This window comes from Oncorhynchus mykiss, chromosome 10, assembly GCF_013265735.2.
Source record: "Oncorhynchus mykiss isolate Arlee chromosome 10, USDA_OmykA_1.1, whole genome shotgun sequence".
Classification (NCBI taxonomy): Eukaryota; Metazoa; Chordata; class Actinopteri; order Salmoniformes; family Salmonidae; genus Oncorhynchus; species Oncorhynchus mykiss.
In genome coordinates, this window is record NC_048574.1 from 14957396 (window position 1) to 15029484 (window position 72089).

The following is a 72089-nucleotide window of genomic DNA, read 5'->3' on the forward strand; positions in this document are numbered from 1 at the left end:
GGCTTCACCATGTTTCATTGAAAATTTATAGCTGTGTTCCATCCGCATAGAAGTAAAAGTTAACATTATGTTTTCGATTGACATCCCCAAAAGGAAAAATATTTAGTGAAAACAATAGTGGTCCTAAAACGGAACCTTGAGGAACACCTACATTTACAGTTGATTTGTCAGAGGACAAACCATTCACAGAGACAAACTGATATCTTTCCAACAGATAAGATCTAAACCAGGCCAGAACTTGTCCGTGTAGACCAATTTGGGTTTCCAATCTCTCCAAAAGAATGTGGTGATCGATGAAATCAAAAGCAGCACTAAGGTCTAGGAGCACGAGGACAGATGCAGAGCCTCGGTCTGATGCCATTAAAAGGTCATTTGCCACCTTCACAAGTGGAGTCTCAGTGCTATGATGTGGTCTAAAACCAGATTGATGCATTTTGTATACATTGTTTGTCTTCAGGAAGGCAGAGTGTTGCTGCGCAACAGCCTTTTCTAAACATTTTGAGAGGAATGGAAGATTCAATATAGGCCGATAGTTTTTTATATTTTCTGGGTCAAGGTTTGCCTTTTTCAAGAGAGGCTTTATTACTGCCACTTTTAGTGAGTTTGGTACACATCCGGTGGATAGAGAGCCGTTTATAATGTTCATCATAGGAGGGCCAAGCACAGGAAGCAGCTCTTTCAGTAGTTTAGTTGGAATAGGGTCCAGTATGCAGCTTGAAGGTTTAGAGGCCATGATTATTTTCATCATTGTGTCAAGGGATATAGTACTAAAACACCTGAGTGTCTCTCTTGATCCTAGGTCCTGGCAGAGTTGTGCAGACTCAGGACAACTGAGCTTTGAAGGAATACGCAGATTTAAAGAGGAGTCCGTAATTTGCTTTCTAATTATCATTATCTTTTCCTCAAAGAAGTTCATGAATGTATTACTGCTGAAGTGAAAGCCATCCTCACTTGGGGAATGCTGCTTTTTAGTTAGCTTTGCGCAGTATCAAAAATAAATCTGGAGGAAACCTGGTACCATCCCTACTGTGAAGCATGGTGGTGGCAGCATCATGCTGTGGGGATGTTTTTCAGCGGCAGGGACTGGGAGACTATTCAGAATCAAGGGAAAGATGAACGGAGTAAAGTACAGAGAGATTCTTGATGAAAACCTGCTCCAGAGAGCTCAGGACCTCAGACATGTGGCGAAGGTTCACCTTCCAACAGGACAACGACCCTAAGTACACAGCCAAGACAACGCAGGGGTGGCTTCAGGACAAGACTCTGAATGTCCTTGACTGGCCCAGCCAGAGCCCCGACTTGAACCCGATCAAACATCTCTGGAGAGACCTGAAAATAGCTGTGCAGCAACACTCCCCATCCAACCTGGGTGGAGTTATGATGTTTCTTACACTAATTTAAGTAAAAAAATTACACATAGCATTTAACTACAGTTATCAACGCTGACACAAGGGATCTTTTGACACTGCATGTTGTTCAATCACTTTTGACACTGCAAATTTAACACTGGTGATTTTACTGTGTATGTGGTCTAACTATATCGCTTTTGTTCAGTGGCGAAATCGACCCCCATTTTCTCAAAATTAGCATTTAGATTCATACATGCCACTGGCCCCAAACTCAGACAATTGGCACTGCTGCTGTCACGTACCGCAGCCCGTCCATTAATATAATTACCACAGAGTTGGATAATGAGGCATCAGAGCCTTCACTCAGATTAATGGATAAAGACAACTCTGCAGAAAATTAAAATCATTCCTTCTCTTCACTTTCTTTCCTTTAGTCCTCTCCTCCTCGCTCTCGCCCCTGATAAGTGAACGATCCCGGGATGTGGGTGGGGGGAAAAAACTCCCTCCTGCTTGCTGTCTTCCATTCCGGCTCCATGACATCACAAGGCAACGATACATCTCAGGGTTCAGGAGCCAACCAGATGAGGCGACCACCGAGGTTGTCATTAATCCATAGAGGGATTTTCCCTCTGTTTAAAAAGGCTCCTCTACAGCCTCATTTAGGCATCAATTATACACATCTCCATCTTCACTTGCTAACTGACACACATGTTGAACACAGGCGTGCTTCAGCAGGCATGTCCACCTGTATCACTTCGCTCCATGACTTCTCGTAACTAGGATCTCTGTTAGCATGACGAGAATGGACATTAGAGCCACCTCTAGAATGATAATGACGAGATTGAACTGATAATCACGTTACAACACGTCGCTAAATTGTGAGGTACAGTATATTCGGTGACAAGACACTGGTTAGAGCTAACACCAAACCACTCTCCCCTTCCATTGGCTCTTCACAACTACCCATTGTAGCTGTACGCCACAACATTGAAAATAATGGTTACCTCCCAAATGGCACCCTATTCCCTATATATAGTCAAAAGTAGTGCACTATTAAGAGAATAGGGTGCCATTTGGAATGCACACAATGAATAATGGATGATGAACAGTCGAAGACAACAACCCGTCATTTCAATTAATGTTGATGGTTTAATCACTGCAATCTCATCCCACTCTGTCTACGGGAAAAGAAGATGACAGGGATAGGGGAGGGAAGGGAGGAGAGGAGGAGGCAGTGCCTCATAGAAGGGCTGAATGAAAGGCGGGAAGGAGGCGGCGGCGTAGGGCTCTTATCTCTGCATCAGGCTGTGACATGTTGCAGCTGTTTCTGAGTGCAAGACTTCCCTCCACCGTCTCATTAGAACAGCACCTGACAGAGAAAGAGAGACGCTAGAGAAGGACTGACTGACTGACTGGCACGCACACACACAGAGATGTGACGATTAAGATGAGGGAGGACGATGATTTTTTTTATGAGCGTAGCCTTATTTCTATTACAGCATGTTGGATGATTGTCATTCATATTCCTTCACCCAGTTTAATGTAACATCGATAGGTTTAGGCTACTACATGATACTCACATTTTTCCTATACCCATCATGACTTAGCCCATGAATTAAAGTTTACAATGTAGGTGCACAGGTTGAGACAAAAATTTGAGCAATCAAGGTGACAGACAGTGACCTTCAATACCGCCTTGCACACACTAGCCTGCATCAAGTTGACTTAGGGTGTAATCAATGAACTAATCACGGATCATAATCTTGATGTGATTGGCCTGACTGAAACATGGCTTAAGCCTGATGAATTTACTGTGTTAAATGAGGCCTCACCTCCTGGTTACACTAGTGACCATATCCCAAGTGCATCCCGCAAAAACGGAGGTGTTGCAATTTTCAATAAAAAAATAAATAAATGACGTTTTCATCTTTTGAGCTTCTAGTCATGAAATCTATGCAGCCTACTCAATCACTTTTTATAGCTACGGCCTCCTGGGCCATATACCGCATTCCTCATTGAGTTCCCTGAATTCCTATCGGACCTTGTAGTCATAGCAGATAATATTCACATTTTTGGTGACTTTAATATTCACATGTAAAAGTCCACAGACCCACTCCAAGAGCCATCATCGACTCAGTGGGTTTTGTCCAACATGTCTCTGGACCTACTCACTGTCACAGCCATACTCTGGACCTAGTTTTGTCTCATGGAATAAATGTTGTGGATCTTAATGTTTTTCCTCATAATTCTGGACTATCGGACCACCATTTTCTTACGTTTGCAATTGCAACAAGTAATCTGCTCAGACCCCAACCAAGGAGCATCAAAAGTCGTGCTTTAAATTCTCATACAACACAAAGATTACTTGATGCCCTTCTAGACTCCCTCTGCCTACCCAAGGATGTCAGAGGACAAAAAGCAGTTAACCACCTAACTGAGGAACTCAATTTAACCTTGCGCAATACCCTAGATGCAGTTGCACCCCTAAAAACTAAAAACATTTGTCATAAAAAACTAGCTCCCTGGTATACAGAAAATACCCGAGCTCTGAAGCAAGCTTCCAGAAAATTGGAACGGAAATGGCGCCACACCAAATTGGAAGTCTTCCAACTAGCTTGGAAAGACAGTACCGTGCAGTATCGAAGAGCCCTCACTGCTGCTCGATCATTCTATTTTTCCAACTTAATTGAGGAAAATAAGAACAGTCCGAAATGTCTTTTTGATACTGTCGCAAAGCTAACTAAAAAGCAGCATTCCCCAAGTGAGGATGGCTTTCACTTCAGCAGTAATAAATTAATGAACTTCTTTGAGGAAAAGATCATGATCATTAGAAAGCAAATTACGGACTCCTCTTTAAATCTGAGTATTCCTCCAAAGCTCAGTTGTCCTGAGACTGTACAACTCAACTAGGACCTAGGATCGAGACACTCAAGTGTTTTAGTACTATATCCCTTGACACAATGATGAAAATAATCATGGCCTCTAAACCTTCAAGCTGCCTACTGGACCCTATTCCAACTAAACTACTGAAAGAGCTGCTTCCTGTGCTTGGCCCTCCTATGTTGAACATAATAAACAACTCTCTATCCACCGGATGTGTACCAAACTCACTAAAAGTGGCAGTAATAAAGCCTCTCTTGAAAAAGCCAAACCTTGACACAGAAACTATTTTTAAAAACTATCTTCCATTCCTCTCAAACATTTTAGAAAAAGCTGTTGAGCAGCAACTCACTGCCTTCCTGAAGACAAACAATGTATACGAAATGCTTCAGTCTGGTTTTAGACCCCATCATAGCACTGAGATTGCACTTGTGAAGGTGGTAAATGACCTTTTAATGGCATTAGACCGAGGCTCTGCATCTGTCCTCGTGCTCCTAGACCTTAGTGCTGCTTTTGATACCATTGATCACCACATTCTTTTGGAGAGATTGGAAACCCAAATTGGTCTACACGGACAAGTTCTGGCCTGGTTTAGATCTTATCTGTCGGAAAGATATCATGGAATGGTGAATGGTTTGTCCTCTGACAAATCAACTGTAAATGTAGGTGTTCCTCAAGGTTCCGTTTTAGGACCACTGTTGTTTTCACTATATATTTTACCTCTTGGAGATGTCATTCAAAAACATAATGTTAACTTTCACTGCTATGCGGATGACACACACCTGTACATTTCAATGAAACATGGTGAATTCCCAAAATTGCCCTTGCTAGAAGCCTGTGTTTCAGACATAAGGAAGTGGATGGCTGCAAACTTTTTACTTTTAAACTCGGACAAAACAGAGATGCTTGTTCTAGGTCCCAAGAAACAAAGATATTCTGTTGAATCTGACAATTAATCTTGATGGTTGTACAGTCCTCTGAAATAAAATTGTGAAGGACCTCTGCGTTACTCTGGACCCTGATCTCTCCTTTGATGAACATATCAAGACTGTTTCAAGGATAGCTTTTTTCCATCTACGTAACATTGCAAAAATCAGAAACTTTCAGTCCAAAAATGATGCAGAAAAATGTATCCATGCTTTTGTTACTTCTAGGTTAGACTACTGCAATGCTCTACTTTCCGGCTACACAGATAAAGCACTAAATAAACTTGTTGGTGCTAAATACGGCTGCTAGAATCCTGACTAGAACCCCCAAAAAATATAATTTTACTCCAGTGCTAGCCTCCCTACACTGGCTTCCTGTTAAGGCAAGGGCTGATTGCAAGGTTTTACTGCAAACCTACAAAGCATTACATGGGCTTGCTCCTACCTATCTATCTGATTCTGCCGTACATACCTACACGTACACTACACGGTCACAAGACGCAGGCCTCCTAATTGTCCCTAGAATTTCGAAGCAAATTTAGCAGACTCGGTCTCAACCTTTAAGTCTTTACTGAAGACTCATCTCTTCAGTGGGTCATATGATTGAGTGTAGTCCGACCCAGGAGTGTGAAGGTGAGCGGAAAGGCTCTGGAGCAACGAACCGTCCTTGCTGTCTCTGCCTGGCCGGTTCTCCTCTCTCCAATGGGATTCTCTGCCTCTAACCCTATTACAGGGGCTGAGTCACTGGCTTGCTGGTGCTCTTTCATGCCGTCCCTAGGAGGGGTGCGTCACTTGAGTGGGTTGAGTCACTGACGGGATCTTCCTGTCTGGGTTGGCACCCCCCCTTTGGTTGTGCCGTGGCGGAGATCTTTGTGGGCTATACTCAGCCTTGTCTCAGGATGGTAAGTTGGTGGTTGAAGATATCCCTCTAGTGGTGTGGGGGATGTGCTTTGGCAAAGTGGGTGGGGTTATATCCTTCCTGTTAGGCCCTGTCCGGGGGTACCATCGGATGGGGCCACAGTGTCTCCTGACCCCTCCTGTCTCAGCCTCCAGGATTTATGCTGCAGTAGTTTGTGTCGGGGGGCTAGGGTCAGTTTGTTATTTCTGGAGTACTTTTCCTGTCTTATCCGGTGTCCTGTGTGAATTTAAGTATGCTCTCTCTAATTCTCTCTTTCTTTCTCTCTCTCGGAGGACCTGAGCCCTAAGACCATGCCTCAGGACTACCTGGCATGATGACTCCTTGCTGTCCCCAGTCCACCTGGCCGTGCTGCTGCTCCAGTTTCAACTGTTTTGCCTGCGGCTATGGAATCCTGACCTGTTCACTTGACGTGCTACCTGTCCCAGACTTGCTCTTTTCAACTCTCTAGAGACAGCAGGAGTGGTAGAGATACTCTCAATGATCGGCTATGAAAAGCCAACTGACATTTACTCCTGAGGTGCTGACTTGCTGCACCCTCGAAAACTTCTGGGATTATTATTATTTGACCATGCTGGTAATTTATGAACTTTTGAACATCTTGGCCATGTTCTGTTATTAACACCAACTGGCACAGCCAGAAGAGGACTGGCCACACCTCATAGCCTGGTTCCTCTCTAGGTTTCTTCCTAAGTTTTGGCCTTTCTAGGCAGTTTTTCCTAGCCACCGTGCTTCTACACCTGCATTGCTTGCTGTTTGGGGTTTTAGACTGGGTTTCTGTACAGCACTTTGAAATATCAGCTGATGTACGAAGGGCTATATAAATACATTTGATTTGATTTGAATCATTAGTCCAATAGTTGTAAATGAGTTTCAATTGGACAAATTCAGGTATGTTTATCCCCATTTTGATCCATTTAAGAAACGTTTAAGAAACAGAATCAGTGGAATGAATACACCCCTTATCACACACAAACACAGTTCAATTTCATAGCAGCCACATACAAACAGCATGAACATTTTCCTCGTTGTATAATTCCTTCTCGCATCTACGTGCTCTCCTCCTCTCACCTTTTCCCTTTGCTTTTGGAATTCAGGGCACAACACATCAGCTGTCTGTGACCAGGCAAAAAAAACTTCAGAGCCAAACCTTCATATCATAACCGCTAACTGCTACGCACAGCCTACATCGTTGTCGCCATATTAGCTAACGTCAACATAGTTATTTGAACTAACGCATTAGTAAAATTTCTACAATAATGCAGTACAGTTTACAGTCAGCAAGCAGTTTAGCAGCTACCCCGGTGGCAAAAATTAATACAATCAAAAACTTACCTTGACTTGGAAGAGCTCCAGTGTTGGATAGCCATAGCCAACTAGCTAACATAGCATCCCTCTCTGTTTGAGCCGGGTGTTTGAGTAGGCTAAAGTAGCTAGCTGCATTTGCTGGCTATGTGAAAAAAATACAACTAAATATAGCTCTCTCTCTCTCTCTCTCTCTCTCTTGCTTCTCCTTCATTTTTAAATAAATGTATTTGTTCAACAATTTTCTTTATCTTTCTTTGAGTCAACTACTCACATTTTATGCACTGCAGTGCTAGCTAGTTGTAGCGTATGCTTTCAGTACTAGACTCATTCTCTGATCCTTTGATTGGGTGGACAACATGTCAGTTCATGCTGCAAGAGCTCTGTCAGGAAAGAGGACTTACTCCGGAAGTTGTCATAGTTACTGTGTATGTCTATGGAAGGGAGAGAGAACCATGAGCCTCCTAGGTTTTGTATTGAAGTCAATGTACCCAGATGAGGATGGAAACTAACTATTCTCCAGCTACACCATTGTGCTACCCTACAGAGTGCTGTTGAGGCTACTGTAGACCTTTCTTGTGTTTTAACTAATTATTTTGTGACGTGATGTTTTAAATTAAATTCACTGAGGACGATCATTCTCCCCTTACTCCTCTGAGGAGCCTCCACTGCTCCAAAGGTGTTCTACAGGTCTGGAGTCACTGTCATTGAATAGGCCTCTCACTCACAGACATTATGCAGTGTACAGTACAGTACACACTCCTACTGGCTTGCTCACAGACACAGAGACACAGTGACACAGTAGCCTATACAGAGCCACAGTAGCCTCTCTCTCTGAAGTCCCAGCAGGGTTTGGCAGTAGCTAAGCCTGGTGTCTGTACCACAGTGCAGTCACTCTTTGCCTCTTGTCCTCTCCTCTGTCTCCACACAGTATTGTGGACCAGGCTGACTAACAGGCTCCACAGGGCTGTGTAGCGCTGTGCTGTCAGGGTCCCCTGAACAGATGGAGGGCCACCTCTATGACAACACCTGGCAGAACAGAGCACGTTGTCATGCCTGAGCTGTGTCAGACAGCAGCAGCTTCACATGCTCCACACCATAATTAAGTCTGAGGGATGGACAGAGCCGAGGAGTGGGTGGTGAGGAGAGTTAGTGGTAGATAGTGAGAGCTGTTGTTTTTTCAAAGAAGGTGTTCAAAAAGAAGCTACTTGGTGATACATAACTTACTGTGTTTTAGGGTAGTTTTGAGGATGGTTTGAAAGTGATCTGGAAGCCGAAGGGACTGGGTGAATGCTGGAGGTGTCTGGATATTGGATAACATTGATAGTTAATGCAGTTAGTATCGGAGTTAATATTCATTGTGTTTTGGTCACCTTTTATAGCGTCTTGACCATCTGATTCTTAGTTATTCATGTTGTGGTCATTTAGATTTAAAGCTAAACCTCTGCTTGTGTTAATTTGTGAAATGTACATATTCCTACTCAAGGTATAACAGAGTCAATTAGCTAGGAACTGTACTGCTTCAGTACACTGTATAGAGAATAGGATGCCATTTGGGAGGCAGCCCATAACATCATAGAGCTGTGCCTTACCAGCCCAGTGCAATACATGGAGGCTCTACAGTAATGAGAAATAATGCCCTAACACCTTGATTAATCCTCTGTCTTAAACCATTAACAGAATGCCATTTAAGTGGCTTTAATTTACCTTTCCTGACGAACCTAATGTCTCACTTCATCCCCTATCCCCCCTGGTTACCTCCTCTTCACAGAGCTCTGGCTGCATCCTGTCCTCCACTGTGTTATGTATTTTCTCGTTAGCATCTGTTGGGCACCTGTCTAACGTAATGCCTGTCCCAACACACCACAAGAGCGGCCGATGTACAGTCACTGAAGAAGGGAAAAGTAAAGCACTCTGAAAACAGGGAAGAGAATCCAATCCACCCTCCTCCACCCCTATCGATTCCATCAGCACTTACTTAATAACATATTTTATTGGCAACTTTGGCGGACAATAGTGCTATTGAGGACAACCACAAAGGTGCTTTGCGAGGCGAGCGTTTATCGTTTGATGGAATGTGGACTGGACACGGCGGCTGTGTGAGTGGATTAATGGAAGCCATGACAACGTGTCACCTTTCAACAAACGGCCAGTAACAACAGACCAATCAGGTGGAATCTGTGAGAAGTGGGTGTCCATTGTCTGGCGTTTAATTTCTACAGTCAGGGGCTTCGTCCTATTCATGTTGCCCTATGGGCCCTGGCCAAAAGTCATGCACTACATAAGGAATAGGCTGCAATTGGATCACTCCATAAGTGATGAAACCCATCGGGGACTCGTAATGGCCTTTTAGGAGCTGAGCTGCATGTGAAGAGACAAGGGAGGGGAGGGTTTTTCATACATAAATCATTACACAGTTCTGCCTTAGCAACAACAGGTAGATGCAGGAGATACAGGAGAAGAGACTCCTGTATCAAAGCCTTCTTCACCATAATAAAAGCAGCATCTGTATCAATATGTATAGATCAACCATCTACATATAAAACAGCTTTTCAATTAAAAACATTGTAAACAATTAAAAACCTTAAGGCTAGATGAATGTCTTTGGATTACCTTTGGTGTAATCACTGCAGCTAGAGGAAAGGAATCAGAAAACCAATATCAGAAATTGGATGGTGGGATGGAGGGGGGGGGGGGGGGGTCGCTTTTAACACAGCAGTGGTTCTTATTGAAGAAAAAAATAAAAGTTACACTGAAATCAAAATTGTGTTCAGAAACTATTTGTCCTGTAAAGTTCAGTTCACAATCTTCTGTTGTTCGTTCTCTCTCTCTCAACATGAATCTCTCAACATGAATGAACTCATTATTTAAAGCAATGCAAAAGGCCTGTGGAGGGTTCCATGCAGCATGCTCAGAGCAAACGCTGCCCCCTGGTGCTCTCTCCACCTACCACTGACAGCACCGCCACCGCTACATAATCATATCAATGGGCCCCACTGTTCCAGGGCTGTCTAGACTGACCCGGGCATCCCCCCTGACTGCATCTGCTCTCACTCTACAATTCAGAGTGGAGTCCTCCTCTCAGGCATACAGTACACTCCTGCAACTGTCCTCCAAACAGTCGCTGCTTGTAGTCGCTAATTTTATTTGTCACATGCGCCGAATACAACAGGTGTAGACCGTACCGTGAAATGCTTACTTACCAACCCTTAACCAACAATGCAGCTTTATGAAAAAGAAGAGTTAAGAAAAATATTTACTAAATAAACTAAAGTAAAAAATAAAAGAGCAACAATAAAATAACAATAATGTACAGGTACCATATCAATGTGCGGGGGTACAGGTTAGTGGAGGTAATTGAGGTAATATATAAATGTAGGTAGGGGTAAAGTGGCTATGCATAGATAATCAACAGTGAGTAGCAGCAGCATAGAAAAAAAGAGGGGGGGTCAATGTAAATAGTCTGGTGGCCATTTGATTAGCTGTTCAGCAGTCTTATGGCTTGGGGGTAGAAGCTGTTAAGGAGCCTTTTGGACCTAGACTTGGTGCTCCGGTATCGCTTGCCGTGCGACAGCAGAGAGAACAGTCCATGACTTGGGTGACTGGAGTTTTTTGCAATTTTTAGGGCTTTGCTCTAACACAGCCTGGTATATTCACAAGCTGTAGAACTTTTTGAGGATCTACCTCTGTCCAACTACAATACACACATGGTTCAAAAGATGTTAACAAGAGCTGAATCTTAGCTTTTCTAACCAGCTGGGTGTCACATTTAATAACTTTTATCTCTTCTAGCGAGAAGTAATGTCAGCAAGCCACTAGAGTTCACTTAACACATGACAAACAAGTCGATTCACTTTTTAAAAAGCTCCCAAAATGCAATTCAATCCGAAACATTGAGGACAAAAAAAATCCCCTGCCCATCAGTCTGCATATATATATATACAGTGGGGAGAACAAGTATTTGATACACTGCCGATTTTGCAGGTTTTCCTACTTACAAAGCATGTAGAGGTCTGTAATTTTTATCATAGGTTCACTTCAAATGTGAGAGACGGAATCTAAAACAAAAATCCAGAAAATCACATTGTATGATTTTTAAGTAATGAATTTGCATTTTATTGCATGACATAAGTATTTGATCACCTACCAACCAGTAAGAATTCCAGCTCTCACACACCTGTTAGTTTTTCTTTAAGAAGCCCTCCTGTTCTCTACTCATTACCTGTATTAACTGCACCTGTTTGAACTTGTTACCTGTATAAAAGACACCTGTCCACACACTCAATCAAACAGACTCCAACCTCAACACAATGGCCAAGACCAGAAAGCTGTAAGGACATCAGGGATAAAATTGTAGACCTGCACAAGGCTGGGATGGGCTACAGGACAATAGGCAAACAGCTTGGTGAGAAGGCAACAACATTTGGAGCAATTATTTGAAAATGGAAGAAGTTCAAGATGATGGTCAATCACCCTTGGTCTGGGGCTCCATGCAAGATCTCACCTCGTGGGGCATCAATGACGGCAGGGTAGCCTAGTGGTTAGAGCGTTGGACTAGTAACCGGAAGGTTTCAAGTTCAATCCCCCGAGCTGACAAGGTACAAATCTGTCGTTTTGCCCCTGAACAGGCAGTTAACCCACTGTTCCTAGGCCGTCATTGAAAATAAGAATTTGTTCTTAACTGACTTGCCTAGTAAAATACAAATTAAAAAATCATGAGGAAGGTGAGGGATCAGCCCAGAACTACACGGCAGGACCTGGTCAATGACCTGAAGAGAGCTGGGACCACAGTCTCAAAGAAATTAGTAACACACTACGCCGTCATGGATTAAAATCCTGCAGCGCACGCAAGGTCCCCCTGCTCAAGCCAGCGCATGTCCAGGCCCATCTGAAGTTTGCCAATGACCATCTGGATGATCCAGAGGAGGATTTTTTATTTTACCTTTATTTAACTAGGCAAGTCAATTAAGAACAAATTCTTTTTTTCAATGGCGGCCTAGGAACAGTGGGTTAACTGCCTGTTCAGGGGCAGAGCGACAGATTTGTTTGTACCTTGTACCACTAGGCTACACTGCCGCCCATGGGAGAAGGTCATGTGGTCTGTGGTCTGGTGAGACAAAGGGGACAGGACGACTGCACCGTATTGAGGGGAGGATGGATGGTGCCATGTATCGCGATATCTTGACCAACAACCTCCTTCCCTCAGTAAGAGTTTTGAAGATGGGTCGTGGCTGGGTCTTCCAGCATGACAACGACCCGAAACACACAGCCAGGGCAACTAAGGAGTGACTCCATAAGAAGCATCTCAAGGTCCTGGAGTGGCCTAGCCAGTCTCCAGACCTGAACCCAATAGAAAATCTTTGGAGGGAGCTGAAAGTCCGTATTGCCCCGCGACAGCCCCGAAACCTGAAGGATCTGGAGAAGGTCTGTATGGAGGAGTGGGCCAAAATCCCTGCTGCAGTGTGTTCAAACCTGGTCAAGAACTACAGGAAACGTATGATCTCTGTAATTGCAAACAAAGGTTTCTGTACCAAATATTAAGTTCAGCTTTTCTGATGTATCAAATACTTATGTCATGCAATAAAATGCTAATTAAGTCATACAATGTGATTTTCTGGATTTTAGATTCCGTCTCTCACAGTTGAAGTGTACCTATGATAAAAATTACAGACCTCTACATGCTTTGTAAGTAGGAAAACCTGCAAAATCGGCAGTGTATCAAATACTTGTTCTCCCCACTGTATATAATGATTTCATAACTGTCAGTGGCCATAAACTGAAAATGAATATGTTAAGTAATAATTTGGGAGCATTGCGTTTGACCCCGTTTGACCCGTTACATGAGAGAATGCCCGGCGGTTAGTGAGGAGGAAGGTGTGGAGGAAAGGAAGGTATGGGTGTGGAGTGTGTGGATGTGGAGGAGAGGAGGGTGTGGTGGGTGTGGAGGAGAGAAGGGTGTGGAGGAGAGGAGGGTGTGGGTTTGGAGGAGAGGAGGGTGTGGGTGGGGAGGAGAGGAGGGTGTGGTGGGAGAGGAGGGTGTGGGAGAGGAAGGTGTGGGTGTGGATGAGAGGTGGGTGTGGAGGAGAGGAAGGTGTGGGTTTGGAGGAGAGGAGGGTGTGGAGGAGAGGAGGGTGTGTATGGGGCCTCCTTTGCTGAATATGCACCAGCTCAATGGAGGGAACATTACAGTCTGACATTTAAATTTACTTCATTCTTATGTCGGCTGCAGCGTGTGACCTTTGCACACCTCCATCCATATATCGTTCCTAGGCAACGTCGACATGACGACGGTCCTCCATCCCACATGCTCAGATGGATTCCCTCTTTTTTTTTATAGGAGCTGTATCAACCAGAAGGAAGTCCTTAGAGGGAATGACTGGAATCCTAATGATGTTCCTTCAGAATGCTGAGATTTCCCAGTATTCTAGTCAGTAGTCATGCCTGAGACTGTTCAGGTGTTTTATTACCTGGGGGACAGATGGTGACGCATGTCTATGTTGTTGTGACCATAGAAATAATATTAAATTACTAATTTGTTTTCTAATTCCTAATGTTTGTGACTGACAAGGGAAAATCAGTGTGTTTGGAAAAAAGTCATAGGCCATGGCTCCCCAATAAATTCAATAAATAAATTCACATTTAAAATGGAGGGTCAAGATGTTGAGCAACAACTGTAGAGGGTGTCAGGGAACCGTTTTTTTACAAGAGCACAATGGGAGAAAAAATTAATCCATTATGAGAAATCTCACTCCAAAGCTTAACTCAAATTCATATTCACAAGGTCCAATTAATAGACATAGACATAGACATACCTAGAAAAAAGAAGAAGTTAGTCAGAGATTGGGACGGAGCTAGGAAGACAGATCCAAAGTGAAAGACAGAGATATATGGATCCTGCAGGACTCTCTGAAGACAGACACTGGTAGAAAGATTAGCAAGGATTTTGTATAGCCCGAGTCGACAGACAGCATAGACTGATGGATTCCTAGGAGAGAGAAAGGAGCTAATACACTGTCCTGAAAGGACTGAAGGAGAGAAGTAAATCAGGGAGTTAAGGCAGCTAACATAGTAGGTCTGACAGAACCAAGCGGACAGACGTTGTATGGCTTAGCATGGTACAGTAGCTGGAGGTGGGCAGAAACACACACGCAATTAATGTTTAAGCAATCCGCTAAGAACAGAACCGGAGGCAACCGGACCAACGCGCTTATTAACAGTATGGAGAGGAGATGCTCATGTGTAAGAGCTTCTGAAGAAGACAGGACATGCGACAGGTTTTCAACACATGATGGGTTATAATCTAACCGTTTGAGCAACATAAATTTAACTAACGACACAGCCTCTGAGCTAACAGTTTGTTAAAGGAGGAGGAGGGTTTTAGAGGAAGGGAGGTGCTTTGATGGTGAGTGAGTAATGAAGGGGAGGATGACAACAGAATGAGAGAAGTGAGGGAGGCCCCAGGGAAACGGGCCCCTCAGAGAAGAAGGCAGGCAGTCTTCAAGGGGAGGATGACAGCAGAATGAGAGAAGTGAGGGAGGCCCCAGGGGAACGGGCCCCTCAGAGAAGAAGACAGGCAGTCTTCAAGGGGAGGATGACAGCAGAATGAGAGAAGTGGGGGAGGCCCCAGGGGAACGGGCCCCTCAGAGAAGAAGACAGGCAGTCTTCAAGGGGCGGATGACAACAGAATGAGAGAAGTGAGGGAGGCCCCAGGGGAACGGGCCCCTCAGAGAAGAAGACAGGCAGTCTTCAAGGGGAGGATGACAACAGAATGAGAGAAGTGAGGGAGGCCACAGGGCTCCTCAGAGAAGAAGACAGGCAGTCTTCATAACAGCAAAGAAGACGTGTTGCCTTAATCAACAAGAGGAAATGCATGAGTCAACACTGTACACGATAGGCTTCCCCATTCCCAGACAAAAACTCAGGACAGTAAAGCTATAGTTTATATTAAAATAACACACTCAAATCAAACGAGGCAAATAGGACCAGACATTCTAGACAGAGTGGATTATACCGCCCGGGTGACGTTTAGTTTAGGACAGGGACAGGAAATTAAACGTCTAAGTGAAGTAATTAGAGAACATAGAGGAGGTCAGAGATATTCATCTTACTGCATACCCTTGACCAACAAAAAGGTAATTGTCACATTTTGTGGTAGGAATACTTGCTAAGTTCGTTTTCCATAAATTAAGGTAAATACCACTTCCTGAAGAACATCAACCAATGGTAGGTCTTAAAAAGTCTCACACAATATGAAAATCCGATACGGGCTCCCAAGTGGCGCAGCGGTCTAAGGCACTGCTGCGACCCTGGTTTGATTCCAGGCTGTATCACAATCGGCCGTGATTGGGAGTCCCATCGGGCAATTGGCCCAGCGTTGTCTGGGTTAGGGTTTGGCCGGGGTAGGCCGTCATTATAAATAAGAATTTGTTCTTAACTAACTTGCCTCGTTAAATAAAAATGATTTTAATCAAAAATAAGAATCCATTACATGGCTCTGTGAATTGAAACAACATTTTGACAAAATGAAGAAAATATGCCGGAAATATACTGGTAAAGGAGACAGAAATGAAGTACGACACCTCAAATCAAATCAAATTTTATTTGTCACATACACATGGTTAGCAGATGTTAATGCGAGTGTAGCGAAATGCTTGTGCTTCTAGTTCCGACAATGCAGTAATAACCAACAAGTAATCTAGCTAACAATTCCAAAACTACTACCTTATAGACAAGTGTAAGGGGATAAAAAATATGTACATAAAGATATATGAATGAGTGATGGTACAGAGCGGCATAGGCAAGATACAGTAGATGGTATTGAGTACAGTATATACATATGAGATGAGTATGTAAACAAAGTGGCATAGTTAAAGTGGCTAGTGATACATGTATTACATAAAGATGCAGTAGATTATATAGAGTACAGTATATACGTATACATATGGGATGAATAATGTAGGGTTCGCACGTTGGTCCACAAATATCCTTGTAAACTCTAGGGGCAGTATTTCATTTTTGGATGAAAAACGTTCCCGTTTTAAACAAGATATTTTGTCACGAAAAGATGCTTGACTATGCATATAATTGACAGCTTTGGAAAGAAAACACTCTGACGTTTCCAAATCTGCAAAGATATTATCTGTGAGTGCCACAGAACTGATGCTATAGGCGAAACCAAGATGAAATTTCAAACAGGAAATGCCCCAGATTTTGGAGGCACTGTGTTCCAATGTCTCCTTATATGACTGTGAATGCGCAAGGAATGAGCCTACACTTTCTGTCGTTTCCCCAAGGTGTTTGCAGCATTGTGACGTATTTGTAGGCATATCATTGGAAAATTGACCATAAGAGTCTACATTTACCAAGTGTCCGCCTGGTGTCCTCCGTCGAAATTGGTGCTCAATCTCCAGCTGCATGCATTTATCCACGTCTTTCAGAGGAGAAACCAAACTTCCACGAATGATATATCATCGAATAGATATGTGAAAAACACCTTGAGGATTGATTCTAAACAACGTTTGCCATGTTTCTGTCGATATTATGGAGTTAATTTGGAAAAAAGTTTGGCGTTATAATGACAGAATTTTCTGGTTTTTTTCTTAGCCAAACGTGATGAACAAAACGGAGCGATTTCTCCTACACAAATAATATTTTTGGAAAAACTGAACATTTGCTATCTAACTGAGAGTCTCCTCATTGAAAACATCCGAAATTCTTCAAAGGTAAATTATTTTATTTGAATGCTTTTCTTGTTTTTGTGAAAATGTTGCGTGCTGAATGCTAGGCTTAATGCTATGCTAGCTATCAATACTCTTACACAAATGCTTGTTTTGCTATGGTTGAAAAGCATATTTTGAAAATCTGAGATGACAGTGTTGTTAACAAAAGGCTAAGCTTGAGAGCCAAATTTATTTAATTTCATTTGCGATTTTCATGAATAGTTAACGTTGCGTTATGGTAATGAGCTTGAGGCTATAATTACGCTCCCGGATACGGGATTGCTCGTCGCAACAGGTTCCATCTACATTTGATAAACCTGACTATCTGATTTCATTTGATACCATGTGCAATCAAGTATTATGCGTTTAGCTGACTAAGATCAAGAAATGGTCATGAGAAGTGATTGCAAAATGGAAGTGTATTTAATGACTTTGTAAAATTTATTATAACATTATACAAGGCATAAAGTTTAAGTTGCATATCATTCACATACAAATCTTACAGTTACAAATCTTACAGTTACAAGCCAAAGCATGAAACAAGAGATGCCTAATATGAAATGAGAATTGATCATACAACCGTTCTCCGTGGTGATCATACAACCGTTCTCTGTGGTGATCATACAACCGCTCTCCGTGGTGATCATACAACCGCTCTCCGTGGTGATCATACAACCGCTCTCCGTGGTGATCATACAACCGCTCTCCGTGGTGATCATACAACCGCTCTCCGTGGTGATCATACAACCGCTCTCTGTGGTGATCATACAACCGTTCTCCGTGGTGATCATACAACCGTTCTCCGTGGTGATCATACAACCGTTCTCCGTGGTGATCATACAACCGTTCTCCATGGACAGGATAAGAGACTGAACAAAGGCACTTCATTCCATTCATAACACAAGGTGACACTTTCAAACCTAAACCTACCACCATTGACCCATCAAACGATACCAAGTTACTGATCAGCCAGGCCCAATCTCCACAGGATGTCACAGCAACTAAAGGTCTAAAGGAGACCTAATGCAAATAAGGCAGAGTTCCTAAAGACAATAAAGCCCCTTTTAATAGAGTAGTTTAAGAGTTCACCCTGTACTGACAAGTTACCACAGAGACCATACACCCATATAAATAGCATTAGAGTTCTCCTCAGGGGACAAGTTTTTGATAGATACCAAACATTGCTGCAATAGCGTTATTCTAACACACATTTCTGTAGTCAATTAACTGGTTACTGTTGGAGAGAGATCCATATACAGTGGGGCAAAAAAGTATTTAGTCAGCCACCAATTGTGCAAGTTCTCCCACTTAAAAAGATGAGAGGCCTGTAATTTTCATCATAGGTACACTTCAACTATGACAGACAAAATTAGAAAAAAAATCCAGATAAACATTTGGCTCTCACAGACCTGTAACTTCTTCTTTAAGAGGCTCCTCTGTCCTCCACTCGTTACCTGTATTAATGGCACCTGTTTGAACTTGTTATCAGTATAAAAGACACCTGTCCACAAAATTGTAGACCTGCACCAGTCTGGGAAGACTGACTGAATCTGCAATAGGTAAGCAGCTTGGTTTGAAGAAATCAACTGTGTGAGCAATTATTAGGAAATGGAAGACATACAAGACCACTGATAATCTCCCTCGATCTAGGGCTCCACGCAAGATCTCACCCCGTGGGGTCAAAATTAGCACAAGAACGGTGAGCAAAAATCCCAGAACCACACGCGGGGACCTAGTGAATGACCTGCAGAGAGCTAGGACCAAAGTAACAAAGCCTACCATCAGTAACACACTACGCCGCCAGGGACTCAAATCCTGCAGTGCCAGACGTGTCCCCCTGCTTAAGCCAGTACATGTCCAGGCCCGTCTGAAGTTTTCTAGAGAGCATTTGGATGATCCAGAAGAAGATTGGGAGAATGTCATATGGTCAGAAGAAACCAAAATATAACTTTTTGGTAAAAACTCAACTTGTCGTGTTTGGAGGACAAAGAATGCTGAGTTGCATCCAAAGAACACCATACCTACTGTGAAGCATGGGGGTGGAAACATCATGCTTTGGGGCTGTTTTTCTGCAAAGGGACCAGGACGACTGGCCCGTGTAAAGGAAAGAATGAATGGGGCCATGTATCGTGAGATTTTGAGTGAAAGCCTCCTTCCATCAGCAAGGGCATTGAAGATGAAACGTGGCTGGGTCTTTCAGCATGACAATGATCCCAAACACACTGCCCGGGCAACGAAGGAGTGGCTTCGTAAGAAGCATTTCAAGGTCCTGGAGTGGCCTAGCCAGTATCCAGATCTCAACCCCATAGAAAATCTTTGGAGGGAGTTGAAAGTCCATGTTGCCCAGCAACAGCCCCAAAACATCACTGCTCTAGAGGAGATCTGCATGGAGGAATGGGCCAAAATACCAGCAACAGTGTGTGAAAACCTTGTGAAGACTTACAGAAAACGTTTGACCTCTGTCATTGCCAACAAAGGGTATATAACAAAGTATTGAGATAAACTTTTGTTATTGACCAAATACTTATTTTCCACCATAATTTGCAAATCAATTCATTAAACATCCTACAATGTGATTTTCTGGAAAAAAAATCTAATTTTGTCTGTCATAGTTGAAGTGTACCTATGATGAAAATTACAGGCCTCTCTTGTCTTTTTAAGTGGGAGAACTTGCACAAATGGGGGCTGACTAAATACTTTTTTGCCCCACTGTATATATATTTGGCACCTTGGGGGGAGGGGTTGCGGACTGGCCCTCAAATCATTGTTCTTTGTGTTTTCCTCATGTTCCTGGACAGGGCCTGCATCCAGAAACACAGCACCTATGAAAATATAATATATCCTAACTATTGCCTACAACAGCAACCTTCCTCCAGCAGGCCCTGACACCTAGCTAGCTTGTCAATGAGGCACACCTTGACCTCCCTGTGAAGATAAAGCAACAGCCAAAACATATACATCTGATATGTGTGCTTTGATAAGCATTGGCTGTATTCCAGTTGTTTTATCTATCTGCGGAGGGAGGCTTGCCCCCCGGTTTCCAGTCCATATATTGACCTATCAGCATGGGGAGCCCCCCCCCGTAGGTGAAACACCCACCTACCGACTGCAGACCAAAATAACAAAAAAAAAAAGCCCAATATCAGCCTTAATCAACCATCCTGCATGACCTTGGCATCCCATGTTATCAATATCACTGCAGATTTGGGTTTACATACTGTCAACGCTTTGCCAATTTGTTTTTTTATTTACCCACTATCATGTGCTTTTGTGAAGCAATGGAATCTTTGGTTTCACTTCAATTGACAGCACTGGGGGTTCATGAAATCAACCATGTAAGTAAGTAGAACGTACTTAATTATTTACATGGTTATTAATTAGCCTACTCTGTGCTTGCCAGGTTTTAGGATGATAGGCATATCCATTCAAGCTAAAACAGTTACCAAGTTATTTTCTTTTACTTAAGTTGGAAGCTTCCCAGAAGTGCCCTTCTGAATGTTCTCAAGCGTAGTTGCTGTTTACAGTCTGCTCATCACTGAGTTGTGCCTCTACTGCCATCCAGTGGTGATGTGACCAACTGCAGCCTTATGTCTATCTATAGAACAGGCCCTTTACCTCCCTCAAGACCTACCCACAGGACCCAACTCATATCAAGCTCTCTCAGTAATGTCATCATTCAGTTAATAAAAAAATGTTTGAGTATGTTTTATCATCACATACATTTCACTGCACACATCCAGTGTGTTGTTTTACAGGATCAGCCATAGTAGTAAGGGACCCCTGGAGCAAATTAGGGTTACTGTAGGTGCCTTGCTCATGGGCACATACAGTTTTCACCTTGTCGGCTCAGGTACTCATCCAGCAACCTTTCGGTTACTAACCCACCACTCTAACACAGGGGTGTCAAACTCATTCCATGCAGGGCCATGGCTGCAGGTTTGAGTTTTTTCCTTTCATTTAAAACATAGACAACCAGGTGAGGGGAGTTCCTTACTAATCAGTGACCTTAATTCATCAATCAAGCACAAGGGAGAAGCAAAAACCTGCAAACAGTAGGCCCTCCATGGAATGAGTTTGACATGCTCTAACCAATAGGCTAACTGCAGCCCCATGCAGAACCATGAAAGGTCACAATGCCATTGACCAGGGGTGGGCAACTCCAGTCCTGGAGGGCCCGGTTGGTGTCACACATGCCTACCAAACACAGCTGCTTAATCAAATTGCATTCTAAACTGAAGATCATGATTAGGTGATTATTGGAGTCAGGTGTGACACCAATCTCGCCCCGAGGACTGGAATTTCCCACCCCTGCCATTGACACCGCTTAGGATTCAGGATTACTCACTAGGGAGCTGGCATAAATCAACGAACAAAGATACGACTCGTATAACTCAGAGCAAAGTATATTTCTGTCATCATGCAAGACAACCTTAGCAATGGAATGATTCAGCAGTTACTGTAAAGTAATGTGGTCATGACAGGCTCATTTCCACATACATGAATTCCCGTGTGGCTCAGTTAGTAGAGCATGGAGCTTTCAATGTGGGTGAGATCGTCTGCTAAATGACTCAAATGTAAAAATAAAAAGCATTCATTTCTCTTCACGATGAATACAACTAACTTTTTGATGACTCTTACAACCTGCTGTGGAGAAATTCAATTAGAAACAGATTAACATTTATTTAGTAGCAAATGAAGCATTACCAAGAGACAAAAAGGGACCCATATACAATTGTGCTTTATAGAATCTCTACAGTTGATTGCAAAAGCAGTGTTCGTACACCACATGCTATATGAAAGCTACACAACACCGTATCTGTTCCATCTATGACATCTCCATCTCAAATTGGCCTTTTGACAAATCAGATCAGCTCTGAAAAAGATCTGATGTAATTGGTGTAAAGACCAATTAGTGGAAAAAATATCCAAATTGGGCTGCTTGTGTAGACGCAGTCTTTGTGCCCTTTCCAATAGCATCGCTCATTGTCAAGGCAAACATGCTCCTCATGACAATGAGTGACAAGTTGGCACGTTAGCATAAACAGACTGGCACTCAGGCTAATGCTTCTTCTCTGTACTGAAAAGACAGTGGAAATTTAACAGCGATTGACAAGTGCATGAGAATTGATAATTCTGGATTCATGTCACAGGATAATGGCATTACAACTGAAGGCTCGTTAAGGTAATGACGAGTGAGCAACGGTGGTTATCGTTTCCTCCAGACTGAGTCTACGTCCCAAATGGTAACCCATTCCCTACACAGTGCACTACTTTTGACCAAAGCCATAGGGCCCTGGTCAAAAGTAGTGCACTACATAAGGAATAGGGTGCCATTTGGGATGCACATGCCCCCAGAGCAGGGACAGAGAGCTGATTGATCTAAGGTAATCGGTGTCCAAGTGGTGCTTTACATGCACATTAGGCCACATGAAGAGTGTAGATTTCTGATAAAGAGAAGAATGAACGACCGAACAAATAGGAGGACCAGTCCTGGGATAAGTGTATAGCAATCTGGGCAAGGAATAACTGCCACCATATCAACAACTGCCACCACATCAATGTGGTGGTGTGTTCACGCATGTCTACAAAAGTCAAGTGAGGATGGATTTAGCGTAAGAAAGAACCACAACATAAATAATTGTCAGTATTGCTTTAAAAAAAAATTTTTTTTTAAATCAGCATTTCTTTTTATTAAGGTCTATAATTGAAGTATAGTTTTCCAACTCCAGTCCTCCAGTACCCCCCCCCCCCCCCCCCCCCCCCCCCGATTCATCTTGTCAATGGCTTGATTAGTTGACAAGTAGAAACCAGGAGTGCTTGTCCGGAGCCACAACAAAAATATGTTTTTTGGGGGGGGGGGGGGGGGGTTACTGAAGGACAGGATTTGGTAAACACTGGTGTAGTATACTTCCTTCATTGCTAGGCAAACTAGTTACTAACAAGAAAAGTATCACAACATATTTATCTTGATATTGATTCTGACAATCTATACATCCAAATTTTCTGTGTGTGTAATCTGCAAAAAAAAGGAGAGCAAAACTATATTAAGGACAGTAAGGCTTAAACATGGTGGAATGTTTTTCATATAGACCAGTGTAATTGTCACCCAAATAAATCATTTCAAAACTCAAGAGTATGGTTAACAAAACAAAGTAATATTTCCAATGTACGCGGATGAACATTGAAAACGTGTAGGTTATCGATTACAGAGATGAAGTACCATCAAACTCCCTCCTGTCCAGGATTGTCCTGAAACAAGAGGAAGTGGGGCAAGCTTGTGGGCAAGCAAGCATTTCAACAATGCAGCCGGAAACAGGTTTGTTCAATTCAGGTCAGTCTTTTCACCTTCCTTCTCTGCTCAGAAAATGTAATCTTGAGTCATCTTGAGGGAAGGCATGGCGTCGTTGACATTCTGGTCCAGCCGATGGTACTCCACATTGTTGCGAGAGCACAGGCCGTCCCTCCAGCGCCGACTCTGGGCCAGGAGGAAGATCTAGAGAGAGGGGGATATTCAAATGGACCTTTAACCTTTTTAAAATGGTAACCTGAAGCAGTATTCATAAAGCGTCTGAGTTGCAGAGCTGATCTAGGCTCAGGCCCTCTCTATCCATGTAATCATACTCTGAAAAGGGAAAAATGATCCTAAATTAGAACTACTCTAGAATGCTTCATACATACAGACCAAAAAATAACTGCACTAAGCGCCATCAGGATGATGTTCAAAGAAACACAAAAAGAGGTGTGAATGGGGATTCCAGACACTAAAAATGTAGCTTGGATACCCATTAGGTTAATGAAGTCTCTCAAAAAGCCTAAGTGCAAAAGGAGGCTACATAAATCATCATACGTGTGGGAATGTGTGTGTAGTGACCATTTCAAGACAAAGCCTAACTGAAGAAAACCAACCCAAATATGTTTTAGAATAGTCATGCTTGGTCCTTCCTACTACAGATAAGAGTGCTTCTCCTTACATCTCTGCCGTTTTGCAGGTTAAGCAAAGTGGCTACCCACTGCTTTAGCCTCTCCAACCTAATGTGCATTTTCTACAGTGCATTCAGAAAGTATTCAGACCCCTTGACTTTTTCCACATTGTTACGTTACAGCCTTATTCTAAAATGTATTAAATACAATTTCGTCCTCAATCTACACACAATACCCCATAATGAGAAAGTGAAAAGAGGTTTTTAGAAATGGTTTGTTAAATATAAAATAATAATACAGAAATATTAAATATAAATATAAATATAATACAGACTCTTTGCTATGAGACTCAAATCTGAGCTCAGGTGCATCCTGTTTCCATTGATCATCCTTGAGATGTTTCTACAACTTGATTGGAGTCCACCTGGGATCAATTCAAATGATTGGACATGATTTGGAAAGGCACATACACCGTCTATATAAGGTCCCACAGTTGACAGTGCATGTCAGAGCAAAAACCAAGCCGTGAGGTCAAAGGAAGTGTCCGTAGAGCTGGGGAAGGGTACCAAAACATTACTGCAGCATTGAAGGTTCCCAAGTTCAGTGGCCTCCAAGATGAACAGAGCAAAGTACAGAGAGGTCCTTGATGAAAACCTGCTCTAGAGCACTCAGGACCTCAGACTGGGGTGTTCACCTTCCAACAGGAAAACTACCCTACTACTTCAGGAAAAGTCTCCGAATGTCCTTGAGTGGCCCAGCCAGAGCCCAGACTTAAACCGGATCAAACATTTCTGGAGAGACATGAAAATAGCTGTGCAGCGACGCTCCCCATCCAACCTGAGAGCTTGAGAGGATCTGCAGAAACTCCCCAAATACAGGTGAGCCAAGCTTGTGGTGTCATACCCAAGAAGAATTGAGGCTGCAATCGCTGCCAAAGGTGCTTCAACAAAGTACTGAGTAAAGGGTCTGAGTATGTATGTAAATGTGATATTTCAGTAAAAAAATATAAATTTGCAAAATGTCTAAATCTGGTTTTGATTTGTCATTATGGGGTATTGTGTGTAGATTGATGAGGACAAAACTCAGTACATGTTGCACGGTATGTACAATAGCCCTGGCAACTGAAAATGTCCCAGATCTTCCATGGCCCACATACTCAGACATGTCACCCATTGAGCATGTTTGAGATGCTCTGGATTGACGTGTACAACAGCGTGTACCAGTTCACACTAATATCCAGCAACTTGGCACAGCCATTGAAGAGGAGTGGGCCAACATTCCATAGGCCACAATCAACAGCCTGATCAACTCTGTGTGAAGGAGATGTTGCGCTGCATGAGGCAAATGGTGGTCACACCAAATACTGACTGGTTTTCTGATCCACACCCCTACCCTTTTTATTTAAGGTATCTGTGACCAACAGATAAATGTGTATTCCCAGTCATGTGAAATCCATAGTTCAGGGTCTAATGAATTCCTTACGAACTGTAACACTGTAAAATCTTAAATTGTTGCATGTTGCATTTATATTTTTGTTGAAGATGAGGTTCAGTACAGCAGAATACAACTGTCTTGAATGGACTTATACAGTATTCTTCCTCTGCTTACCTTCCTCTTGTTGTGGTAGGTGATGTATACGATGGCCACCAGGAAGGCCAGGATGACCAAGTGGAAGAAGAAGTGCGAGTCCTCATCCTGGATGGTGTAGATGTTGGTGTCCTTCATACGCACGTCTATCTTCCCAGCATTCTCTGCTGGTCTGAGCACCACCGGTTCATTGTCTGCGTCCACCATGATGTCGTCCTCCTCGTCGTTGAAGTTCAGAGGACCCTTAACTGCTGGCCCCAGGTCATAGTCGCCGTCATCGACGTCGTCGTCATTTTCTCTGTCGTACACGTCAGTCTCTGCCTGGGACTCTAGATTGTCCTCTTGATCATCCTCTGTAGGGTTCATGTGACTGACAAGCTTGGTGTTGGAGGCAGAGCTTGGTTTCTCCAGGGTGGGCTTGAATGTGATGGTGCTGATGGCTGGATCTGCAGCCATGGTAAAGGTGGCAGCAGCATCTGCATCAGTGGGATTGGGAAGTAGTTCTTGAGTATTCTGTCCTGCTTCCTTGCCAACAGTTGTTTTATTAATAATGGCAGGGGATTCAGCTATAACCTCCCCTTTGGTGGCCAGTGCGACATATGTTGTAACGCCATCAATGGGTGCATCATTAATGAGTGTGGTAGCATCCTTGATGTGTGTGGTAGCATCCTTGATGTGTGTGGTAGCGTCTTCTAAAGGTGCGGTAGCATCCTTGATGGGTGTGGTAGCGTCTTTGATAGGTATAGCACTCTCATTGGGTGTAGCAGCAGCATCCTTTAGGTCTGATGTTACAACCTTAATGACTGCTGTTTTATCAACATTGATAGATGTTCTAGCTTTGTCATTGGTTACGGTGTCTGCCTTGCTGTCTGTTGTACCAGTGCTGTCGGCTGTTGCTGCACCCTTGCTGGCGGTTGCCAAAGGCAAGGAGTGATCCAAACCAACAACTCCTGGATTCAGAGGTGGTTGAACCTCAACTGAATCTGGAAATGAGAGAAATGGGAATTGAAAACAATCACCGCATTCAATTGAACATTTGGAACAATGTAGCCAGGTGAAATAGGCCTAATCACATTTTACACGACACACATCTTATCATTCTGTGTCTGACCTGCAATGGTTGTCATTGCGCCATCACTTTGCATGAGATAACCTACCGTTAGTTTCTTTGCCCTCCAAGTTTCAGTATACATTTCTCACTGTATAAATGTGCAGTGTACAGCAAGTACAGTAAATACCAGCTTAATTTATATGCAGGTCAAGTGTACAAGATGTTCAGTTGGGCTTCTAATGAGGGGGATGTTTGTTCTAGCACCTTCCATCTCAATCAATGACACGATTCAACTAGAGTCAACATGTTTTTTTTTTACTCCTGGGACTTTTCTAGGCGTTGTCCAAGCTGAGGGTTAAGCTGGCTGGGTATGGAAAGTCGAAGCAATTGAGCCCCTAAGTTAGCGGTCCCCATGAAGGGAGTATTCATTCCTGAGGCTACTGCCAGCATAAATATTTAATAAAAAGGGAGACCTTTGTCGCAACGATCGCCTTAGACATTCATTTGCGACTAAACACACCCTCTAAATAGTAAATGACTGGAAAGTATCCTCCATCAGGCTTTGTAAAGGGAGGGACATCCCAATAATACGCAACATGTTGTCTACTGAAATGTTCCCAAGTCTAACGATTTCTTCCCTCTTGCAATGTCTCATCAATCTCTCCTACGTCTACATCAGAAATACTGTTCTCCTCACACGTTAAACACCGGTCGGCGTAGGACGTTATTGTAAATAAGCATTTGTTCTTAACTGATTTGCCTAGTTATATATATATATATATTTAAGTATTCCCATGAAGACAAGCTTTATAACAATCTCTAATACGGCGTAGGACGTTAAACACCGGTGTAGGACGACACCTCAGATGGCACCTTTCTTTCTGTAACTCAAGAAACTCTGGGGAAATCTCAGCATCTCCACACACAGTGTATGGGCTACTGTTGGGAATGGTTAGATTTCTCACAGAGAAGAACACTTATGGATAGCATGCGATGTCAATTTGGATGCCTGTAAAAACAGGCCACATGGGTTCGCTTTCCCTGAATGAGGCATCGAGCGATGCTCCTAAGAGGAACTCTGAACAGTTCGGCTACAGCACACAAAGGGAACATAGACTGGCTATATGAGACGATAAGGCCAGAGATGTTAGCAAAATGTGATCTCTCCTCAAAATATGATTTTTGTAAGGCAATAAGGAAGCTATTGGGAAAGTATTCCTGGCCTCCTGAGTGGCGCAACGGTCTAAGGCACTGCATTGCAGCGCTAGAGGCATCACTACATACCCTGGTTCGTTCCCAGGTTACGTCACAACTGGCCGTGATTGGGAGTTCTATAGTGCGGCGTGTCGTTTGGGGGAGTTGGCTGTCATTGTAAATAAGCATTTGTTCTTAACTGATTTGCCTAGTTATATATATATATATATAAGTATTCCCATGAAGACACGCTTTATAACAATCTCTAATACAGCATTGTCAGGTCAGACATTAAAATCATGTGCAGACAGAACCCCCCCCCCAACAAATTTTTTTTAAGAAACTTAACTATAGGCCTTAGGTCTTAGATAAGATACCCTTGTTGAAATTTCCGTGTTGGAAATGTCTAGCCTTGTGTAGTGGCACTATTTCACTGACACGGATGCTTATTATTATTTCAGATATATGGTGAGGGACACCTGGTCAGACAGTCCCTCTTTTTCTCACACCTGAAATTAGTCCAGGACCCTCAAGGCGCACACAGGCTAGCTCGCCAACACCGAAGAGAGTAATCTATAGTGACTATTCTAAACACTAATCCATTGTGCTACTAGCTAGCCAACTACCTCTCTGTAGCTGGGATTCAAGTTAATGGCACGTGCACAAGTACAGTGAAATCCCTTTCTTGCTAGTTCGAAACCCAACAATGCAGTAATCAATATCAATGTAGCACTAAAAATAAAAAAGGTAGAACAAAAACACATGAGAAAAAGGAAATAAGAACACGAGAAGTAAGCTAGCCTATATACAGGGTCAGTGCCAATACCATATTTACAAATCTAACAATTTTTTCAGAATGGCACAACTTCCCCAATATCAGGGTACTCATGTCAACATGTTTGCTTTCAGAGCATATTTGATCTATTTGATACTGGAGTGATAAAGGTAGATATGTATAGGGGTAAGGTGACTAGGCATCAGGATATGATAAACAGTATCAGCAACATATGTTGATTGTACGGGAGTGTGTGCAGTCAGTATAAATGTGTGCATGTTGTGTGTGGTGTCAGTGTAGAGTCCGGTGAGTGTGCATAGAGACGGTGCAAAAATAAATGGTCAACTCAGTCCATGTAGACATTTTGTTAGCTTTTTAGCAGTCTAATGACTTTGGGATAGAAGCTGCTCAGGAACAGGTTGGTCCCAGACTTGATCCACCGGTACCACTTGCTGTGCGGAAGCAAAGAGAACAGTCTGTGGCTGGAGTATAACATTTTTCCGGGACTTGCTTTCACTCCACCTGATTTAGAGGTCCTGGATGGGAGGGAATTCGGCCCCAATAATGTACTGGGCTGTCCGCACCACGCAATCGAGGGCGGTGCTTTTGCCATAATAAGCAGTGATGAAGCAAGTCAAGATGCTCTCAAATGGTGCAGCTGTAGAACATCAGTGATTGAGGACCCACACCAAACCTTTTCCACCTTCACAACTGTGCGCATTAGTGATTTGACACCGAGGAACTTGAAGCTCTTGACACACTCCACCGCAGCCCCTTCGGTGTGGATGGGGGCATGCTCAATTTTATTCCATTCCAGCCATTATTCGGAGCCTGTCCTCCTCAATTAAGGTGCTATCGGCTACCTGGGATTGTCACATAGGTATTCCTCTTATCTAGGTGGATGAGGGCAGTGTGGAGTGCAATTGAGATTGCATTGTCGATGGATCGGGATGCAAATTGGAGGGGTTCTAGGATGTCTGGGATGATGGAGTTGATGTGTGCCATAACCAACCTTTCAAAAATCACTTAATGATTATAGATGTGAGTGATAAAGGCCGGTAGTCAGTGTGGCATGAAGCATTAGAGTTCTTGGGAACAGGAATGAAGACATGTGGAGATTAAAGACTGGGACAAGGAGAGGTTGAAAATAACCATGAACTAGGCTTGGGCGATACCCCGTTATACGGTATAAAGGATCTATTTCGAAATACCGACAGTATGATTTTTAATTCTGTTTTTTGGGTGCGGTTGGGGGCACCCCCGCCTCGCAGGAGCTGCATGATACGGCACTGCTTATTAGCTAGACGTTAAATATAACAAATCTAAGATGTCAAATAAATTATATCCAGCTCAGGGCTCCAGCTATGCATTTGGTTTGCTAACTTTCTAGATGAATGGCTAGACGTCAAGATCAAACTTCTTTGTTACAGCAGAGACATTGTTTGTGTGCACATTCAGCAATCTGCCGAGTCTTGCATCTCGCTTATCGCATATCGCAATATCTGCAGTGCTGCTCATGGCAACGTCATTTCTCTGAGTCTACCTTTAAATTACACTTTCAATATGCCATAAGAAATCGATTCAAATAATAGCAATAAAGAAACGTTCATTTAACGGTCATCCTTGTGGTAGTAATTTAAAATGTTCCATTTAACGTGTACCAACTAAATTGCAGTGGTCTGAAGGAATAGTCTCTGCATTATATTTCTATTTTTGAAATGACACCCACCCTGTATTCAAGAGTATGCTGTGTTAACCAATGGTGGGCACAACTCATATAAACCTCAGATTATGTAAATTAGGGTCCAAGCTACAACATATGTAAAAACGTTGTGTTTAGATAATTGATGTTAAAGGGGGGAGACGAGCACAGACTAGGAAAAATAATTTAACAGTTATCCAAATCAGAACTCCAAATTGGAAACTGGCATCTTTCTACAGCTGATTTCTAACCTGAAGATAACTAAAGTCCAGTGTTGTGTATTCATGGATGCCAAGGGGAAGTCAGGCTTCCCCAAATATGTGTTTCCTAAATTTTCTGTCAATTCGGAAGTGGCTGACTATAACCAGAGAAATCATGCGAGCGAGGGAAACAGCACCCCTCTGTCTCAGTATGTGTAGTCTTTGTATCCGATGCTGTCTGGAACAAGAGTATGACATGTTGATGCAGTAGCATTTGATTGATTGATGCAAGCTTAGTGCAACTGTGGGTTGTCCTAGCACAGTACCTTGGACAGCCACATGATATTTAGCAATATTGGACTAAATTGTTTATATCTTTACATTTTTTCAGTGTATTAAAGTAAGCATTTATAGCATTGTTGATCTGATCATGTTTAAGTTGAAATGGTGCTGGAATAGCAGACGCATTGCTCCTGTTGTCTTTGTGCTGACTTGACATAACGCCATGATTCTAAATCAGTAGTTGTTTAGTAAATTGTTGAAAATAACTTGCTTGACCATGCTGCAGGCCAAATAACTGTTTGTTACATGCAATACTTACTTTGTGGACGTCACCTGTCAGATGTTGCTCTCGGGTTTTGTGATAAAACAAAAAACTTTAATTTATTCCACCACTGTGTGACTTGTCTTTGTTGTCACATCCTTTTTGTGTATCACGGTGGCGTATGAACTAAGTTATTTAGCAAACATGGAAATATCACAACATAGGTTGTACTATGGCTTTTTTACTGCCTTGGCTTCCCAGTGATTTTACCCATGCACCTCTAATACTGATGTAATGATTTGACCTTGTTTTTTATCACGAGTTCTCTGGAAAATAAGAGGTCAAATCATGACGTCAGTGATGTTCAGAGCTCTTGAAAGAGGCCCGAGTGGAGATGGCCCAAGATAGCATCACTTTGATCGGGTGTATTTGAACGTATGTCCCAATAAACTAGGAAGATTATGATCAATAATCAATGATTACTTATATGAAGTAACAGAAGGTGATTGGAAAACACAGAGATCACACTACTACATGGGCAGAAGAAACTGAAAAAGGCAAGGCATAGCTGAACAGATGCTTATCACCTCAAATCAAATTTTATTGGTCACATACAGATGTTAATGCGAGTGGAGCGAAATGCTTGTGCTTCTAGGTCTGACAGTGCAGTAATATCTAACAAGTAATCTAACAATTCCCCAACAACTACCTTATACACACACACAAGACTCAAGGGATGGAATAAGAATATGTAACTATATGGATGGCCAAGCAGCATAGGCAAGGTGCAATAAATGGTATAGGGTACAGTATATACATATGAGATGAGTCATGTAAGATATGTTATTATTAAAGTGACTAGTGGTCCATTTATTAAAGTGGACAGTGATATGAGTCTATGTAGGCAGCAGCCTCTCTGAGTTAGTGATGGCTGTTTAGCAGTCTGATGGCCTTGAGATCGAAGCTGTTATTGAGTCTCTCTTTCCTAGCTTTGATGCACCTGTACTGACCTTACCTTCTGGATGGTAGCGGGGTGAATAAGCAGTGGCTCGGGTGGTTGTTGTCCTTGATCATCTTTTTGGCCTTTGTGACATCGGGTGCTGTAGCTGTCTTGGAGGTTAGGTAGTTTGCCCCCTCAGATGCTAGCAGTGAAACAAAAGCATGCAGCCCACATGAAGACCTTCCAGAACTCATGGCAAAAGAATCCTTATTTTCACCACTGCCACCGACGCAGAGTAAGAGCCCTCCTACCAAATACAGGGCAGTCAAATTGTTCTGCCAACCCTGACATTCTTAAGGCCATCTTTGAGAAACTGGCCATCTTTGAGAAACTGGCCATCTTTGAGAAACTGGCCATCATTGAGAAACTGGCCATCATTGAGAAACTGGCCATCATTGAAAAGACAGACTATTTTCAAATCAATGGAGTCGCTCTCAGCCACTGTGCAGCAGCTCCTCAAATCAGGTGTCAACCCACAGCAAAAAAAATACTGACAATGGAAGCTGAAATACAGAAACTGCAATAGGTGAAATCTCCAGCTGCGACAGAATGTCATGGAAGTCAAGCGTCACAGCCGGCGATGGAACCTTAAACTGCATGGGGTGTGAGAAGAAGACGGGAAGAACATACAGAGCGTTTTAATCGACATCCTCAGCAAAGTAGCACCCAGGATTCCAGACAAGCTCCCGGACATCATCAACGTGGTGCACTGCCTGGGAAAGTGAAGGGATGACGGATCTCCGCAGACAACCATCATGCGGTTCACAACAAGAATCTACAATGTTGTCAGAAAGAAGCCAAGGAGTCCAGGCTTCTCATGGAGAACAAACTACGCATCAGAGGCTCTCACTCCAGAAGATGCTGCTGCAAGGGGAAAACGTTGCCCAGTGGTAAAAAATGCAAGAGAAGAAGGGAAGAGAGCATCTTTCAGCAGCCCTTCTGCATTTATTGATGGAAAGAAGATCGATTGCCAGGACGTCAAGTGAATGTCATGTGTACTGAATGTTTTGAAAACACTGTGCTCAGGTATATAGCTACATTGAAAGAATAGGACGACATAGATTAAGTCAAAGTCAACTGAAAACGTTGAATTAGCTAAACTATTCATAATAAGTTGATTGTTATTTTTATATTCACCCTGTTTTATCTCACAAGTTTGGCAAATGTTAATACGGGTTCATCGGATTGATCACAACTACCTCGGTTTAGGGTAGTCCAGTTCTCTATAAACGCAGGTTTCCTTACTAGCTACCCAGCTTAGTAGTTCAACTAGTTATTCATATCACTACACTGTAATTGTTTTCCTATTTTTGTCAGGTTAGGCAACGTTTTGAATTCAATGCACTAAATATTGTATCTCCAAACGCCAGGGGTTTACAAAACACTAAATGTAGATTCCATTCTACTCCAGGAGACTCACTCCTGCGATTCAGATTCTAGTTTTTGGAAATGACAATGGGGAAATACTGCTTATTAGTCAGGGGTCTAACCACTCAGCTGGCACTGATATTGTTTCATAAGTTTAGAGGTGATATTTCAAAGTCGTGTCCAAATATGGAAGATATTCATCTCCAATCTAAATAATGTGCGTTTTTATTGTGTACAATTGTTAGATATTACTGCACTGTTGGAGCTAGGAACAAGCATTTTGCGACACCCACAATAACATCTGCTAAATGTGTGTATGTGACCAATAAAATGTTATTTGATTCTCACACCTCAAATAAGACTTTATTTTTGGATCTTGCTGATAAGCTTACTGAGCTGCAAAACAAGTATACAAATACATGGCTTATAATAGCTGGAGACTTAATGAAACACCTCATTACTCTTTAGATAGATTTCCACCTAGACTAGCTCAAAGATCTCAGAATAGTAACACCACCTCATTTTGCAGTAAACTGACAGTGGTTGAACCATGGCGCTTCTTTAACACAAACTTAAATGAATACACCTGGAGTAATAGGTCAATGATGGTCAGATCCAGAAAGTATCCATTACATTGGGCGGCAGGGTAGCCTAGTGGTTAGAGCGTTGCAAGTTCAAACCCCCGAGCTGTCGTTCTGCCCCTGAATAATTTGTTCTTAACTGACTTGCCTAGTTAAATAAAGATTAAAAAAATAAATACAAATAAAAATGTCTCCCCCACTTTTACAGTATGTACAATAAGTGAAACATGCTCCTTTGACTGATCATAAAATGATATTATTGAAGTTAGAATATTCTGAAAAATCCAATGGCATTCGAGGATTCCGGAAACATAATTCACTCCTAAATTATCCAGTTTTTAACACAGCATAAAGAACTTGACCATAGACCTGTTCAATTCAAATGATTTAGAACCAAAGCCTGAAAGTAATTGAGAAATATTTCAATTCAAAAGTAAGACATCACCATTACAGTTAATAAATGACATGTTCTTTTAGAAAGGGATACCCTTACAGCAGAGGAAGAAACACATCAAATGTACATGGAGTTATAGCTAAAGAGCTAAAAATGGGTTGAGGGTTAGAAAAAAAAGCTATTTTTTTGCTCTTGAAAAAAGGAACTAGGAGTGAATCTCTTTCTACATTAAATATACCTTGTGTAAAGACCCCCAAGATCATCTCTAGCTTTGTGTATTCTTTCTATGAAAATCTGTATACATCTCATTTTAATAGAATGTGAAAATTTTATGGAACATGTCCATGATCATCTTCCAATTATTTCTGATGAGTTCAGGTCCATATGTGAAGATTAGTTTTCCATAGTAGATATTAGAGATGCTCTTAAATCTATGAAGAAGGGCAAAGCACCTGGAACAGATGATATTTCTGTGGAATATTATTTACACTGTTGGGGATATTTAGAGGAACCAGTATTCAACATGTTCCTAGAATGTCTAGCGGCGATGATTACTACCATGAAACAAGGGGTTATTTCCTTAATACCAAAACCTGATAAAGATCCCCTTTTCCATAGATCATTTGAGACCTATTAAATTATTAAATACATATTATAAACATTTGCATATGCTAATAGACTTAAATGGGCCAAAACCACCTCATTAATGAAACCCAAACAGGTTTCATGAAAGGTCGCCAGATCAGCTGTAACATTAGGTTAGCTTTAGACTTGATTACGCTGATTCAATTGACTCAAAGGCTATTATTTTATTCCTCAAATTTTGTAAACATTTGATACAATTGAACACAAATTCCTAAAACATACGTTGTACACTTCTGGTTTCGGGACTGTAAAACATCTATGATATTTCATATTCAACATAGCTGAAATAGGGCAACCCTGGCATACACTTTCTTATTCCTTTTAGTTGTAGAATTACTATCTACTAGCATTTTAAACAACCCTGAATTAAAAGGGTATTTCAATATTTGGAAAATAAATACAAAACTAAATTAGCAGACAATACAGCTCTGTTTCTAAAAGACAAGGATCAAGTTGCTATTGCACTTAAAAATCATTCTAAAATCATTCTCTTCTGCTCTGGATCTTAACTTCAATAAATGCGAAATATTATCCATACATACCTCAAATTACCATTCTGTTGTATATTCCAGTGAAAGAATGTGAAATATTTAGGGGTGCACATGGCGAAAAACCATATTTTCCATCAACATCTCAAATTCTCTCAGAGAATAAAGAAAACGAACTCCCTCTTTAATAACTGGTTCCTGCGTGACCTCTATTATTGGAAGGGTTTTATTGCCCAAAGCAGAGGGTCTGACGTTGTCTACCCTGCTCTATCGCTATTTGGAGCTGATCAAACCAGCAAGGATATCAATGAAACTTCCCTAGACTTTTTAGATTTTTTTTTTTAGACAAAAAAAACTTAAGTCTAATATCCAACTAAAGAGCTGATGGTGGGCTTGAAGTGCTAGATTTAATTGATAACAATACCTTTCAAGTAAACTGGATAAAAAGGATGTATACTTAGCTCTGAATGTATATGGTACTTCATTCCCTGTCATATTTTTATGAAATTGGGTGATCTTCAATTTGTGGAAATGCAACTATTCTCCAGCAAAATGACCCATCAAACTGTCCAAATTTCATGAACAAGCCCTTTTAGCCTGGGAAATATATTATGTTCACAACTTCTCCCCACACAAGGCACTTCTGTGGAACAACAAATATATTGTTGTTAAAAACAAGTCCATGTTCTTACCTAAGTGGTTTGAAAGAAATGTTATATTTGTCCTTGATTTAATTGATAAAGGATGAAATATAATCTTATAGAAAGTTAGAAACATAACTACCAGTACATAATAAAGAATTTAATTCTACATGCAAAGCAATACCTTGAGGACGTACTCAATGAAATCTCATCTGTGTTTCAGAGAATATGAAAAGATAGATGCACAATTTGTTAGGTTGCCCCCTGCTGGATAATAAATGTAATAACACATTCTTAAGATTACTTTTAACTCCAAAAACAATATCTCTCCTAGAGTGAAATTCTTCTAGAATGCATATACTGAAATTGAATGGAAGAAAGCTTGGTTGCTGCCTCAAATGTTCTATATCAAATCAAGTAAAATAAATTAACTTTAAATCTTGCACAAAATATACCCTTGCAATAACTTAACTTGTCTAAATTCATGGACTTAAGAGGACATGCCTTTTATGTGATAAAGGGGAAACTATTATACACATTTATGAGTGTGACTCCAGTTAATTTGGAGCGAGTTAAGTATTTACAGTTTTAATTTCATTAATAAGACCCATGTATTTACAATGAAAGATGTAATATGTTATTATTCAAATGAAACGACTGAATTCGTCCTTAATTTCTTAATTCTCTCGTAAATTGTATATGAAATTTGTCCCCAAATGCAACATAGTTTTACTTGAAATCCAATATTTAATCATCTCTGGAATTAGTCAACCAAAAAACACTATTCTTACAATGCTTTCATAGGTTTGTACAATTGTAACCCCTGACCTTATATTTATTTTAAGTATTTTAACTTTGAAACTAAATTCATGTGGTGATTTTTTTTATTTTTATGTTATTTTATGTTTCTTCAGAGAAAATATAGAAGTAGTTCGAGTTGGAATACTCCCAACATAAAACTAAACATAAATATTCCATGGCAACTTCATGGTGAATATTAAACATACCGTTTTCGGGTTCCAGCGGTGCCGAAATACAGTTGAGAGGAAATAGTTCTAACAAGATAAACACAGCAAATGCACAGTGAATTGTCCAGTTACGTCTCGTCTCCCTGCAAGCCGCCATCTTCGTTGTGGGTGATTGTTGACGGACGTGGTTAAGAAGTGAAAAACTGACCGAGAACAACAGAAACGAGAAACAATGGCAGTATTCCAAACACTTAAAAGACACACCCAATCCCCTCAACCCTCAAATTAAGTGGACACTTCTAGTTCCATAACATCATAACATCTAACATCATAACATAACGTTCCATAACATCTGACGAGTATACACTTGCAGGGTAAGGGGCGATGGAGGAAGGAATGATTTTTAAATGGACCGCCCTTGCCAGGAAATGTGTCACTCGTTCATCCCGCGATTATTGTTTTTTCAGCCATCGGAAGCTTGTGGGTGCTTTATATACGCTACAGTCAATTATGATTGCATGTCTACCTATATTAACTAAATAATTATTAATATGCGTATAATGTATGATAGCTAGCAAATTAATGAGCTAAATAAAGTTAGCCTGCCAAGCTACTTCTGAAGAAGGACAATGTTTTATTTCTACAATTTCCAAAAGCTGACCAAACAAAAACATAATTACTTTTATGAGACGTGTTTGTACATTAATAGCACAATTTCTAACTTATTTACATTCGTTTTTACTTACACTTGTATGTTGACTCCATATTGACATTGAGGTTTTACGTTTTGGCAGATTTTTTTTAGGGGATGTACAATCATCGCAAATTTAATTATGGCGCGTTTCAGGCCCCGAAGTGAACATAATTGTACACTCGCAAACTCTATTAAAAATTAGGGCTGAGGGGCTTACGTTGCAAACTTCCCTTGCTTGGCTAATCATGGTCACATAATCATCCCCAGTTTACAATTGGGTCATTCATTCCCCATCCTCTCCCCTGTAACTATTCCCCAGGTCGTTACTGTAAATGAGAATGTGTTCTCAGTCAACTCTCCATGGTAAAATAAGAGTTCAATCAAATAAAAATACATTTTGCACTGATGACAAATATGTCCGCGGGGATTCCCCCAAGGGCTGAGGGTTTAAGGGCTGTCTACTTTGAGTTTGAAACGCAGGCATTGGCCCTAAACCCTCAAATTACATTTTACATTGTCACATCCGAGTGTACCTTAAATGTCCCTTGCCTAAGCGAGAGAGAGTGATGATCGGAGAAGCAACGTCCTTGGTGGAAATCTTGAAGTTGAGTTTAAAAACAACCGACCTAAAGCTATTAATGTACCTAGTAAGCTAACGTATCTAACTAGTACTCCTGTCAGGTAGCTAGCTACAGTTACCCATAGCTGGCTTGCTAATTTTATAGTTTGGTCATTTATTCTAATACATGGCAGGGTCTACAGGAAATCACAGACTACAAAAAGAAAACCAGCCACGTTACGGACACCGACGTCTCGCTTCCAGACAAACAAAACACCTTTGCCCGCTTTGAGGATAATGCAGTGCCACCGTCGCAGCCCGCTAACAAGGACTGCGCCGCCACCCTCTCAGTGGCCAACGTGAGTGAGACATTTAAACGTGTTAACCCTCGCAAGGCTGCTGGCCCAGACGGCATCCCTAGCGTCCTCAGGGCATGTGCAGACCAGCTGGCTGGAGTGTTTACGGACATATTCAATCGCTCCCTATCCCAGTCTGCTGTCCCCACATGCTTCAAGATGGCCACCATTGTTCTTGTACCCAAGAAGGCAAAGATAACTGAACTAGATGACTACCGCCCTGTAGCACTCACTTCTGTCATCATGGAGTGTTTTGAGAGACTAGTCAAGAATCATATCACCTCCACCTTACCTGCCACACTAGACCCACTTCAGTTTGTATACTGCTCCAACAGGTCCACAGATGATGCAATCGCCATCACACTGCCCTATCCCATCTGGACAAGAGGAATACCTATGTAAGAATGCTGTTAATTGACAACAGCTCAGCATTCAACACCATAGTACCCTCCAAGCTTATCATTAAGCTGGAGGCCCTGGGTCTCAACCCAGCCCTGTGCAATAGGGTCCTGGACTTTGACTGGACGCCCCCAGGTGGTGAAGGTAGGAAACAACATCTCCACTTCGCTGACCTTCAACACTGGGGCCCCACAAGGGTGCGTGCTCAGCAGAGGGAGCACCCCCCTCTGTCCCAGAGGGGGTGCTCCCTCTGCTGTTTCCTTTAGTCCACGTTCATCTCCTGTTTTGTTGATATTGAGTGAGAGGTGGTTTTCCTGATACCACACTCCGAATGCCTTCACCTCCTCCCTGTAGGCTGTGGAGTGTGGTGTGTGGTGAAGAAGGCGCAACAGCGCCTCATCAACCTCAGGAGGCGGAAGAAATTTGGCTTGTCACCTAAAACCCTGACAAACTTTTACAGATGCACAATCGAGAGCATCCTGATGGGTTGTATCAATGCCTGGTATGGCAACTGCAAGGCTGTCCAGAGAGTGGTGTGGTCTGCACAACGCATCACCGGGGGCAAACTACCTGCCCTCCAAGACACCTACAGTACCCGATGTCACGAAGGCCAAAAAGATCAAGGACAACAACCACCCGAGCCACTGCATGTGTAACAGTATAACTTTAGACCGTCCCCTTGCCCATACCCGTGCGCGAACCAGGGACCCTCTGCACACATCAACAACAGTCACCCACGAAGCATCGTTACCCAATGCTCCACAAAAGCCACGGCCCTTGCAGAGCAGGGGGAACCACTACTTCAAGGTCTCAGAGCAAGTGACGTCACCGATTGAAACGCTATTTAGCGCGCACCACCGCTAACTAGCTAGCCGTTTCACATCTGTTACACTCACCCCCCTATTGACCTCCTCCTTTTCCGCAGCAACCAGTGATCCGGGTCAACAGCATCAATGTAACAGTATAACTTTAGACCGTCCCCTCACCCATACCCGGGCGCGAACCAGGGACCCTCTGCACACATCAACAACAGTCACCCTCGAAGCATCGTTACCCATCGCTCCACAAAAGCCGCGGCCCTTGCAGAGCAACTACTACTTCAAGGTCTCAGAGCAAGTGACGTCACCGATTGAAACGCCACTAGTGCGCACCGCTACCTAGCTAGCCATTTCACATCCATTACACCTGTTCACCCCACTACCATCCAGAAGGCGAAGTCAGTACAGGTGCTTCAAAGCTAGGACCGAGAGACTCAAAAGCAGCTTCGATCTCAAGGCCATCAGACTGCTAAACAGCAATCACTAACTCAGATAGGCTGCTGCACTTTAATAAATGGATCACTAGTCACTTTAAATAATGCCACTTTAATAATGTTAACATATCTTACATTACTCATCTCATATGTATATACTGTACCTTATACCATCTATTGCACCATGCCTATGCCGCTCGGCCATCGCTCATCCATTTATTTATATGTACATATTCTTATTCCATCCCTTTAGATATGCGTGTATTAGGTAGTTGTTGGGGAATTGTTAGATTACTTGTTAGATATTACTGCACTGTCAGAACTAGAAGCACAAGCATTTTGCTACATTAACATCTGCTAACCATGTGCATTTGACCAATAACATTTTATTTGAATTTGATTTTAAGTGTATACTCATCAGACGTCATGATATGTCATCAGAGGTGTCCACCTAATTTGTGGGTTGAGGGTGTGTCTGTTAAGTGTTTGGAATGCAGCCAATGTATATACAGTTGAAGTCGGAAGTTTACATACACTTAGGTTGGAGTCATTAAAACTCGTTTTTCAACCACTCCACAAATGTCTTGTTAACAAACTATAGTTTTGGCAAGTCGGTTAGGACATCTAGTTCGTGCATGACACAAGTGTTTTTTTCAACAATTGTTTACAGACAGATTTTTTCACTTATAATTCACTGTATCACAATTCCAGTGGGTCAGAAGTTTACATACACTAAGTTGACTGTGCCTTTAAACAGCTTGGAAAATTCCAGAAAATGTCATGGCTCTAGAAGCTTCTGATAGACTAATTGACATAATTTGAGTCAATTGTAGGTGTACCTGTGGATGTATTTCAAGGCCTACCTTCAAACTCAGTGCCTCTTTGCTTGACTTCACGGGAAAATCGCAAGAAATCAGCCAAGACCTCAGGAAAAAAATTGTAGACCACAAGTCTGGTTCATCCTTGGGAGCAATTTCTAAATGCCTGAAGGTACCACGTTCATCTGTACAAACAATAGTACGCAAGTATAAACACCATGGGACCGTGCAGCAATGATACCGCTCAGGAAGGAAATGGTTCTGTCTCCTAGAGATGAACATACTTTGGTGAGAAAAGTGCAAATCAATCCCAGAACAACAGCAAAGAACCTCATGAAGATGTTGAAGGAAACAGGTACAAAAGTATCTATATCCACAGCAAAACGAGTCCAATATCGACATAACCTGAAAGGCCGCTCCGCAAGGAAGAATACACTGCTCCAAAACCACCATAAAAATGCCAGACTACGGTTTGCAACTGCACATGGGGACAAAGATCGTACTTTTCGGAGAAATGTCCTCTGGTCTGAGGAAACAAAAACATAACTATCTGGCCATAATGACCATCATTATGTTTGGAGGAAAAAGGGGCATGCTTTTAAGACGAAGAACACCATCCCAACCGTGAAGCACGGGGTGGCAGTATCATGTTGTGGGTGTGCTTTTCTGCAGGAGAGACTGGTGCACTCCACAAAATAGATGGCATCATGAGGTAGGAAAATTACGTGGATATATTGAAGCAACATCTCAAGACATCAGCCAGGAAGTTAAAACTTGGTCACAAATGGACAATGCCCCAAGCATACTTCCAAAGTTGTGGCAAAATGGCTTAAGGACAACAAAGTCAAGGTATTGGAGTGGCCATCCCAAAGCCCTGACCTCAGTCCTATAGAAAATGTGTGGGCAGAACTGAAAAAGCGTGTGTGAGCAAAGAGGCCTACAAACCTGACTCAGTTACACCAGCTCTGTCAATGTTTAGACGGTACAAGGATTATCTACATTGCTTGTTTTGTCACAAACAGAAATTAGGTAAATTATTAGAATTTTCACAGCCAGGAAATGGTGGTGCGATTTCTGCATATTGCACCTTTAAGATAGAGATATCTTGTTGCAGAAATATGTATATGATAAACAATGTAACATTTTTACTACATAGGCATTTGGTATGTTATGGATTTCAAGACATGAATTCTGCAAGTAAAAAAGTGTGTGTGGGGGGGGGGGGGGGGGTTCCCTTTCCCCATTTTGAGCACCTGCCCCCTGAAAGGTATATGCACGGCCCTAACTGTGATGCTATCATAGCCTGGTGCCAAATTTGTGTCTGTCAAGTCCCATGGTTGTCACGTTTGGCAATGGTAGCCAGCTAATGCCATGGATGATGAAAATGACACTGATCATGTTTTGGGGGACAAATTTCAGTACGACTTAGCAATCTGTGGTAGATATGAGAATATAGCACTAAAGCAAATCCAAGGCATTTATTTCCATAATCATTATGGGTGAAAAAAAGCACAAAGGCATACTCAAGAGGTTGTTGGTATTTATTTAACACTGTCAGGTGCAGTTGGTCTGTTCCAACACAATCATCGGAAGACTACCATTCATCTCTTTTCACCAAAGCATTTGTATTAAGAGGGATGTTGAAGTGTGCAGGACATGTTACCTTCCCTGTTCTTTTTAGGAACAATTGACAGAGGTTTGTCTTAAACATCACAGGTGGGTTAAGTATTGAATTATAGTATTTTTGCTCTATTTGACCAATGTAACAAAAGACAATTCACACCAACTGCACAGAAAGACAAGTGAGACAAAAAAAAAAAAACTGAATCTGTCCCAAATAGCATCCGATTCCCTAAAATGTAGTTCCCTATATAGGGAACAGTGCCATTTGGAATGAATCCTGGATGTACACAACAGGGTTTTAGTGCCTCAGAGCTACTACTGCTTAAGTGAAAAACCACGAACCCATAATAATATATCTTAGACACTTCCCTTCTTTGTCAGTTTACAATGAGAGAACTCCAGTACAGAGGAATAGATCACCTTCGCCAAGGAATGTCATGCAACAGCACCACCTTGTGGACAGAAAGTAAACTGTTTACTAACTCCTGCAAAGCCCTTTTTTGACCAACAGTATCTTATTTTCTCTTATCCTTATTGAAACAAAGATAATAAAAGTGTTTACATGATTGTAGTGAAATACAAATGCACAACAGAGCTTTCCCATTTTAACATTTTGCAGACTCTACCTTTAAACTTGTTATAGTTTTATTCTAAACTGGGCCCTGTATTCCAAAATAATTTATCTGAAGTGGTCCTGTAAAAGTAGCATATCAACTGTAGCGTGATTTGACCTTGTATGCCGCCTCACCTCAACCATAGCACATCTACTGTAAGGGAAACAAGGTTGTGAGGATAGCTATTTCAATAAAATATTTGTTGTTGCGTTCCATGCCTTATGCCTCAAACTCGAGTCCAAGACCGAGCTTGTGCCCACCAGCGTTAATGTTTTTCCCATCCAGGAGAGCAGAGAGGGTCAGCTTAATTCCTGCGGACAGAAAGACAAGGCATCAGCAAGGTGACTTTGGCAGGAGTTACAAGTGACAAGATCAGGGCTCATTGACTGGCTGAGGAGGTCAAGTGACAAGATCAGGGCTCATTGACTGGCTGAGGTCAAGTGCCTACAGTGGTTCGTCCTTTAAAATGTTGTAGCGTACTGCAGCACAGCTTGCGTGGTGCCGCAGAATTCTACGGCAAATTATTTAAGTGCCAACCACTGGTACCATTAATGGTAGTTAGTGCTAGTTTGACCACTAGAGGGCATCTTTAAGAGGCCTTTGATACATTCTCTAGTACAGCCACTATTGAAGGGTAAAACCTTTTTTGTAAGAACATAGTATATGGGACTGATTAAGACATTTTGCTTGATTAATATTATGGTTGTTTCAATTCCAAGAAAAACCCTCCGGGTTTCCTTTAGGATGGAACGGAAAATATGGCGCTGTACAAAGTGACGGTCGGGAGTAGGCTACAGTACTGGGCTATTTAGCTAAAGAATCGCCGTGTCGTGCGGGCACACGGGAGACCGGGGTTCAATTCGCCGACGGGGAGGAATAAGTAGGCTGTCCTTGTAAATAAGAATTTGTTCTTAACTGACTAGCCTAGTTAAATAAAAAGGTTACACTAAGAGCATAACATTTCTACACCATAATTGTAGTCTAACCAATAACCAAACGGAGAGTCAGTGAAAATAAAAATCGCATTGATTTATCAAGACCAGTCCCCATGCTTGTTTCAGAGCAGCACGAAACAGTGCTAAAATAGTAGTAGGCTATTGCTTCAAATCCTATTGCGTCAAACTTCAATATGCTCTTTAAATAAATAAGACCTGCACCACATTACTCAACACTAGTGAGACTCATGTCGCCTACGGTAGGCCTACAGTATAACGTGACTCTCCGCCAATAATTACATATAGAGGATTGGAGGATTCTAAATTAAAACCAAAAGCCGCCTCATGGGTCTCCCAGTGGCAGCCGGCACAGGTATCAAACCTGCATCTGTGGCAACGCATGTTGCACTGCGGGAGCCCCCATCCACAAAGTATGAAAATACAGAGAGGTGTTGGTAAAGGTATATTGTCCTGCCAATCGGGCTACAGGTGTTTGAAAACCAGTTTTCAAAATGCCACCAGCTGTCCATCACTACTGTAAATAAAAACACAGCATCGTGTTTACATTCTTTATTGTAACCACAATGTCACAAATCACTTGTATCTACAGTTGAAGTCAGAAGTTTACATACACTTAGGTTGGAGTCATTAAAACTCGGTTTTCAACCACTCCACAAATTTCTTGTTAACAAACTATAGTTTTGGCAAGTCGGTTAGGACATCTACTTTGTGCATGACAAGTAATTTTTCCAAAGTTGTGGCAAAATGGTTTAAGGATAACAAAGTAAAAGGTATTGGAGTGGCCATCACAAAGCCCTGACCTCAACCCCATAGAAAATTTGTGGGCAGAACTGAAAAAGCATGCGCAAGCAAGGAGGCCTACAAACTTGACTCAGTTACACCAGCTCTGTCAGGAGGAATGGGCCAAAATGCACCCAACCTATTGTGGGAAGCTTGTGGAAGGCTACCCGAAACGTTTGACCCAAGTTAAACAATTTAAAGGCAATGCTACCAAATACTAATTGAGTGTATGTAAACTTCTGACCCACTGAAAATGTGATGAAAGAAATAAAAAGCTGAAAGAAATCATTCTCTACTATTATTCTGACATTTCACATTCTTAAAATAAAGTGGTGATCCTAACTGACCTAAGACAGGGAATCTTTACTAGGATTAAATGTATTTGGCTAAGGTGTATGTAAACTTCCGACTTCAACTGTACCTTTCCAATTACTTTTAGAGTTTGGGATTAATTTAATTAATATTATGGTGTTCCTATTCCAAGAAAAATGAAAAACACTCTTGCTTTCCATTAGGATGGAACGGAAAATATGGCGCTGTACAAAGTGACGGTCGGGAGTAGGCTACAGTACTGGGCTATTTAGTCAAAGACTCGCCGTGTCGTGCGGGCACACGGGAGACCGGGGTTCAATTCCCCGACGGGGAGGAATAAGTAGGCTGTCCTTGTAAATAAGAATTTGTTCTTAACTGACTAGCCTAGTTAAATAAAAAGGTTACACTAAGAGCATAGCATTTCTACACCATAATTGTAGTCTATCCAATACTCAAACAGAGATTCAGTTAAAATAAAAATTGCATTGATTTATCAAGACCAGTCCCCATGCTTGTTTCAGAGCAATACAAAACGGTGCAAAAAATGGTTGTAGGCCATTGCTTCAACTCCTATTGCTTCTAACTTTTTTATTTTATTTCACCTTTATTTAACCAGCTAGGCTAGTTGAGAACAAGTTCTCATTTGCAACTGCGACCTGGCCAAGATAAAGCGTAGCAATTCGACACATACAACAACACAGAGTTACACATGGAATAAACAAAACATACAGTCAGTAATACAGTAGAACAAAAGAAAACAAAAAGTCTATATACAGTGAGTGCAAATGAGGTAAGTTAAGGAAATAAATAGGCCATGGTGGCGAAGTAATTACAATATAACAATTAAACACTGGAATGGTAGATCGCCAGAAGATGAATGTGCAGGTAAAAATACTGGGGTGCAAAGGAGCAAAATAAATAAATACCAGTATGGGGATGAGGTAGGTAGATAGATGGGCTATTTACAGATAGGCTAAGTACAGGTGCAATATGTTCTTTAAATAAATAAGATCTACACCACTTTTAACAGCACATTACTCAACACTAGTGAGACTCATGTCGCCTACGGTATACAGTATATCGAAAAATATAACATGACTCTCTGCCAATAATAGAGGATTGGAGGATTCTAAATTAAAACCAAAAGCCGCCTCATGGGTCTCCCGGTGGCAGCCGGCACGGGTATCAAACCTGCATCTGTAGCAACGCATTTTGCATTGGGGTGACTTAGACAGCTGCGCCACTGGGGAGGCCCCATCCACAAAGTATAAATACAGAGAGGTGTTGGTAAAGGTATATTGTCTTGCTAATAGCCCATAATGGGCTATTATAATACTGTACATGGTGTCCAGGTCAGGATAACCAAAACATTTTCTTTATTAAAGACTATCAGAATGAATGGTTAAACTTATTTATTTTGATCCAAAGTCATGAATGAGTGAGTCACTCATTCATGGTAATATGTAAGGGATAATATAACGATATTAAGAGATTATTTCCTTAAAAAAAATACTAAAGTGAATGATGGTAATCTGAATAAAAGGCCAAAATAATATTTGTAAAGGCCAAAACATTTTATTTCTGTTTTTAGAGGGAGAGAAACACTGGGCCATTTGTGCGCCGCCCTATGGGACTCGGATGTGATACATAATAGTGGATACAGCTGGAGATCTGCAAGGAAATCCCATTGTGTGACACTCGGGAGCCATGACCCATATGACCAATATATATATTGTCCTGCTAATAACAGGGTTAATAATATATATGTGAGAATATCCAAGGGGCTTTTATATAATTCTAAATTAATAATCATCGCTTTGTTTAAAAAAACTATTTGGAGATTATTTTGTTTTCAAATAACGTAAAATGAGAGAGAAAAAGGCCATTCCTGAACATGGGGTGAGACTGTTACTAATTTGTAAATAAAGCCAGTTTGTTACTTAGAATTATTTATTTCTGCTTTTAAAGGGAGAGAAACCAAAAACCTACAGTCATCTCATGGGTCTGCCAGTCGAGGCCGGCACAGGTATTGAACCAGCATCTGTAACAACACAGTTTGCACTGCTAGACAGTGTCTTAGACCGTTGCACCACTCAGGCGCTGTACAATGTGACCGGTTGGGAGTGGCCTACAGTACTACAGTAAGAGCAAAATCATCCTAATAGAATAAAAACCTTAGCGTAACAACAGTTTTAGAAAGTAATACTGAAGTTGTGCACAATTATCAGTTTCTATTTAGGTTTATGTCACCCATTCATTGTCAGTTAGAGACAGAGTAGGACCCAAAAGCATAAGCAGTGCTCTAACTCCCCCTTGCACTGGTCTGGAGAAATGAAGTGGTGACGCAGGGTACTGTACTAAATGAGAAATTACTTCTAAGTACCGCAGCATAACCACAAAACTTTAGTGGAGCAACCACTGAACTGCCGTTGTCCTTTCTGCCCTACATACAGCAGAAAGACATTTCAACTGCTTTTTACTGCACGTTTCATCAAGACGTCACTGGCATGGAGGAAAATTGTCAAATAACATTTTTATAATAAATGTAAAACAATATACTCACCAGGCTTCAGAGTCTGAGTGTATCCTAGGCCAACAAGACTAGAATTGTTCACTTTGGCCTGTAGGAGAAACAGGAAGGTGGTCATGAAAAACCAACATTTAGGATTCAATCAAGAGGTACTTAAATACAACAATGCTTCAATAAATAATGTTAAACTGATTAGCCTAGCAGCTCTCTACTCGTGCCCAGAACATGACCCCAGGCAGAGGTCAAGTCTCAGCCAGTGAGGACTAGCTTGTGGCCTCTTACCGAGAAGGCTGCGTCGGCATCGATCTGGTACTTGGCTGCGATGCCAAAGCGAGTGTTGCTGTTACCAGCGGTCCAGGCCAGGTTAACTGCTGTCTCCAGCTGGTCATTCACCTTCTGGTAGATGGACCCACCAAACTCTGTGCCATCATTTCTGTTATGAAAAACAAGCTTATTCATCACTATGAGGGTGATACTTTGAATACAGAAGGCCGTGGGAACTAGCGCATATATATATATATACATATATATATATATATATATATATAAAAAAACAAATCCATTCCAATAGACATAGCAAGGCCTTGTGCATTTCATTTTTTTTTTTTTTAAGATACTGCTTTACAGAGTATCCATGATCTATACAAAAACATGAATTACCCATCACATGAATTGCAATCAGACGATCAATGTCACAATCTTAACCAGCAGACCTACATGTAACTGCCAAAAATAATGGAAACACCTGAGTAAATGAGGGCTACAAAGTACATTGAAAGCAGTTGGTTCCACAGAGATGTGGTTTCTGAATGAATCAATTGACATCCCATCATGCTTAGGGTCATGTATAAAAACAAAATCTGGCCATTATTTTGGCTACCATGCCTATGCCCCCCCATAGGATGACAATACGCCTATCCACAGGGCACGAGTGGTCACTGAATGGTTTGGTGAGCATGAAAAAATGTAAACCATATGCCATGACCATCTCAGTCACCAGATATCAACCCAAATGAACATTGATGGGAGATTCTGGAGTGGCGCCTGAGACAGTGTTTTCTACCACCATCAACAAAACAGCAAATTATGGAATTTCTTGTGGAAGAATGGTGTTGCATCCCTCCAATAGAGTTCCAGACACTTGTAGAATCTATGCCAAGGAGGATAGAAGCTGTTCTGGCCCAACACCCTGTTAAGGCACTTTAGATTGGCGTTTCCTTTATTTTGGCAGTTACCTGTATATATCAAGGATGAGCTGTCAAAGGATTAAGGAGCAACGTCTCAGAGCTAATTGACCTTGTCAAAACAAGTGATCATGACTGGGAGGACAGGTCACAGCAGGAGGTTAGCTTACTATACTATCCACCTTCCTCTTCTGACAAAGCCCTTTCACAAATCCCATCACCGTGGGATACAGTGGGACTAAAATAACTGCCAGTCTGCATCTGAGGGGGCCAGACAGAGTGCTTAGAGTTGCTATTGTCCAGACAAGGTCAGTTCTCAAAGAGCTGGAAACAACATTTTACTCACTAGTGGTTTAAAAGGCTTGGTTGGTTGAAGGATGGTAGGTCTGATAGATAAATATGTGTACGTGACCAATAACATTTGATTTGGTGCTTGCAACACTCAGTTGAGGGTATTACTCCTGAATGAGTCACATAAACAAAATGCTTCATCACTGTAAATCGACCCTAAAGACCATGTTCAGGGTCTTTAAGCACCATCACTGGATTACTGTCATTGTTGTTAAGACCGATCACTGGCTTACTGTCATTGTTGTTAAGCCCCACGTTACTGGCTTACTGTCATTGTTGTTGTTGTTGTTGAGCCCCCGTCTTACTTCCATTGTTTGCTGAAGCGCGGAGGCCTACCTGAACCACATTTCCGTATCTATTAATTTAATTCCATCTACTTACACATTCGTGTGGAGCTGGAACTCGTCGGTCTTGTAGCCCACGGCAAAGTTGCTCTGGGTGACCCTGTTCTTCCCGGCCTCGAAGGTCACCTGGTAGCCGGCCAGCCAGCCCTCGTAGCCCACCACCGCCACGCCGTGCACTGCCGTCCCGTTGATGTCATAGTCCACATCACAGCCCAGGTTGAGGTGCTCCCTCTTATAGCCGGTCTTGATCTTACCACTCTTCTTGCTAAAGCAGAGAGGTGAGGGATGGCGGAAGGAACTTGTCAGTGTGAGGTAATACAGTGTCAGAATGGCAGGATACATCCAATGACCTATATTCAACAGAAAATTCCTTTTCATCATGTATTGTGTGATGTATTGTGTAATGACATTTATTTCAATTCATTAATAATGTGAAGCAATTAAATGGATAGTAATTTCTTACCCAGTGTTTGGCGAGAAGGAGGAATCAAACGTCAATTTAAGCCCTTTGGCCAACTGAGGGGAGAAAAAGAGAGAGATGGAAAGCGTGAATGAATCAGAATTAAAGAGTAACTTTCATGAAGAAGAAAATATTATAATCCAAAACCAGATGTTTCAGGCTTAGTTATAGTAGTCTTCATTTTGACAGTACATTGCACAAGTGATATATTTTGGTCTTTTAGTAGTAAATCTAGCTCTTTTTGCTCCTAGCAGTTCAACTCTACCACTGAAGTCATGATGTTGAGGCACCTAATATCATCTCAAGGGAGGGGTTGGTATGAAATACACTCCCTTCTAGATGTGCTGGGTGGTACCACCTCAAGGGAGGGGGTGGTATGAAATACACTCCCTTCTACTGTAGATGTGCTGGGTGGTACCACTTCAATGCTTACTGTAAAAGCAGGTGACAGCGTGCCTTATTTGGCAATGGTCTTGGTAAGTGGAGTGTGCCAAAATATTTAGCATGACGCTTCCTTGCCTAAATTCAAGGTTTTAGATGTGTATGAAACAGTAAGCTATGTGCTTTAATGGGGGGAAAAAAGTAGTCTATGAAGAGAATATATGTTTATATTCGTAGCTACAACCATCGTATCAACGAGTAGATTTTTCCCCGAATTGCTATGACTGATTGGAGGCGCAGTCCTCTAAAACACAGGTCACTCATATTTCACTGGCTGGGAGTTCTAATCCACATGTAGCAGATTAATTATTTGTTCATCCTTTATTTACAATAGTCATCCCGTGCCCACACACTTTAATTCTGAAAGGTTAAAGCATACCTGTGAACGGGTTCGCCCTGGTAGTAGTTGTATGTTTTTCATACAGTTAATTTGACCGTTAGAAAAAGAGGTACTGCGTAAATACTGCAATGTGGGTTGGATTGAGCCCCTAATCTTAATTGTCAAGGTGATAATTGTATTTTTCTTCCCAACACCACAATAAACATGAGTTCACATTTCAAATTTTCAAAAATTTGCGCCCCATGAGGGATTCAAATTTATACCGCCAGTGGCAATAGCTGTCAGAATCTCAGTGGCATACCACTGTGAGCTAAAAGGTCCACAGCCGTATTTGCTCGTGATGCACATCATTTTATTATCAGAGCGTATCACTGAACTTCAGGTAAGTATGCTTTAGCAAGAAAGTGTTGAGCTCAGGTACAACTACATTCACCCACCCCCAAAATGTATATTTATGAGCAATTCCCCCTACCCACAACTTCACCTGAATGCATTTTTTTAAGGGGTTGGACAAAGGGTGATATTGGGGTTGAGAGTTACCCTTAATAAAAAAATAAAAAATAAAATAAAAAAGGTCCCAAACAGTCATTCTGATTCCCATGTAAAATAGCCTTTTGAATGACTAAAAGATCACCCATAATATTTGTTTTGGATAGAAATGCAAAAAAAAATGGAGAAAACTCTCTCTCATGGCTAACTACCAGGAAGTTTGAAAAGACAGGCTAAGTGGGCATGGAGCTTATATTCATGAGCTCACCTTGACTGACAGCTCTTTGAAACACCTATGTCAAGCAACTTGGACGCAGTGAGCAGTGTTGCAGTAAAATCATCTCAAGCAAATTTGGTGATACACAAAGCAACTCAAACAACATTGAAATTGCATCAATGGTGTTATTTTTTATACATTGAGCGTTTGGCATGTATCTTGTGATGCGGTTCACAGCAGCACTGCCAGATGTGTTGACATGAATACTGTGTCAGAAGAAGACCTAGCTAGCTAGTAACTAGCTAACACCAGACACAGAAGAAGACCTAGCTAGCCAGTAACTAGCTAACACCAGACACAGAAGAAGACCTAGCTAGCCAGTAACTAGCTAACACCAGACACAGATGAAAGGGGAAACCTAAGTATCTTTGCCATAGATGAATAGGGAAAACTTTTAATTATATTAGCTGACACCTTACAGTCAAATTTGGGCACCAGTAGAGTCGCTATCTAGCTACATAAAACACACCCCTCTGCAAACACGCCTTCTCCAATGTTGGTTACAAGGCGGTACTTATTTAAATGTGGTATGAGAATATCATTTTACCATTGGTGTATTAAAATTAGATTTAGGGTGATGTCACCTTATCCTCTTAATAATCCCCTCCTGAATCCAAGTGTTTGACACAGGGGAGGGGACCAATAATTTTATGATCAAACTTTATCAATGTAGAAGCAAGTCATTTGTCATACTTTGATGTGGTTTCATCCAATTTCATGAAAAACCATGACTGGTCATGACTGTTTAAAAATGAATTTCTGAGACAGTTGGAAAGAATGGTTAAGAAAGCATGGTTGTGTATTTAAAAGGTATGGGCCGAACTAGAATTACTATGAGAATTTCACCACTTAACAGGGTGGCGGGGTCCATAGGGAACTGATACTCCCACACACCAGATTAAACATGTGAAGTTATGTAAATATAGGCCTATGCCTATTGCCATAAAATGGGTGGGCAACTCCAGTCCTGGAGGGCCTGATTGGTGTCAACATCCCTACCAAACACAGCTGATTAATCAAATTGCATTCTAAACTGAAGATTATGATTAGGTGATTATTGGAGTCAGGTGTGTTAGCTGGAGCAAAACTGTGACACCAATCAGGCCCTCGAGGACTGGAATTTCCCACCCCTTACATAAAATATATAATAAATCAATGAAACTGCAACAAGTCAGTGAATGCTGGTCTTTTTTTATATTTACACTATGGGATTCAGTGGAGGCTGCTGAGGGGAGGACGGCTCATAATAATGTCCGGAACGGGACAAATGGAATGGCATCAAACACCTGTTTGATGCATTTGATACCACTCCAATGATTCCGCTCCAGTCATTACCATGATCCCGTCCTCCCCAATTAACATCCCTGTGATGGGATTACTCCTTGGTTTATAGCCCCCTTCTAACAATTGCTGATTGAAGAAAACGGAGTTGAGTACATTGCAACCTGATCTAAAGAACACCTGATCCTGACCTGGTCCTCCAGAGTGATCTCTGTGCCCAGAGTGTTGTCAGTGTTCCACTTCTCAGTGAAGGTCAGCCCATGCTCCGCCCACTTGTACTTGGTCTCCAGGGTGCCAGCCACTTTGCTGGTCTCCGTGTTGGCAGATCCTGTGCTGGTGAACTCCTGGGAATGGAGTCAAACAGAGGTCAAAGGTGAGATGTGATCATGCTATAAAGCAGTGAGGATTTAGATTGTTGAGGATCACATGGGCCAAAAATGATCTGTGTGTAGACTATGTGTTTGATTGTATTTGAGTATAAATATGTTATAGTTTGTTTTCCTTTGCAGCTAGTGAAATAATCTAAAGTGAAGCTGGCAATCAGAGGTCTTTCACAGTTGTCAATGAGCAAGATAACTAGAGGGCCTCTAAGTTGTATGATGACAGACGGCTAGATAACTACTTAATTTATAGCACTGAGTCAAGTGCCTCTTTTGGCTCCAAGGGGTAATCGGACCAACTCTGCTGTGGAACTCACCAGTCCATTCTCTGACTTGGTTTTCAAGTCCAGCTTGATGAGACCAAAACCTGAGAGGCATGGAAGAAAATTAAATCAAACTGTTGTAATTACAAAACATTCTAGGAGTGCTCTTCAAACTGATGATACATTTCTGTTCTGTTAAATTCTTTTCACTAACATTCCTGGCAATCCGTAAACACTTGGCTTCTAATTATTTCCATAATACACATGCAGTCTCATGGAGACTTATTTTACCACATGAACACAAACCACTGTTCAATAAATCCCTCTGAGAAATACTAGCCTAGAACTACATCTATTAGAACTATTACATAACATTGACTGATCGGGTGAGTGTGTTGATTTGATGTGGTTTATACGCTAGAGAGTACATTGTCATACCAGGCGTCAGCCACGGTTCACAACCCCAGCTTGCTTCCCATCCCCCTCTTGGAATCAGTGTGCTGGTCCACTGGGCAGTGCCACCCTTGCCTAGGAAAGTACTATGGCTAACCCCAAGGGCTATTCAAGGCCCATTTACAAAAGAATCCCCATAGTACAGCCTGAGGCTCACTGTCTCTGTGCAGCGGTGTCTCCCAGTCAATACACTGCCCAAGGACAGCCAGTCTAAACTAGAGGGTTCACCAAATAGATATAAAACTAGGCTAGGCTGGTCCATTCCTCATTCTCTGCAGGACAGGAGCCACGGCTGAGTAGATGGATAGTGAGTAGAAGTACTGAGGTGCTCACCGTATCCCTTGGTGAAGACATCCTTGGCTGACTTGCCAAGGTCAACATAGGTTGGAGGAACGGCCATTATCTGTTTAAAAAAAATACAATTTGAGAGCTTTGTGTTTGACTAAAGCACAAACACAGAGCAACGAGACAGATATTTCAAAGGATGTATAAATGTGAAACAGCTGTTCTGCCCACTATGACTAATTTGTTCCCTTTTGAAAGGACGGGCTGTGGTCGATCTTGGTTTAGTTATAAAATATTTGGCACAAACCTCCGTGCAACGCCAATGACATAAAGAACTAGTAGTGTGCTGGGCCTTCAGTGATACACCAAGGAAGGCTGGGGAGAGAACACTGCTGGTGGAGGACGTGGGAGAGAAGGGGATGGATGGAGGGGGTCATTGATGGATAGGGTGGGCCGATTGGGAAAGCAGGCAGGCATGCGCACACCCGTGCCTGGACGGACTCACCCGTTTACTCTGACTCATCAGAAAAATAACACTTGCCGGGATAGAGATTTCACAACAGTCAAAACGAATACACTAGACTGGGCCATCTCAATAATAGACAAGTGATTTCTAAATTGCAGATTAGATTTGTTTTATTATTGGATTGACGACCTCCACTATGTAAGAACAAGTGGGCAGAGATTTCCATGTTAAATAACATAAGAAAACACCTGCTTGTTGCAGATTGCAAAAAAGACGCTGGCAGATTATTGGGTGGTTTAACTGACAAAGAATAAGCCTAATCCTGGAATTAAAAGCATTGTCAATTGACATTCTCCATTGATCTTGCTTTTTAGTCCAAGACTAGGCGTAAACTGCACACTTGTCCTCTACACATGTGAGCACAATGCTAATTTGCAAATAGAGTATAACCCAAAGACCTATTTTGTACATCAGCGTGTGCCACACAGCCTACAGCCACAACTTCAGGGCTCCCGAGTGGGCAGCGGTCTAAGGCACTGCATCTCACTGCTAGAGGCGTCACTAGACACCCTGGTTCAAATCCAGGCTGTATCACAACCGTCCGTGATTGGGAGTCCCATAGGGCGGCGCACAATTGGCCCAGCATCGTCCGGGTTAGGTAGTCATTGTAAATAAGAATTTGTTCTTAATTGACTTGCCTAGTTAAATAAAAGGTTCAATATAATTTTTTAGAAATCCTTCAAACGCCATTCAAATCACCACACCTTGACAAGGTAAAAATCTGTCGTTCTGCCCCGGAGCAAGGCAGTTAACCCACTGTTCCCCGGTAGGCCGTCATTGTAAATAAGAATTTGTTCTTAACGGACTTGCATAGTTAAATAAACAAATTAAAATGTACCTTTGTTCTCCCGGTGGTAAATAAATGCATGATTTAGTGACACCCAACACCAAGCATTACACAACCCTTATTTCATCACACTTTGAAGTTAAATAATACGAGCCTCCACAAACCCATAAAATTAACTATAATCTCTAGTGACCAACAGGCTCAGAGGGGAACACTGGGAAGGGGACAGGAAGTGTCAAGCATTCCAGAACACATACATTACACACATCTCCAATCTCTCAATCTCTCTCACACACACACGACACTAGTGACACAGCATTGACACTAGTGATGCATCGATATGACATTTTTGGTTGATACCGATATCTGATACTTTCCTTGCACAAAAACCAGACACCAATACCCGATATTTCAATTTTAGCGGCCTTTTAAACATTTTTGTAAAGTTAAACAGTTAACACACACACACGAAGCGATCTAAGACAATGCATCTCAGTGCAAGAGGCGTCACTACAGTCCCTGGTTCAAATCCAGGCTGCATCACATCCGGCCGTTATTGGGAGTCCCATAGGGCGGGGCACAATTGGAACAGCGTTGTCTGGGCCGTCATTGGAAATAAGAATTTGTTCTTAACTGACTTGCTTAGTTAAATAAAGGTTAGACACATGCACACACCACATTGACCAAAAGGTAATTTTGTTGGCATTTATGTCCCCATAACCAGTAAAACAATAAATAAATGTTTTGAACTTACTTGCTGTTTCGTTGTTCCTTTGTTCAGTCATTTCATTCTCAACCAGGATTTCTATGGAACGCCGTTTGGGTCTTTGCGTGTCAAAAAAGATACGTCAAATAACACTTTTTTACGTGTCAAATAACACGACAATCTGTTTCAGTAGCTATAGTTAGCTATCTAAAATAATTTATAAGCCAGTTTTTATTTGATTAATGGTGGTCGGACCCATATGTGAAGCTAGCCACAATAAGGCCTTCAAAATAAAAAGTATGGCATAATTATACTATTTGTATTCATTTGCATCAATTACTTTATTTTGAAGGCAAACCGCAAATTCCACTGTTGTGGCCTCCCGGGTGGCTCAGTGGTCTAAGGCACTGCATCGCAGCTAGCTGTGCCACCAGAGACTCTGGGTTCGAGCCCAGGCTCTGTTGCAGCCGGCCGCAACCGGGATGTCCATGGGCCTAGCATCGTCCGGGTTAGGCCTTGTCTCATTGTTCAGTGCACACTAACCAGGTCACCAGGAGCATGGTGTTTCCTCCGGGTTGGATGCGTGCAGTGGCTTTCAACCTTCGTCTCTCCTGAGCCCGTACGGGAGTTGCAGCGATGAGACATGATAGTAACTACTAACAATTGGATACCACGAAATTGGGGAGAAAAAGGGGGGTAAAAAGTAAAATATATATATAAATAAAAATCCACAGTTGTGGCTACCACAATAACCTGTTCCGGTGGAACAGCCTCACTAGCCAGATCAAATCAAATTTTATTTGTCACATAGCAGATGTTAATGCGAGTGTAGCGAAATGCTTGTGCTTCTAGTTCCGACAATGCAGTAATAACCAACGAGTAATCTAGCTAACGTCCGATATGTCCTTATACACACACAAGTGTAAAGGGATAAAGAATATGTACATAAAGATATATGAATGAGATGAAGCTAGCTGGCTGCTTATAACGTTAGCTTTGGGCAACAGGGTAGGTATTTATTTTCATGAAGTTCAAATTCAATAGGCAAACAACCTAGCTAATACTAGGTTGTTTGCCTAGCTAATAGGATTCCTAAATCATTGCTAAGAATAATGAAAATGACATCAGTTTCTACTGGTCAAACAAATGATGCTTCATTACCAACGCGGTATTGTAAAACACATCGTTCATGGCCGGTGTTTGCAGACTTTTTTGTACAGCTTTAACAGTGCTAATGTATATTTTTTGACATGTAAAGACGCAAACGGCGTTCCATAGAATGTATGTCATGAAGCTAATAGCAGTGACGCTATTACTGTGTAACTCCGGTAAAGCAACATCTGAAAAACAGCGCACTTGGTAGTGTATACCAGTGCTCGACCAGTCGGCGAAAGTCAACATCACCCACGACAGAGAACGGTTGATTGTCAAGGGCAATGAATTCCATTTTCTTGGCTTTAATGGATTTCACCTTTGAGTTGTCTCGCTGAAATGTTATTACTCTTTCAAATGACTGCTCGACTTGTTGACTGCTTGATCCACATAGCAGACATTGTGGGCTAGGTTAGGAATGCTGTGTTGTACATGTAGCACAACATGTTATGTGGCGTCATTACATCATGCACATACGTTATATAGGTATGCACGGTAGCTTTGACATGGGTTTTTAACATAGGTGTTAAACAAGACATCGGACCGATACAGATGTTGACATGTTTAGCTAATAATTGGCCTATTCCGATATGTCCACCGATATAATCGCTCATCCCTAGAACTATTCTCTAAACATTGCTTGTTTTGTCAAACTGAAATTAGCCTGACTATTAAACTTGTAGCAACCAGGTTAATGGCGATTTCTGCATATTGCACCTTTAAACAGTCTGCCGATTGCTCTGACATTGGTCCTTTTCTATTTCTATCACCTGAAGCAGAACCATGTAAATAAGTGCATGAACTTGGCGTGTATGCATGCATGTATTTTCATAATGTGCACATGCTGCGCTTTGACGTTTATATAAGGGTGCAATATGCAGAAATCGCTCCACCATTTCCTGGATCCAGAAATTCAATTGTGTAGACAATTATTGTACCATCTAAACCGCTGTAAAATATATTTTCAGCTGTTTGAAGTTCATTTACAAAACCGAACGTAAAAGAAGCAAAAGGAACTTAACGGGAAGCATATGAATAGTGCACATAGAACAGATTCTACGGCTTCCTAGACTAGATTTCAATGAGAAATAAATTATCTAGATGTGTCAATGTGAATTTGGTCGGGTCACTCAAAGTTCAATTGCAGCGTACCTGTGGAATTATTTCTTACATTCCTAACTGAAAAAGAAACAACCGCACGGACAACCGGTAAAGTAAGTTAAAATATAATTGTATTCGACATTCTGGCTTGTAATTTAGAGGTGATGAGAGAACTTTCCTGATTCAAACGCTCATTTCTGCCGACATAGAATTAAAGTCATCGTCGGGTTTCCAGGCAACCTGGCTACGTGATGCCTAAGGGGTTATGAAACAAGGTGACACAAGCATCACTGCTTGGACATCTTAAGTTTCCTTTCCCAGCTAGCTGCTGGGTTTAGCAAGCAATTTGTAGACAACGGGACAACTGCATACCTCGCATAATCGGTGGTTATAGCTAGCGGTTTTAATCAATTTGCAGAGGGAAAAAGTAACTAAACTCAATAAATCCAAATAATTGTTGGCCACACTTAGTTGACCTCAAGCAGGGTATTAGCTACTTGAGGCCTTGTTCAGCTAGCTAGCTAACATTGCTGCATGCCTATCAGCATCTCTCCTCCTGGGCTGCTTCTGATTTCGCGGTGAATGCACGTGCCATCTCTTAACATTTAAGCCAAGAGGTCAATGTCCATCACAACAGGGATACAATAGTGCACCATAATAGGCAACAGTATTACATTTCGACATACCTCTGTCAGTGGTTTCCAATCCTGCCTGAGAAGGATCCTGTCAACTGGACAAAGGGAGGGGTAAGAGGAGGTGCTACAGCGTCACACTCTAGAAGTCACGCAGGCGTGTGAAAAAAGCCTTCGCCTCTTGCATTATTTGTGGCGCACGCGCTGTTGATCTTTTTATTCCTGCATATCGCATCATCAGTAGGCTTAAACCCGCCGCCGTTTACAACAGATCTAGGATAATCTCTTCCTACCTCATCACATATCTCCACCATTATGTGCTTATACCCAAAACCGTCCGCACAGGAGAAGAGCCAGGATTTGCGACATTGAGAGCATCCTAACTGGTTGCATCACTGCCTTTGACCGCACGGTACTACAGAGGGTAGTGCGCACGCCCCAGTACAGTACTGGGTCCAAGCTTCCTGCCATCCAGGACCTCCAGGCGGTGTCAAAGGAAGGCCCTAAAAATTGTCAAAGACTACAGCCACCCTAGTCATAGACTGTTCTCTCTGCTACGGCAAGTGGTACTGGAGCGCCAAGTCTAGGTCCAAGAGGCTTCTGAACAGCTTCTACCCCCAGGCCATACGACTACTGAACATCTAATCAAATGGCTACCTAGACTATTTGCATTGCCCCCCCCCCCCCCCCCCCCCCCTCTGTCATTATCTAAGCATAAATCACTTTAACTCAACCTAGTGTTTATATTCGACTGACCGGTGCCCCCACACATTGACTCTGTACCGGTACCCCCATGTATATAGCCTCCACATTGACTCTGTACTGGTACCCCCTGTATATAGCCTCACTATTGTTATTCTACTGCTGCCCTTTAATTATTTGTTACTTTTATTACTTATTTTTCTTTACGTATTTTTCTAAAAACTGCAATGTTGGTTAAGTGTTTGTAAGTATAAGCATTTCACTGTAAGGTCTGCACCTGTTGTATATGGTGCATGTGACAAATACATTTTGATTTGATTTTAAGCACTCATCTCAGTCGACCTACAGTGCCTTCCGAAAGTATTCGGCCCCCTTGAACTTTGCGACCTTTTGCCACATTTCAGGCTTCAAACATAAAGATATAAAACTGTATTTTTTTGTGAAGAATCAACAACAAGTGGGACACAATCATGAAGTGGAACGACATTTATTGGATATTTCAAACTTTTTTAACAAATCAAAAACTGAAAAATTGGGCGTGCAAAATTATTCAGCCCCCTTAAGTTAATACTTTGTAGCGCCACCTTTTGCTGCGATTACAGCTGTAAGTCGCTTGGGGTATGTCTCTATCAGTTTTGCACATCGAGAGTGACATTTTTTCCCATTCCTCCTTGCAAAACAGCTTGAGCTCAGTGAGGTTGGATGGAGAGCATTTGTGAACAGCAGTTTTCAGTTCTTTCCACAGATTCTCGATTGGATTCAGGTCTGGACTTTGACTTGGCCATTCTAACACCTGGATATGTTTATTTTTGAACCATTCCATTGTAGATTTTGCTTTATGTTTTGGATCATTGTCTTGTTGGAAGACAAATCTCCATCCCAGTCTCAGGTCTTTTGCAGACTACATCAGGTTTTCTTCCAGAATGGTCCTGCATTTGGCTCCATCCATCTTCCCATCAATTTTAACCATCTTCCCTGTCCCTGCTGAAGAAAAGCAGGCCCAAACCATGATGCTGCCACCACCATGTTTGACAGTGGGGATGGTGTGTTCAGCTGTGTTGCTTTTACGCCAAACATAACGTTTTGCATTGTTGCCAAAAAGTTCAATTTTGGTTTCATCTGACCAGAGCACCTTCTTCCACATTTTTGGTGTGTCTCCCAGGTGGCTTGTGGCAAACTTTAAACAACACTTTTTATGGATATCTTTAAGAAATGGCTTTCTTCTTGCCACTCTTCCATAAAGGCCAGATTTGTGCAATATACAACTGATTGTTGTCCTATGGACAGTCTCCCACCTCTGCAGTTCATCCAGAGTGATCCTGGGCCTCTTGGCTGCATCTCTGATCAGTCTTCTCCTTGTATGAGCTGAAAGTTTAGAGGGACGGCCAGGTCTTGGTAGATTTGCAGTGGTCTGATACTCCTTCCATTTCAATATTATCGCTTGCACAGTGCTTCTTGGGATGTTTAAAGCTTGGGAAATATTTTTGTATCCAAATCCGGCTTTAAACTTCTTCACAACAGTATCTCGGACCTGCCTGGTGTGTTCCTTGTTCTTCATGATGCTCTCTGCGCTTTTAACGGACCTCTGAGACTATCACAGTGCAGGTGCATTTATACGGAGACTTGATTACACACAGGTGGATTGTATTTATCATCATTAGTCATTTAGGTCAACATTGGATCATTCAGAGATCCTCACTGAACTTCTGGAGAGAGTTTGCTATACTGAAAGTAAAGGGGCTGAATAATTTTGCACACCCAATTTTTCAGTTTTTGATTTGTTAAAAAAGTTTGAAATATCCAATAAATGTCGTTCCACTTCATGATTGTGTCCCACTTGTTGTTGATTCTTCACAAAAAAATACAGTTTTATATCTTTATGTTTGAAGCCTGAAATGTGTCAAAAGGTTGCAAAGTTCAAGGGGGCCGAATACTTTCGCAAGGCACTGTATGTAGGGCAGTAGCTGCATCCATGCCCAGCAACTGTGTTAGTGTCTGGCCTATGCATAGTGGAAAGAAACAGTCTTATTCATGATGGAAATATTTCAATAAAAGGTTAGGGATGAATGGCATTTATATCCATAACACTGTAGGCCTCGTCGTGATTTTATTTATTTAGGCAAGTCAGTTAAGAACAAATTCTTATTTACAATGACGGCCTACCCCGGCCAAACACAGACTACGCTATGGGATTCCCAATCACGGCGGGTTGTAATGCAGCCTGGAATCGAACCAGAGTCTGTAATGATACCTCTTGCACTGAGATGCTTTGCCGTAGACCACTGCACCACTCAGGAGCCCGATAATGATGAATAGGCAAAATCATGCTCAAAATGCTCTTGTTTTTATTGGCATTTTGTACATTCAAAATGTTGCATATTGTGAAGTGTAGGCCTATCCATCACGCAGTTGCTATTTTTAAAGTTATTTTTTCTCCTCAGTGCCAGTTCTCATAGCATACTGTTTTTCTGCACCATTTTAAACCTTGTGAGTGCAGTGCATGGGTGCATTTTTTGTGAAATTCTGTGTAACATGTCTTCATAGAATAGTGTAGAAGTGGGTGTGTGGAACGCTGCCAAACCCCATGGTTTCCTCTGTCATAGATAGGGTGCCGATGACAGCAGATACCTCCTGGTTATCTAGTGAAAATAACTACAATGTGATACCGTCTATACCAGTTCACTTTCAATGTCATATTAATAAATTATATTATGCTCAAGATAATAAATTGCCCTGTGTTCAGATGAGACGTTAAACGGCTGTCCTGACTCTGTGGTCACTAAAGATCCCATGGCACTTATTGTAAGAGTTGGGTTTTTAACCCCAGTGTCCTGCCTAAATTCCCAATCTGGCTCTCATACCATCACAGTCACCTAAACAACCCCAGTTTACAATTGGTCGTTGCTGCAATGATAATGTGTTCTCAGTCAATTTATCTGGCAAAATTAGGGTAAAAAAAAAATGGCTATAGCAGACATGCTGGATATGATGACGAGATGCTTGAGTCTCCGCTCTAACAATGGGATTCCTTGTCCGCAGAACGGCTGGCTGGCTACCCATTCCGTAGCAGCAAAGATAACAACATAACACTCGTTTTATAAAGGCAGATATAATTACCGTAGACGCATATCATAGTTCAAAAGATGAGCATTGTACTGTATGCTCTCCATAGGACTACCTGTGCATTTCTACTGCCTGGGTCACCTGTGCGCCTATTGACAGAGAGGAAGAGGCGAAGCGAGTGTTTACACCGCCCAAAATCTGTCCAGATTAAGCAGATCATGAATTATTAAACATGTGAGGAGTTTTTGTATGGGGGAAAAGAGAGAGTGTTGAATTTAGTCAGGGTAAAAATGAATTGCTATTTTGATACGTGAGGCTTTTTTAATCTAATAGAAGTTTCGTACGGTTGTTACTTGTGTACTGATATAAGTGTGATGCACGTGACATCCCGGAAACGTTGAGAAAAACTTGAGAAGGGCTATGCATATTCATGAAACTAGCATATCATCTCACTCTCCTTTGAGTACAGGCGGTTGATGTAAACCCCCTCATCGAATAATATTCAAGTAATGAGATGTATCCACCATCCAAAGAGAGAAATAGGCGGGAGCTTTGGGCAAAAGACCCAACCAAATAACGATGTTTGGAAAGTGGATTGTTTTACACGCGTTTATTAACATTTGTAATCCCACCTGTGCTAGAGTTGCTTTTTTTCCACGTTGAATCAACGTGGGAAACTTTTAACCTAAATCTAATTGACAGGGTGACATTTTTGGTTGATTTCACTTTGAATTCACATTTGACAACTCAACCAAATGTTCAACTAGACGTTGAACTGCCCGGTGGGTTAGAACAGCCATTGAAAGAGGACATGGTAGATGCTGTGAGCTGTTTTGGCCAGTAGATGACAGTGTAATCAATGTTCTGTGACTCCTCTCTCTTTCCACAAAGCACATTGAAACAATTCTCATAAAATTACAAAAAAGGCATCTGAGAACATCAAATTAATTTTGTTCTCTGGTGGGAGATGTCCCTCCTGACAGAAGTACTAGGCCTACAATTCGTTTTCACGTATTTTGATATCTGAAAATGTGGGCCAAAATGTGTAAAGAGTAGTCAGTCCCTGTACTGTCCCTATAATTTTTTTTCCTAATAATTTTACATTTTGTGATATTCGGACACTCTCAAAGTCTTAATTAGTATTTTTTGAAGTTATTTGTTTGATTATAAAAAGTTAGTGTATGAACTAAAACAATTAGTATTTTTTAAATTATATTAAACTTTTGGTTTTGATGTTATTCACAAGATCAACATACTGATTTTAAAAAACATATATGTTTAACTCAGTTAAAAAAATGCATTTCTCATATTAATAAACATATTAATATCACATAAAATAGCAACACCTGAATTAAATGAAAACCCTCAGCATTTTGAAGTAATTGATGTTAACGTTCTCATACTGTTGGCCCAAAAATAACTACTAACTATGAAAAATATTTAAATCTCATGTACATAACTATCTGATGGATCTGTTCAATTTGCAACATTTCAAATATTATTTTAATTGATAATACTTTAAGTGGTATGTTATTTCATTTGAGCTAATTCTTCAAAGTCAATAGGGACTGTTTTTGTCATTGAATTTCTGTTATAATCGATTAATTCCAAAATGATATCATGCAGTGTTTTATGATTGTAATTGTATTTTCCTTAAGATGGCTTGAAGTAAGTCATGACAGAAAACGATAATTACTGATATGAATTGTAACAGTAGAGCAGTGATAAACAGCATAATACATAACCAAGAAATAGTCTGTCACAGACACAGAGTCTATTTTCTTTATTTGAATGTTTTAATCAATTAAAGTTAAGGTATTTCCTTCACTTTTTGAACTGCTCTTTTGGACATGCAAAATTGTATTTTGTTGTTCTTGTATAAGTGTCATTGTATCCTGAATCACATTTTATCAACAACTTCACAGTTGTCGCCTGTCAGTCGCCTGAAGTTGCAGCCAAATTCATTTTTATATTATCCTCAAGTAATATCTGAATGCTCCTTTCATCCCCATGCATCAAAGCCAACCAATGCACACTTCAAACAGGCATCACCAACTGCCAATCATGTCCCAAAGAAGACAAACACAACTGAAACTGTAAATCAACCCAGGGCCCACATCTACAAAGTAAATAAATATATTATAAACAGATGCCATGATTTACAACATATGGATAAATAAAGCACTATGTCATCTTTTTCTAAACAGTGGTTCAAGCGAGGTCCAAAACCCTCCCATCCAACCAAGCCTCTCATGAGTCAATGACTTCACTGGAGCCTGGTGTATACTGGCACAACCCAGACTGGTTATGGTTGCATAAATCATATTCTTTCTCCAACCTGGTCTCAGAGAATTTCAAATTTTTCTGTAGGTAAATCCAAGACTCCATTTAGTATGATATGTATTCATTTGTGGATGTCCGTCACCCATTTCCTGCAACTTGGGCTCAGAGCATTTTGCAATATTCTGTATGTAAATCCAAGACACTCCATGCAGGGACAGATCAAACTTTAGTGGGGGGGGGGGGGGGTCCAACTCAAGGTTTCATAAAAATAAATGCTCATATTTTCGCATGACCCTCCTAACAATAACTGTAGTGACCCTGTGATTATAAACATGGATGTTGACTTTACCACTTCAGCATGCTTTTGTGGCACAATCGATGTCAGGCAGAGCTACTAGCCAGAAGGTTAAGGGTTCACCGACCACCACAGCTCACTCTCCCTTCCTGTTTCATTACACTACGACCAGAGCTGGCTGCAGACAATGATCAGCTAGGGGGAAGTTAGATTTTCAACATTTTGATGCCATATTTGTAATTATATTAAATATGCAACGAATTTTCAACCAACAAGTTTCTGGGCCAATGCACCACACAACCAATAAACAAAGCGTACAGACTTTGGGCACTTCAAAATCATGTATTACGTTTTCATCACCATAATAAATAGGCTATGTCAATCTCCACAAACAGAAAATAGATCCCTCCCTACCTTGTAGGCTTACCCAGTATCGTAGGCTTACCCAGTATCGTAGGCTTACCCAGTATCGAAGGCTTGGCTTGACAATCTTCGAATGTCATTAAACATTTGGGTGTTTTGTAATAGATGTCTCTTTCTATTCATCCATTGGCCACTGCACAGTTAGGATTGATAGATTTTTTTGTCAGTAAAAAAGAAAACAAGTGCTCAATGAAGTCGGGGACTTACTCCCATTGTGTCCTTAATTTTTACATAAATACGTATACAATTACATAGATACAGAGATAGAGACAAAACAATGCTCAACCTCCAGATGAGGATGAGGGGGGAGTTTGACTACAATTCTTAGAGGTTTGTTTGGCTTGTAGCTTGTTCTTTAGATGTTTGGGGCTGCTGGTGAACTATGATGTGCAGGCATAATCAAAGTAACACTGGACTAGCCCACTTGCCAGAGACCTTAGGGTGTCTATTGCAAGGTTCCCATCCAGTTGGCGACAGAGTTTCATGTGAATATTCTAAAATCTTCATAACATTTCTGAGTTTCCTTCAGGAAGAATTGGCGCTGGAAAACATGACAGGGAACATTTTAATTTACCGAACAATTGAGAAATTTTATGGACATCCATATCCATTCAGATCCAACGCAACGCAGCCAGCACCATCAATAACTGAGGGATGTTAGCTAAATGAGCCACATTAACATATCATTAAAAACAGCCTATAACACATTACAAAAACACAATTCCTTGTGTTTCAATGTGTAGCATTTGCAAAACTTTATAGTCTATTTGTTATGAGGGGTGGGGGGGGGGGGGGGGGGGGCTACTTTCCTTAAACAATAATTGTCCACCTCACGGTTCATTGTCAGAGATTTGAGCACTAAATGTATCAGGGCATTACATTCAAAGGCTTAGATGTCTACTGTATGATATTCATATTACTTTTATTTACAAAAGTATGTGGACACCCATTCAAATGAGTGGATTTGGCTATTTCAGGCACCCCCGTTGCTGACAGGTGTATAATATTGAGCACAGAGCCATGCAATCTCCATAGACAAACATTGGCAGGAGAATGGCCATATTGAAGAGCTCAGTGACTTTCAACGTGGCACCGTCATAGGATGCCACCTTTCCAACAAGTCAGTTAGTCTAATTTTTGCCCTGCTAGAGCTGACCCGGTCAACTATAAGTGTTGTTATTGTGAAGTGGAAACATCTAGGAGAAACAATGGTTCAATGAACCATAAACAATTAATGAACACCTGTGGAACGGTCATTAAGACACTAACAGCTTACAGACAGTAGGCAATTAAGGTCACAGTTATAAAAACTTAGGACACTAAAGAGGCCTTTCTACTGACTGAAAAACACCAAAAGAAAGATGCCCAGGGTCCCTGTTCATCCGTGTGAACGTGCCTTAGGCATGCTGCAAGGAGGCATAAGGACTGCAGATGTGGCCAGGGCAATAAATTGCAATGTCCCTACTGTGAGATGCCTAAGATAGTGCTACAGGGAGACAGTATGGACAGCTGATCATCCTCGCAGTGGCAGACCACATGTAACAACACCTGCACAGGATCGGTACATCCGAACATCACACCTGCGGGACAGGTACAGGATGGAAACACCAACTGCCCGAGTTACACCAGGAATGCACAATCCCTCCATCTGTGCTCAGACTGTTCTCAATTAGCCAAGAGAGGCTGAACTGAGGGCTTGTAGGCCTGTTATAAGTCAGGTCCTCACCAGACATCACCGGCAACAACGTCGCCTATGGGCACAAACCCACCGTCGCTGAACCAGACAGGACTGGAAAAAAGTGCTCTTCACTGACGAGTCGCGGTTTTGTCTCACCAGGAGTGATGGTCAGATTCGCGTTTATCGTTGATGGAATGAGCGTTACACCGAGGCCTGCACTCTTGAGTGGGATCGATTTGGAGGTGGAGGGTCCGTCATGGTCTGGGGAGCTGTGTCACAGCACCATCGGACTGAGCTTGTTGTCATTGCAGGCAATCTCAACACTGTGCGTTACAGGGAAGACATCCTCCTCCCTCATGTGGTACCCTTCCTGCAGACTCATCCTGACATGACCCTCGAGCATGACAATGCCGCCAGCCATACTGCTCTTCTGTGCATGAGTTCCTGCAAGACAGGAACGTCAGTGTTCTGCAATGGCCAGCGGAGCCCGGATCTCAATCTCATTGAGCACGTCTGGGACCTGTTGCATCGGAGAGTGAGGGCTAGAGCCATTCCCTCCAGAAATGTCCGGGAACTTGCAGGTGCCTTGGAGGAAGAGTGGGGTAACATCTCACAGAAAGAACTGGCAAATCTGGTGCAATCCATGAGGAGGAGATGCACTGCAGTACTTAATGCAGCTGGTGGCCACACCAGATACTGACTGTCACTTTTGATTTTGACCCCCCCTTTTTTCAGGGGGACATTATTCAATTTCTGTTAGACACATGTCTGTGGAACTTGTTCAGTTGTTGAATCTTGTTATGTTCGTACAAATATCTACAAATGCTAAGTTTGCTGAAAATAAACGCAGTTGACAATGAGAGACGTTTCTTTTTTTGATGAGTTTATATATACAGTGGGGCAAAAAAGTATTTAGTCAGCCACCAATTGTGCAAGTTCTCCCACTTAAAAAGATGAGAGAGGCCTGTAATTTTCATCATAGATACACTTCAACTATGACAGACAAAATGAGAAATAAAAATCCAGAAAAACACATTGTAGGATTTTTAATGAATTTATTTGCAAATTATGGTGGAAAATAAGTATTTGGTCACCTACAAACAAGCAAGATTTCTGGCTCTCACATTCCTGTAACTTCTTCTTTAAGAGGCTCCTCTGTCCTCCACTTGTTACCTGTATTAATGGCACCTGTTTGAACTTGTTATCAGTATAAAAGACACCTGTCCACAACCTCAAACAGTCACACTCCAAACTCCACTATGGCCAAGACCAAAGAGCTGTCAAAGGACACCATAAACAAAATTGTAGACCTGCACCAGGCTGGGAAGACTGAATGTGCAATAGGTAAGCAGCTTGGTTTGAAGAAATCAACTGTGGGAACAATTATTAGGAAATGGAAGACATACAAGACCACTGATAATCTCCCTCGATCTGGGGCTCCACGCAAGATCCGGCCCTGTGGGGTCAAAATGATCACAAGAACGGTGAGCAAAAATCGCAGAACCACACGGGGGGACCTAGTGAATGACCTGCAGAGAGCTAGGACCAAAGTAACAAAGCCTACCATCAGTAACACACTACGCCGCCAGGGACTCAAATCCTGCAGTGCCAGACGTGTCCCCCTGCTTAAGCCAGTACATGTCCAGGCCCATCTGAAGTTTGCTAGAGAGCATTTGGATGATCCAGAAGAAGATTGGGAGATGGTCATATGGTCAGATGAAACCAAAATATAACTTTTTGGTAAAAACTCAACTCGTCGTGTTTGGAGGACAAAGAATGCTGAGTTGCATCCAAAGAACACCATACCTACTGTGAAGCATGGGGGTGGAAACATCATGCTTTGGGGCTGTTTTTCTGCAAAGTGACCAGGACGACTGAGTGAAAACCTCCTTCCATCAGCAAGTGCATTGAAGATGAAACGTGGCTGGGTCTTTCAGCATGACAATGATCCCAAACACACCGCCCGGGCAACAAAGGAGTGGCTTTGTAAGAAGCATTTCATGGTCCTGGAGTGGCCTAGCCAGTCTCCAGATCTCAACCCCATAGAAAATCTTTGGAGGGAGTTGAAAGTCCGTGTTGCCCAGCAACAGCCCCAAAACATTGTTGCTCTAGAGGAGATCTGCATGGAGGAATGGGCCAAAATACCAGCAACAGTGTGTGAAAACCTTGTGAAGACTTACGGAAAACATTTGACCTCTGTCATTGCCAACAAAGGGTATATAACAAAGTATTGAGATACATTTTTGTTATTGCCCAAATACTTATTTTCCACCATAATTTGCAAATAAATTCATTAAAAATACTACAATGTGATTTTCTAGATTTTCTTTTTCTCATTTTGTCTGTCATAGTTGAAGTGTACCTATGATAAAAAATTACAGGCCTCTCTCATCTTTTTAAGTGGGAGAACTTGCACAATTGGTGGCTGACTAAATACTTTTTTGCCCACTGTATATAAGCATGAGGAGGTATGGTATATGGCCAATATACCACGGCTAAGGGCTGTTCTTAGGCACGACGCAATGCGGAGTGCGTGGATACAGCCCTTATCCGTGGTATACTGGCCATTTTACTTTTTTTTTTAAATGTAACGTTTGTTTAACTAGGCAAGTCAGTTAAGAACAAATTCTTATTTATAATGACGGCCTACTAGAAGGCAAAAGGCTTCCTGCAGGGACGGGGGCTGGGATTAAAAATAAATGAAACACAAATTTAGTACAAAACGCACATCACAAAGTGATGTATACCACAAACCCCAAGGTGCCTAATTGCTATTATAAACGGGCTGATTGGCTGATTTCTTTTGATTTTCCCATGATGTCAAGCAGAGGCACTGAGTTTGAAGGTCAGCCTTGAAATACATCCACAGGTACACCTCCAACTGACTCAAATGTTAGCCTATCAGAAGCTTCTAAAGCCATGACATCATTTTCTGGAATTTTCCAAGCTGTGTAAAGGCACAGTGAATTTATTGTATGTAAACTTCTGACCCCCTGGAATTGTGATACAGTGAATTATAAGTGGAATAATCTGTGTGTAAATAATTGTAATGACTCCAACCTAAGCGTATGTAAACTTACAACTTCAACTGAGTGTGTATATATATATATATATATATATATATAACTTTCAAAAAAGTAATCCAAGTCATTGTTTAAAGGGAAAATACGAGCAGGAGAACAAATGTATACCAGTGAAAAAAACGCACTACCCTCTCCTGTGACCCCCAAATTACCCCACAACCTCCCCAAAGCAAATTAAGAGTTTGACAACCCTCCCCTATATTGGACCTCCCCACCCCCCCAGTAAATTTTAATCTGTGCTTTAGTATGATATTTTAAGTTTCGTATGATATGTATTATTTTGTGGATGTCCATCACCCATTTTGTACATGGTGTGTGATATGTTACGTATTCTAGTTAGGTGGGTAATGTTAGCTAGCTGGCTTAGGTTAAGATTAGGAGTTTGGTTAAATGGTTTTAAGGTTAGGGTTAGGGAAAGGGTTAGCTAAAATGGCTAGGGATAGGGGAAGGATTAGCTAAAAGGGTTAGGGTTAGGGGAAGGGTTAGCTAATATGCTAAGTAGTTGCAAAGTGACTAAAAAGTAGTACGTTTCAAACTCACATTCTTTGGGTTCCTAGACGTTCGCATTATAGTAGCTAAAAGTAGTATTTAGTTGAAAAGTTGCTAAAACGCTAAAGTTGTCCATGAGATTTAAACTCACAGCCTTTGGGTGAAACCCAGCCCTTAATGAATCACTAACCATCTGAATTCTTTAGCAATACAAGACCATCGCTTAATGAGAGGTCGACACGTCTGGTTAGCAGATATCACTGAATTTGTTCAGGTAATGTGTCATTCTATACACTCACCCATCCACCCCAACCAACAATTTTACTTTTATTTTTGCCTTAAGTAACTATCTGTCTTATGTACCCATACCAAACGAAACATATCATACTAATTGCAGTGTTTACGTTTACTATATTACGTCTAGTCAATGAGACCAGGCTGTTCCCCCATGTTCCTGCTACTACTCAAATAGTCACTTTCCAAAGACCTTCTACCCTCAATAAACTCCCCACTGGGCACAGTTGTCAGTTCAACGTTTAGTTTAGATTTACATTTGGTTGAGTTGACAGCTAAC

The 72089-nt window shown here is 41.7% G+C and overlaps 2 protein-coding genes across 2 annotated transcripts; both read right to left on the reverse strand.

The window, feature by feature from the left end:
• Window positions 1-22952: 22952 nt before the first annotated feature.
• Window positions 22953-38698, reverse strand: LOC110533381 (keratinocyte-associated transmembrane protein 2). Its single transcript, XM_021617519.2, has 4 exons — window positions 38382-38698; window positions 37194-37357; window positions 25625-26586; window positions 22953-23588 (listed from the first exon to the last, which is right to left on the reverse strand). The coding sequence occupies exons 2-4, from the start codon at window positions 37309-37311 to the stop codon at window positions 23454-23456; spliced, it is 1215 nt and encodes a 404-aa protein (XP_021473194.1). The 5' UTR covers window positions 37312-37357; window positions 38382-38698; the 3' UTR covers window positions 22953-23453.
• A 4057-nt stretch (window positions 38699-42755) lies between these two features.
• On the reverse strand, window positions 42756-59690 carry LOC110533382 (voltage-dependent anion-selective channel protein 1). The gene is made up of 9 exons (XM_021617520.2): window positions 59554-59690; window positions 54644-54713; window positions 53912-53961; window positions 53406-53558; window positions 50390-50442; window positions 49964-50191; window positions 48330-48480; window positions 48081-48138; window positions 42756-43780 (listed from the first exon to the last, which is right to left on the reverse strand). Exons 2-9 carry the CDS (start codon window positions 54708-54710, stop codon window positions 43689-43691), a joined length of 852 nt encoding a protein of 283 aa, XP_021473195.1. The 5' UTR covers window positions 54711-54713; window positions 59554-59690; the 3' UTR covers window positions 42756-43688.
• Window positions 59691-72089: the final 12399 nt, after the last annotated feature.

Bases quoted from the DNA above. Each gene is read 5' to 3' on its own strand.
- LOC110533381 (XM_021617519.2), bottom strand. From the start codon at position 37,311: ATGGCGGCTTGCAGGGAGACGAGACGTAACTGGACAATTCACTGTGCA. The intron at 26,587-37,193 runs GTATGTTTAATA...TCTCATTTCCAG, and splicing joins ACCGCTGGAACCCGAAAACG to ATTCAGTTGAGGTTCAACCA. The intron at 23,589-25,624 runs GTAAGCAGAGGA...CCCTCTCTCTAG, and splicing joins CCTACCACAACAAGAGGAAG to ATCTTCCTCCTGGCCCAGAG.
- LOC110533382 (XM_021617520.2), bottom strand. From the start codon at position 54,710: ATGGCCGTTCCTCCAACCTATGTTGACCTTGGCAAGTCAGCCAAGGAT. The intron at 50,443-53,405 runs GTCAGGATCAGG...TTCTCCCCTCAG, and splicing joins AGATCACTCTGGAGGACCAG to TTGGCCAAAGGGCTTAAATT. The intron at 43,781-48,080 runs GTGAGTATATTG...TTCTGTCCGCAG, and splicing joins CACTCAGACTCTGAAGCCTG to GAATTAAGCTGACCCTCTCT.